This window comes from Crinia signifera, chromosome 7 (assembly GCF_055691185.1).
Source record: "Crinia signifera chromosome 7, ASM5569118v1, whole genome shotgun sequence".
Lineage (NCBI taxonomy): Eukaryota > Metazoa > Chordata > Amphibia > Anura > Myobatrachidae > Crinia > Crinia signifera.
In genome coordinates, this window is record NC_139223.1 from 17,343,996 (window position 1) to 17,416,084 (window position 72,089).

Below are 72,089 nucleotides of genomic sequence, written 5' to 3' on the forward strand. Positions count from 1 at the left end.
TTACTTCTGCCATGTGCAGTTGCAAATAATCACTCCGCTACCAACATCGGCAGGGTGTGCTGCTATGTGAATCAGGCCCACACTGTCTGGACTGGTTGGACCACACAATGGGCCTAATTCAGACCTGATCGCAGGGCTAATTTGATCTCAAAATGAGCAAAATACTGCTCCACTGCAGGGGGTGCAGATAACATGTGCAGAGAGTTAGATTTGGGTGGGGTTTATTCATACTAAAATCTAAATTGCAGTGTAAGAATAGAGCAGCCAGTATTTACCCTGCACAGAAACAAAAGTAACTCCCCCAAATCTAGCTCTCTCTGCACCTGTTAGGTGTGATCAGGACTGAATTAGGCCCAATATACATTAGATGACATTCATGTAACACGCATCTATGTTTACTATAGCACCAAGTGCAGTGATATGGGTGTGAATCATTAGGTCGACGGTGTCTAGGTTGACATGTGAAAAAAGTTGACATAAAAAAGGTTGGTGTGGGAAAAGATCAACATGAGTTTTCAATGTTTTGTTGGGGTGTCTAGGTCTACATATGTCAACATTGACAGCATTTAAGAATTACGAGTCCCCTCGCATGGTTTTCTGCTCTCGCCATGCTTCGGGCGCGGTGCCTCGCTGCTCTCTGCACACTTTTATATTCTCCGTCTGGGATAGTTGCGTATGAACAAGTCGGTGTAAATAAAATGGTGGTGTGTGATGCGCTACTGCCGGGGGGGGGGAGGGTTGGGGGGGGGGGTGCGCATGCTGCACTGCCTGGGGGGGGGGGGGGGGGGGCGGCAGGGTGCGCTACTGCCCGGGCTGCGTGCGCTATATTGACCGGGGATGGGTGCCCAGCCTGGTTAGAAAGAAGGGCAGCATAGCCCAAAACAAATATGGCCGCCGCATAGTAGTATGACCAATGTCAGCACCGGCCCTAATAGCACCAGCCTGGTTAGTACGGTCGGCGGCCCAGCCAGGTAGAAATCTGGACCAACCCACCGGGAAATGACCTGGTTTCCCGGTGGGCAAATCCGCCCCTGGATTTGGGCAGCACTGAGATCTGCTCCGAGCTTCCAAAAGAAATTCAGCAACTTTGTGTTTTCCAGCAAGTTAGGCGAGACTTACAAGCTGACTTACAAGCAGTGGCAGTTTTTACCTATGAGTTGCAGGTCTGCAGCCCCCCCCCCCCCAAGGTAAAATCCGCCACTGTAGTGAAGCCAGATGCAGTCTGTGAGACTGCACTGGCTTCATTGTGACTGGCAGTGACTTCCTATTGGAAGTCCGACCTGCCAGTCACCAAGGCAGTCCCATTGGGAGGTGTTCTCTCCCTCCGGGACGCCTTTCTGGGGTATTCAGTCTCTGGGTCAATGGAGCTCTGCAGCATTCCGCAGGTAAGTTCGGCCAGGATTATCTGTCACTTTAAACTAAAAAGAGAAAAGAAGCAGCGCTGATAATTATACACAATATACGTGGGATTGCCTGTAAATTGATACAAATTTATTATACATACAAAAAATATATTTTTATAAAAGTCATGTGACGTCAGCTCCGCCCCCGATCAGCCTGATTCTATCACAGCTGCTGAGTAAGTCCTGGGCTACGCACACACTGCACACACTGGGGAATCATTACATGGTGAGCGGCTGTTATCTGGGAGTGTCAGGTAATACGCAGACGTGGCCAGGTGTGTGAGGGGAAGTCATGTGACATCAGCTCCGCCCCCGATCAGCCTGATTCTATCACAGCTGCTGAGTAAGTCCTGGGCTACACACACACTGCACACACTGGGGGATCATTACATGGTGAGCGGCTGTTATCTGGGAGTGTCAGGTAATACGCAGGCGTGGCCAGGTGTATGAGGGGAAGTCATGTGATGTCAGCTCCGCCCCCGATCAGCCTGATTCTATCACAGCCGCTGAGTAAGTCCTGGGCTACACACAGACTGCACACACTGGGGAATCATTACATGGTGAGCGGCTGTTATCTGGGAGTGTCAGGTAATACGCAGGCGTGGCCAGGTGTATGAGGGGAAGTCATGTGATGTCAGCTCCGCCCCCGATCAGCCTGATTCTATCACAGCCGCTGAGTAAGTCCTGGGCTACACACAGACTGCACACACTGGGGAATCATTACATGGTGAGCGGCTGTTATCTGGGAGTCTCAGGTAATACGCAGGCGTGGCCAGGTGTGTGAGGGGAAGTCATGTGACATCAGCTCCACCCCCGATCAGCCTGATTCTATCGCAGCCGCTGATTAAGTCCTGGGCTACACACACACTGCACACACTGGGGAATCATTACATGGTGAGCGGCTGTTATCTGGGAGTGTCAGGTAATACACAGGCGTGGCCAGGTGTGTGAGGGGAAGTCATGTGACATCAGCTCCGCCCCCGATCAGCCTGATTCTATCACAGCCGCTGAGTAAGTCCTGGGCTACACACACTGGGGAATTATTCCATGGTGAGCGGCTTGTAAATGGATTTGTTGCTAATCGACAATCAGCGTAAATTTTGCAGCAAGTTGCCCAGAGGGAAGATAGAGGTTGAAGCCCCCCACCCCCACATACACGCCACTGATTTACTACAATCAGTCAGTGCACACCCAATTACCCCCCGTTGGTTGCTCCGTGTATGCTGTCTTATACACCCCAATGGTTACACTATCACACTTTGACCTTGCCGTATGGGAGCTGCAGTGTCTCCATCTGACTGTGGCTTCTGTAGCTGACTGCATAGGAACGCAGCTGCTTGTAGTGACACCGGTGCCCATCCCGTGACCTGCTCACTGATCGCCCTATTGTTCGGTGCTACTTCCCACCTCCCCCCTTCTCTTCCACCTTTCTAGTACAGTCTGACTCATAGCAGTTCCTTTCTGCGTACAATCAGTGGAACACCGGCACCGATGTGTGTGTGTGGGGGGGGGGGTGTAGGTGGGTGTATGTGGGGGGGGGGGGGTTTCAAACATTTTTGTACATGCGCAGTTGTAGAGTCATCGAAGTGCCCATCGGCATTGTGTATGTCTAGAAATCGTGCCCACAATGTACAATAATAACACACGACACTCATGTAACATGCATCTATATTTACTCTGTAGAACCAAGTACAGTATCATCAGGGGTAACGTCCTATCCCCATACATACATGTAACATATACATTCCTTCTATACAGACAGTGCTGGGAGATCTCAGACAGGGGCCACCATCAGATGCATTTAGCTCTCAGGCCTCTACACGCCCTCCTGTAACGGACGTCACTGCCTTTCTCCTCCTGAGCCTGGTGTCCTGAGGCAGAGGTGTTGCCCCAGTATCGGATACAGCGGTCCTGTGCTCTCTGATTAGGCTACAATACAGAGAGCAGATCTGTACATATAGAAACATGACTGAAACACAGAAAAAAACTTAAAAAATAATAACGAATCTATATAAAAAAAACATTCTCTATCTTTCTGAGGAAGCCGCTGATACTATGAGAGGCGGGCAAACGCGTCAAAGCATCTATACATCGGGGTACAAGCATTTCAAGAGGAACCTCTTCGATTGGACTTAACGAGCACTAACAGCCGGCACTTATTACAGGGTCCCTGGAGAGAGCTGCAACTTACAGGATAAGCACCAGCAGCTGGGGGACACCGGCAGCAGGTACAGCATGATGCATACAGTGATCTAGTGCTTTGGTTCTCAACCTTGGTCCTCAAGAACCCCCAACAGTGCACGTTTTCCACTGGCAGGTGCACAGGTGCACTCATTATTCACTGACAACACATTTTAGTTCACCTGTGATTCTGTGCGGAGACCTGGAAAATGTGCACTGTTGGGGGTCCTTGAGGACGGAGGTTGAGAACCACGGATCTAGAGGAACCAAGTGTAATATGCTTGTCTGACCAGACGATAATAACTACGGCTAGAACATCTTTATATGCTTGAAAGGAACAAGTATTGTCATAACATCTGACGAAAACACGGATTGGTTAAATGAACAGAACTAACATCTACTAACGAGAACATTGGACTGTGCGATACTAACTCTATCCCCAACTCTCAGATGAAACCGTGAAAGCTGCTTGAAAGTCTAAGCATAGCTGAAAAGAAAAGTAGTTTTAGGCTACGAAGATCGTAGTATAGGATATAAATTTTTATATGATATGTTTTAATTGTATTTCCTGATTTTTTTTTTTTTACTTTACTGGTGAGTACAGTGTAAGAGATAAATACATTTGTATATAATTATTCTCTCGCACCGTTTTCTGTATTTCTAGGCCATTCAAATACCCTGTGAGCACGGTGTGGGCTGCGCTGTAATCAGGAAATACAGTAGCGCTGTGTCTATAAATTTCTGCTCACACCGCCTAAAGCCGCAAGCAGAGATCAAACACTGAGCAGCTTTCAGGGATTACCACGAGGAAGGGTCTGAACCTCGCAGCTAATTGCATTCCTGCCCAAGTACTTAGTAACTGTAGCCGGCAGGGGTACAAATCAATACAATAATGGGGACTGATGTTGTATGATCACCTCATGAATGCATTTAGCTTTTAATCCGAACCCAGCCATCAATGGTTACCCTAAAAGCAGGATGCAGGGGCTCAGTGAAGGTGGCGGAGAAGGTATACAGGTGTCTGATGGGGTCACACAGCTGGTAGAAGGACAGACGCCCAGCCTCATAGTCTAGGTATATCCCTACTCTCTGCACAGGGGACTTCAGTTGTAGGTTGTTGCGCACTGAATTGTGCACCACTGAGTAACCTTTATCTAACATACACAAACACCAGGACTTGCTACTGAATCCAATTTGTGATGGCTTTCCTTTCCTCTGCATACTAGTATACGCTACTCCAACCCACCAATACTTTGTTGTGCTGACTCCCACTTCCCAGCAATGTTGTCCTGAGACAAATCTTGCACTGCTTAAGACCTGATGATAATCTATAAACCTCACTGTAACTTGTGGGTAATTTAGGTCTATATTGGATGAAGATGCAGATTTTAAGTCCCCTGATACAGAGACGTAATTATTAGCTGTGTTTATATCAAGTAACAGATCTGCTACCTCAGGTATACAGGAGAATCGCTTTGCAGCAGTCAGAATATCAGATAAAACCGAGTGCAAGGTCACTGAGATCAGACACTCGTCCAGATCACCCGCAGGATAAGACTTTTTAGCATCACTTTCTAGGGTATTTTCCTTCTCATATGTGTCCGATTCTCGGTCCTGTAAGACAGTTAGTGGGTCAGTTGCATTACACAGCTCCTTAATGTGACCAATCTCCTCGCACAGCTTGTCCTTCTGGGCTTCCAGCTGCTGGATCATATCAGAGAGTTGCAGAGAAATCCTCTCAGTTTGTCTGGCCTCACTCAGGACCGTCCCCTCCAGGACGTCCAACTTCCTCCTAATGTCCCTAAACAAGTCAGTGACTTTCCCTGTGACCATGGCAACTTTCTCCTGTACCGCTGTTCTCCGATCCTGCAGACTCTGGACCTGTTCCTCAGACCATGCTCTGTTTATGGTCAGTTTCTCCAGGAGGTTCCTCAGCTTCTCCTGCTTGGACTTCATGGCCTCATCCAGAGACTCCACCTGGTGTCCTTTGTGTGATCCTATTACACAGCAGGAGACACAGATGCAGGCGCCATCCTCACAGCAATGGTACTCAAGACGTTTCTTGTGAATTTGGCATTTCCTATTGTTCAGTGATGATGTTGGGTCAATTAACACATGATCTACTGACTTGTTGTGTACACTCAGGTGGCCCTCACACAGGGACATCTCACACTGCTGACACAGCTTCACAGCCGGTACAGGAATGGCCACACAGTAGGTACAGAAGATCCGGGTGTCCTCCGGCTCTGGCTGACTACATAGGAAACTTTCCACAATGTTACACAGCTTCCTGTTCTTCTCCAGTGCCGGACGCTCCTGATATTCTGCTCTGCACTCTGGACAGAAATAGCCCCTGGCCTCCTCCTGTGTGTCTAGCACACTCACAATACAGAACCGACAAAAGTTGTGCCCACATCTCAGGGATACAGGGTCAGTATAAGTGCTCAGGCAGATGGAGCAGCTCAGCTCCTCTCTCAGACACACAGACGCCATTCTGCAACAAAGCAAAGAAAGTAAAACTAGTGTTTGTTAGAGGTGGAGGAGCAGTTGTGTGCATTAGGGACAGTGGAGGAGGAGGATGAGCAGGATTAATATTTGGCAGAGTTGGCCTGAAAAAGGGGCTTATGGTAGTTTCATCTACAGCACTAATATTAGAATACTGTATGATTACATTTGACAACGTACGTTTCACTTGTGCTTGCCTGTTAGGCTAGCATAATGGTGAAACGTACGTTGTTAGGCACACATTTTATACAACGCTACAGTATGTTGGATTAAACATTTCCTCTATTTTCTACATCACAACAGTATTGGTCGGTTGAGTATTGTTTTCGTTTTTGGCACCACATTAAAATACTGAGCTACACATTGCAATCTACAGATCTATGTTTTGTGATGGAATTCCAATTTGATTGTACTAATGTTATATAAAATAGTTAGGCATTGTACAAATGTTAGTTGAAACTGTTGGAAGAATGATTTGTTTAATGTGTTATATTTGTACATCCCAAGTTTTAACATAAACAAATCATGCTATTGACTTGCATCAGACAATGCATTGGAGGGCATGAGATGGAAGAATATCTTAGAAAATCAGGGACGTGCAGTCAGGGGAGGCAGTGCCTCCCCTGTCATTATTGAGCAACATAATAAAAGAATACAAAGCAAATACTTATTATGTATCATAAATATATGCTTTATATTATTATTATCATTTTTACCCCGTTTTTTTTTTTTTCCTTATCTTTTTATTACATGATTTTTCACTTTACAATCAATACATTTACATGCTATCATCGTTTACCTTCCCGGTAATTGCTTATGCATAATACATCACTAATTGCATTTATAACGACACGAGCACCACAACAAAAAAGAAAAAACAAACAAACCGAAAAAAAAAAAAAAAAAACCAAGATGGATTGAATAATTAAGTAAACCCCCCCTCTATCCTAATGCAGGAATCGCCTTTAACCGGGCTACTGCCCTCCACTTGCCCTAGCTGTTGGACCCTTATATTCTCCAGAAGCTGGGGCCTTTCCAAGTTGGTTTCCCCCATTTATCCTTGATATAATATAACTGCCCCCCTCAATGCCCATATGTATATGGGGGAGGGAGATTGTTACATTCTAGCCAAGGTGCCCAGGTCTTGCTGAATGTTACTGGTTTATCATCCACGATACTTGCTAAATATTCTAAGTGATAGATATCCCATATTGATGCTGAAATCGCATGCTTAGATGGAGTCCTTATTGATTTCCAATGAAAGGCAATCTTTATCTTTACCGCCCCACACATAAACCATATTATTTTTGCTGATGTTTTGATATTTCTGGGATGTTTTGAGGTAATAAAAAGTAGCTGGGTTCCTCTGGTACTTGGATTCCTAATACCTTTTCGATCAGTTCTTGTATATATGTCCATATCTCCCTTATTTTAGGGCATTCCCAGAAGATATGGGTCAGGGAACCCCTCATCCCGCACTCCCTCCAACATTCATCTGACGTAGTCGGGTACATTTGAGCCAATTTAGTGGGTGTCCTATACCAACGTGTATACATTTTGTATGCATTTTCTCTGTATCTAATTGAAGGGGAAACCGATACTATATTTTGTTTGATTTTATCCCAGCCATTATTCTCCAACTGAATTCTCAGCTCTTGTTCCCATGCCATTTCTTGTGCTACTCGTCTCGGCATTTCATAATTGAGTAACAGTTTATAGACTGTTGAAATAAGACCTTTGGAGGTGGGTCTTTTGTAACATAAGGTTTCCACGACTGTCTTATTCCCCTGACTATAACCACCTAATATCGAACCATGGAAACTCCATAGTTGTAAAAATTGATAGAAACTATGTGTGGGTAGACTAGGTTTCTCTTGTAGCTCTCTAAAAGAGGGGAACACCTGTGACTCTACTATTTCATTCATAAATAAAAAATCTTTCACTGACCAATCCTTAAAGTATAATTTATCCTTTCCCGCTGGGAAATTAGGGTTATCCCTTAAGGGTACTAATTTAGGGGGGTTAGAGATCAATTCATACCGTTTTGTTATTCTGTCCCAAATATTTGCTATCGTAGGGAAATTACATATCGTAATGGGTCTAAGTTTACGTGGTATCCATAACATTGTTGATATCGACTGCATTTAAAGTAATTCCGACTCCACCTGTACCCATCTTCGAGACGCCGGGTTAGAGTACCATAATATTGCCTGAGCCAGGTGAGCAGCTAAATAATACAATTGAATGTTTGGGACCCCTAAACCCCCCTCTTTGCTAGCTTTTTGTAAAATTTTCAGTCTCACCCTCGGTTTTTTCCCTGCCCACAAAAAACGAGTAAAACAACTTATGTAAATTCTTTATCGTGCTGCTGGGTAATGCAACTGGAAGGGCCTGAATCAAATATAATAATCTCGGAAGTACATTCATCTTCAAGGCATTAGCCCTCCCCGACCATGAACTATACATCTCTGACCACCTGGTTATATCCTTTTGTAGGTCATTAATCAATCTGGGATAATTTGCTTGAAAGAGATTATTATAATGCTTAGTTAAAAATATTCCCAAATATTTAAAAAAAAAAATTTCCAAAAAATTGATACAATCCAGATATTTGATTTTTCATTTCTTGGGACAGATTTATATCCAATACTTCTGTCTTAGATCAATTTATCTTAAAATTCGAAATATCTCTAAATTTCTACAGGATCTGGAACAGAGCAGACAGTTTACCCCCTGTTTTTATTGGTTTAAGAGGCACCAAGAGTGGTGCCTCCCACTGACAATGTTAAGAGCCAGAAAATGGGGGCGGGCAGTGGGCAGGGCAAAGCACCAGGCTTTAAAATCCCATTCAAGAAAGCTGTAGAAACGGCACCTGTAGAAGTGTCTCAGTGACAGGGACGTGCTTTCTGCCTATATGAAAGCACGCCCCTGTCACTGAGGCAGATGTGATTGGGCAATCACATCTGCCTCAGTGACGGGTGTGCTTTCATATAGGCAGAAAGCACGTCCCTGTCACTGAGGCACTTCTACAGGTGCCGTTTCTACAGATGGAGGTCTGCTGATTCTGCTCCATGCTGCCGGACGCCAAGTTCAACTCCTGCCCGCAGGCTCCTTACTGCCTGCTCTCTCTTCACTACGATCGCCTGCTGGAGCTCTCCTCACTGCCGGTGCCCTCCTTCTTGCTAGCCGCAGCCTATTTTGATGTGGACGCCGGACGGAGAGGAGCACTGCTGGGACAGAGCAGTGGGTGGAGACTAGAGAGATTGGAGGGGAGCGGGCTGGACGAGGAGCGGACGCACACGTCAGTCGTGCGGGAGATGGCGGGATGGGAGCGCAGGGCCGAGTCCCTCCAGCCAGAAGAGTTACTGTGCATGCCTCCAGTCCAGCGCCACAGCGGGTGCACCCAGGGGAGCCGAGAGAGGGGGGGAGCGGGTACTAATTACCCGGGCCCACACTTGCTGAAGGGGCCCCGCAGGGGCCCTGGTCTGACCCCTCCCTTCCCCCTCCATCCCTCCCGAGTAGCAACAGTAGCACACACTTCTACAGCATGTGCTGTGCTGACAGCAGGCTCAGCATGAGTGTCTCACTGACAGCGTGAGAGGTCATGCTGAGCCTGCAGTCAGCACAGCACATGCTGTAGGTGAGTGCTGCTTCTAAAATTACAGTTTTTACAGTTTTCTTTCACCCTCCTCTAAACATTTTGGGGGCGTGGCCTAAGTGTGGGAGGTTCCCACAACACACACTTAGGCCACGCCCCCAAAATTTTACCGGGGCCCGGCATTCCTCTCGACTGCCCTGGGTGCACCAACCATCACACACCGCGGAGGCAGAGGAGCTGTGCAAGCATATTTTCAGTGAATGAGGGGACAGGCAGTGTGACCAGGACCCATGAGGAGAGAGGCAACAGTCTGGAGCTGGCAATCGAAGACAGGTACCCTGTTCTACTCTTCCCCAGCCAGAACACGGCTATTAGGTTATAGCACAGCAGGGACAGCTTAATAGACTGCATCAATGTACCCCTTCAAGGCAGACAGTGACAGTCTTTTCCTCATTGTCACAAGCACAGTACAGTCAGCTTGCACCCAGATTGCTAACTAGAAGCCCTGCTGATAGTCACCCCTGTCATACTACCAGGATTTACATCCAGCCATGCCACCTCCTTTCTACCTGTCATAGTGGCCACCAGACTCTGCTATTCATAATTCACACTTGTAGCAGCCGCTCTGTGCCCGGGCATCGCTCATGTGCCACCTGTGGACTTGGCGGGGCTGGCTCATTGTATGTGCTGTGAGACCCTATAGTATTTACAGGGATACCCTATAGGATAGCATATCTGTGAGATGATGGGGCCTAATTAATAAATATCACATATTAAGTGCAATCTGGTGGTGGCTTGGCGCTGACGGGTCTATGGGGAGCGCTGGGTCCAGGTTGCTTCTGCGCTGACAGGCAGGAGCTGCTCTGCTGGTCTCTGCTGCTTATGCAGGTGGCAGGGCCCACACCTGCCTGTCAGCGCAGAAGTAACGCAGACCCAGCACTCCCCACAGACCCCGTTTGCGCTAGCTCCACCAAGCCATTGCCTCACCAACCACTTATCTCACCGCACGTCACTGTAGAAAATGTCTACTGCAGAGGTTAACTTGTGGGGTAGCCAGGACGGACCAGGAAGATAAAGCCGCAACAGTATTGCAAACTCATCCTGAGTGTATCCAAGTTAAAACAGCATCATACCTACCAGCGATGTTCGTTGTGGCTCCTTGTTAAGTGACAAAGACTCGTGGTGGCTTTTGGTTGAGAGATTGAAGTCTCAGTGATAGTCTTTAATGATGTGCTGTCCCGTGGGAGGGAGCAGAAAGCCGCTGATTCCAGCAACCTAATAGGGGAACAAGGAGAGACCAAAGTCATCACTTGGGGAAGGAGAGGAGAAGAAACTGTGACATATAGGGAACCTGCCAGCATCTATGGAGAACAGCACTAAAATCGGGTCCAGAAAGTGAACGGAGGATCAGGTCTTTGTCAGAAGCAAACATATTAGATCTGGGTGCTCACATAACTGCCATCACGAATAGCAATAATCAATATAAACACTGTATTGCCACAGATTTAAAAAAAAAAACAATTAAAAAATAAATAAAAGGAAATAGTGATCAAATTACCAAAGAAGCATATAGAATAATGGTTAATGAATAAAAAGATTATATCCAAGATACAGGAACACAATAAACAACATAATCTGCATAAAACAAACTAGTAAAAGGAAAGAGTTAAACACATAGGAAACGCATACAGTTTATAGTGGTTTAATCTGTATTAAATAATCCAGATTAGTTCCACAAAGTACACTATATATGTTTTATCTCTTAATTGGTATTATCAATTAGCGTAGTCACTTTTTGGTAGTTAGCTGTATCTAATCCTTCTGACCGGAAAGTATCACAATGCAATTTTATCAATAGGGCAGTGTCAGTACAGTATGTATTATCACTGTTATGTTGTGGTAAACTCCACCCTTGTCTGACATCACTGTCTGTTCTGTGGAGGGGAGAACGCTGGCCACTAGCGTTGTATAGGCCCCCATACACTACTAGGATTTGGTCCGATTTGTCCCGATTCTGCTGGGGAAGATCAAGGGGAATATGGTCCGACATGTCCTTTGGATAGCCCTTCTAACGGCCTACACACAGGGAGATTGCTGAGCGTTCTAAGCAATGCTAGATCGCACAGAATGCTCAGCAAGATTGCTCAGCACACAACGATGCACTGGGCCATTTGTCAGAGCCAGTGTTCTCCGATGAGAACACTGCCCTGACCAGCGTTTAACTATATTTATCCAGGATATTAATTGACGGGCAATAGCAACAAGCAGGGACACGCATCGCTATGGAGCCTAAACACGGAGCGATGTAAGGGCATTTTCTAAAGGATCTAGTGATCCTACAGCCATTACTTCTGTCTGGGATGATAAGTAAATGTTTAGATCTTTCGATATCTTCCATTCTATCAAGGTAAATTGGTAATTCCTCTGACCAAATCTAAGGTTTGCCAAGCTTCCTCTTTGTCATTCTTAGGTTCAGGATAAAAAGAGGATAGTAGGATTTCTTGATTCAGATGGAAAGCTGTAACCACTTTGAGTAATAAGGTTGGGGGTTGTCCTCCGTACTCTATCCGAAAACAGATTTAAATACGGTTCTTCTGCCTACAAAGGCTTGAAACTCACTTAGAGAGTAGTTGATAAGTTACCAACAAATTATGGGGGCGCGAAAAAAATAAGAGTGTGGGTGAGGGGTAGTCAGCCCCTTATAATACAGAAGAAAAGGTACACTGCGCTAAGTATTGAATAAATAACTTTAAAAATTAATATAATACTGTAATGCCAATTGGGTCTAGAATAAAATAGCATTTATTAAAAACATTAAAACAAGACATGATATAATTAAAAAATGAGCAATGCAACAGAGGGAACTGTTAGTTATTAATAAAACCAGTCTATACGGTACCGTATTTATAGAGTCCTGTAAGGAATAGGTCCGTTACCTATAGTACCTCCTTGGTTGAGAATAATATTTTGAAGCCAACTTGGTAATGACCAGCAATTAGTCACTGTTGTAGATTGTACAATGCTTCCAAAAAGACCGAGATGGGGGGGTCCTTAGTTATTGGGATAGCACTCCCTGGCTTGCTTTGGACGTGGGTTTTTGTCCTTTAGAAAAAGAAGAAAGATGGGTGCTGGCAAGTGGGCACAGTGAGTAAGGAGGCTGGTCCGGAGCCTAATACAGGTGGTAACAGCAATGTAGATATGGCTGGTATGAAGATTCCCTCTGATCCACCAACGTGTTTCACCGAAACTCACTTGCTCTTCTTGGTGACATAATTGCCATAAGAAATAAAAAATTTCCAAAAGCAGAAACTTGAGAGCAGCGTTTGTAAGGGTTCAAGAGGCTGCTTCATCAAAGAATTAAATACCAAAATCAAATCCCAAGGAGCGACAAAGGATTTGATGGGTGTACAAAGCTGTCTAACAGCCTTGCAGAGTTTCTTGTATCAAGCTTTCCTCAGCTAAATCTCCTATCTAGCGGAACGCTTATCGCTGCGATGTCTCCTTTCAGAGTTAAACCAACAAGTCTTATGAAAAACCATTCACCAACGAAAAAGTATATAACTTGCGCAGTCATATAATTGGTAAGATTTTCAGCAGACCCCCTCCCATGCCATCCATTTTCTCCACACCTTTTAATATGCTTCTGAAGAGACTACTTGCTTGCAACAGGATCTGGATTACCCGGTCTGACAATCCTTTCTGTCGCAACGGGTTCTCTTCCATCTCCACGCCGTCACACAATTTCCCTGGGTCTGAGTGATTGACCGGACCCTGATGTAGAAGATCTGGTCTGACTGATGAAGTCCATGGGTCTTTTAATGCCAACTGCATGGCGGTTGTAAACCATGTTCTCCTTGGCCAAAATTGAAATATCGCTATTACGTCTACTTGATGCTCTCCTAACGTCTTTAGGATACAAGTTATCAATGGAAAGACATATCCCATTAGACACTCCCATCATACTGAAAATGGGGCTCACGCATTTGTTCTGGGAAGAGAATTAACATGCAAAGAATGTGTCTACCTTCCGGTAGGAGTGAGTTACCATAAGAGTTCTGTCTGTTTGACCAAACCGGTGCACACATCAATTTCTGCATTACTGACCGATTCTTGGTTCCTCCTTAATGATTCAAAGGCGCTACTACAGTTACATTGAGAAGATTTTAAGAGGAGTACCCTTGATTTGATCTTGAAAATTACATCACTTTCCAGACAACTTCTGCCCCTTATATTTGATGACATCCAGCTTACTTTTTAAAGACCAGTTTCCTTGTCCTGTCTGTTTTGTGATGTGTGCTTCACAACCTGACGTGCTTGGGTCTGTTGTTGATGGAGACTTTACCTTTTTTTACTAGTTTCTTTTAGGGCACTATTCAATTGTTTCTGCCCCACCCACAGCAGTGTGCTCCTGCTGGTGGTATTCAATTGTTTCTGCTGACATGGGGGCGGTGAGAAGAAACGCGTTAAAAATGACCCGTTAGTCACCCATTTCAAAGCTCAAATGAGGCTTTTGCACCCATTAGTTTGGTTGGGATTAGCCGCTTTGCCCGCCTAAACTCGACCTTAATGGGTGCAATCATCAATTGAATATAGACCGGAGATAGAGTGCGATAGGACAACTGAATCCGTCCCAGAGACTTTACCTCCATACGTTATTTCATTTATGTCAGTTTTCAATGGTTTCTGCCCTTCCCCGCAGCAGTGTGCTCCCTTCGGCCGCATTCAATTGTTTCTGCCCACATGGGGGGTGGTGAGCTGATATGTGTGAAAAGTCACCCGGTTGAGCTCTCAAGTGGGACTTGGGCATCGCGGCTCAACCCAAACATAATGAGAGCAATATACCCAATAGAAAATAAACATGTAATTGAATATCACCTCATTATTTCCCGTCAGTTTAGACAGGAGACCGGTGCGATATAACAGTTGAATACCGCAAATATTATCAAACAACAATACAATAGTTACACATTGTTGTTATGATGCCATTTGTTGGAGGTAGCCAGTATATGACACTATACACGAGCTGTGCATAAGCCGGCATTAGATAGAGCCAAGCAGACAGGAGCAGGTGTGGTTAGTTAGCTGAGCCAGGGATATACTGTACATTACGGTTCTGCCTTCCTCAGCTGCTGATTAATACTGACAATCCTGCGGCACAGATAATAACCCCATACAAACCTTTACCTTACAAGAGCTGGATTCAGGGGGCTCTATGTACTATGTCTTGGAGAGAGAAAAAGTCGAAGCCAATCAGCCCCCAACTGCCATGTTACAGGATGTGTTTAAAATGACAGTTGTGAGCTGGTTGGTTGGTACTTGGAGGGAATGTTCTGCAAGGCTTAGTTTCTAGACCCATGGTCTTCAATTGTTCCTGCTAAAGAAAAACAGTTATAGGCCTAGTGTACGTCTTGGGGATTTGTGTCGGGTTACTATATGGGAAGTGGTTGGAAGTTCTACAGTGTCAAAGTCGACACAAAAAAGGTTGACACTGACAAATTTTTCATATTTTACCATCCACATGGACTACAACTGGGAATGGTAAAGTGTGCCGAGGGCAGCGAGCCATGCGTTACACTAATAAAAGGGCCATGTCGACAGGTGTCAACATTGACTCAAAAAGGTGAAAAACTCATCTTGACCTTTTCATGTGTCAACCTATTGACCATGTCAACCTAGTGCATGTTGATCTTTTTGTCAGTGTCGACTGCATATCTAGACACTGCAGACATTTCAATCCATCCCCTACAATACTATCCCTTTAAAGTAGGACACACAGGTTCTGTGGCTGATAGAACCAGGTGATGTGCAGGTTAGATACCAGCCACCCCAGAACCTGTATAGTGCATGACTGTCCCGGTGTATAAGGATAATATGGTACGTGTAGGCTTATTACCCCTATAATAAATAGTCTTGTTATAGCCGAGCTCTTCTCACAAATGGGCAAAAGGAGAAACAAAAAGGGGTTTCTTTCTTTCCAGTGTGAGTGTGTACATATAAACATACCATTATGCTGTGTATAACGCAGTATATAGCGAGGTACCACCCATACAATAACATAGAACAGAGGAATGGAACAATAGGTAGAACATTACACAGCTGTGTATGGGAAAGCGGATTCATAGACCACAGGAGCAGGTCAGCCGTAGGTACTATATACAGGTGACCACAGGAGCAGGCCAGCCGTAGGTACTATATACAGGTGACCAGAGGAGCAGGCCAGCCGTAGGTACTATATACAGGTGACCACAGGAGCAGGCCAGCCGTAGGTACTATATACAGGTGACCAGAGGAGCAGGTCAGCCGTAGGTACTATATACAGGTGACCAGAGGAGCAGGTCAGCCGTAGGTACTATATACAGGTGACCACAGGAGCAGGCCAGCCGTAGGTACTATATACAGGTGACCAGAGGAGCAGGTCAGCCGTAGGTACTATATGCAGGTGACCACAGGAGCAGGCCAGCCGTAGGTAATATATGCAGGTGACCACAGGAGCAGGCCAGCCGTAGGTACTATATACAGGTGACCACAGGAGCAGGTCAGCCGTAGGTACTATATACACAGGTGACCACAGGAGCAGGTCGGCCGTAGGTACTATATACAGGTGACCACAGGAGCAGGTCAGCCGTAGGTACTATATACACAGGTGACCAGAGGAGCAGGTCGGCCGTAGGTACTATATACAGGTGACCAGAGGAGCAGGTCGGCCGTAGGTACTATATACAGGTGACCAGAGGAGCAGGCCGGCCGTAGGTACTATATACAGGTGACCAGAGGAGCAGGCCAGCCGTGGGTACTATATACAGGTGACCACAGGAGCAGGCCAGCCGTAGGTACTATATACAGGTGACCACAGGAGCAGGTCGGCCGTAGGTACTATATACAGGTGACCACAGGAGCAGGTCGACCGTAGGTACTATATACAGGTGACCACAGGATCAGGTCGGCCGTAGGTACTATATACAGGTGACCACAGGAGCAGGCCAGCCGTAGGTACTATATACAGGTGACCACAGGAGCAGGTCGGCCGTAGGTACTATATACAGGTGACCACAGGAGCAGGTCGGCCGTAGGTACTATATACAGGTGACCACAGGAGCAGGTCGGCCGTAGGTACTATATACAGGTGACCACAGGAGCAGGTCGGCCATAGGTACTATATGCAGGTGACCACAGGAGCAGGTCAGCCGTAGGTACTATATACAGGTGACCACAGGAGCAAGTCAGCCGTAGGTACTATATGCAGGTGACCACAGGAGCAGGTCAGCCGTAGGTACTATATGCAGGTGACCACAGGAGCAGGTCAGCCGTAGGTACTATATGCAGGTGACCACAGGAGCAGGTCGGCCGTAGGTACTATATGCAGGTGACCACAGGAGCAGGTCAGCCGTAGGTACTATATGCAGGTGACCACAGGAGCAGGTCAGCCGTAGGTACTATATGCAGGTGACCACAGAAGCAGGTCAGCCGTAGGTACTATATGCAGGTGACCACAGAAGCAGGTCAGCCGTAGGTACTATATGCAGGTGACCACAGGAGCAGGTCGGCCGTAGGTACTATATGCAGGTGACCACAGGAGCAGGTCGGCCGTAGGTACTATATGCAGGTGACCACAGAAGCAGGTCAGCCGTAGGTACTATATGCAGGTGACCACAGGAGCAGGTCAGCCGTAGGTACTATATACAGGTGACCACAGAAGCAGGTCAGCCGTAGGTACTATATGCAGGTGACCACAGAAGCAGGTCAGCCGTAGGTACTATATGCAGGTGACCACAGAAGCAGGTCAGCCGTAGGTACTATATGCAGGTGACCACAGGAGCAGGTCAGCCGTAGGTACTATATGCAGGTGACCACAGAAGCAGGTCAGCCGTAGGTACTATATGCAGGTGACCACAGAAGCAGGTCAGCCGTAGGTACTATATGCAGGTGACCACAGGAGCAGGTCGGCCGTAGGTACTATATGCAGGTGACCACAGGAGCAGGTCGGCCGTAGGTACTATATACAGGTGACCCCAGGAGCAGGCCAGCCGTAGGTACTATATGCAGGTGACCACAGGAGCAGGTCAGCCGTAGGTACTATATACAGGTGACCACAGGAGCAGGTCAGCCGTAGGTACTATATGCAGGTGACCAAAGAAGCAGGTCAGCCGTAGGTACTATATACAGGTGACCACAGAAGCAGGTCAGCCGTAGGTACTATATGCAGGTGACCACAGGAGCAGGTCGGCCGTAGGTACTATATACAGGTGCCACAGGAGCAGGTCGGCCGTAGGTACTATATACAGGTGACCAGAGGAGCAGGCCAGCCGTAGGTACTATATACAGGTGACCCCAGGAGCAGGTCGGCCGTAGGTACTATATACAGGTGACCACAGGAGCAGGCCAGCCGTAGGTACTATATACAGGTGACCAGAGGAGCAGGCCAGCCGTAGGTACTATATGCAGGTGACCACAGAAGCAGGTCAGCCGTAGGTACTATATGCAGGTGACCACAGGAGCAGGTCGGCCGTAGGTACTATATACAGGTGACCCCAGGAGCAGGCCAGCCGTAGGTACTATATGCAGGTGACCACAGGAGCAGGTCAGCCGTAGGTACTATATACAGGTGACCACAGAAGCAGGTCAGCCGTAGGTACTATATACAGGTGACCACAGAAGCAGGTCAGCCGTAGGTACTATATGCAGGTGTCCACAGAAGCAGATCAGCCGTAGGTACTATATACAGGTGACCACAGGAGCATGTCGGCCGTAGGTACTATATGCAGGTGACCACAGGAGCAGGTCAGCCGTAGGTACTATATGCAGGTGACCACAGGAGCAGGTCAGCCGTAGGTACTATATACAGGTGACCACAGAAGCAGGTCAGCCGTAGGTACTATATGCAGGTGACCACAGAAGCAGGTCAGCCGTAGGTACTATATACAGGTGACCACCAGGGCCGGGGCTAGGGTGTCCGGCGCCCTCCTGCAAACCATACATTTGCGCCCTTTCACATCGCCATTGCAACAAGCTGCAGCCCGATTGTGGGAGCGTATACAACATGCGATCCTATGGAGGATCTCGGAGCATGTACATACACCATCTCAGTGCTGTGTCCGCAAAATGTTGCAGGCACTAAAGGTGGCCATACATGCTGCGATCCGGACATGACATGTCATCCAGGCATTCACAGAGAGCGCTACATGCCTCAGCGCAAGTGTCCGTGAGGAAGAGGGGGCAGGTCACAGGAGGAGGACAGTGTGTGCGCGGTACAGGGAGCTGCTCAACCTCTCCATACTGTCGTCCGCTGTCAGACAGGCGCTGTGGGCAGCGTGCAGGAGGCAGTGACAGTGAGGGCTGAGGCAGCTTTAGCAGAGCAGGGAGGGAGACAGCGCCTTTTCAGCATGGCGCCTCCCTGCTTTGCAGGAGCTGCTGAGTGGGTAGCGCCGGCCCTGGTGACCACAGAAGCAGGCCAGCCGTAGGTATTATACGCAGGTGACCACAGAAGCAGGTCAGCCGTAGGTACTATATACAGGTGACCACAGGAGCAGGTCGGCCATAGGTACTATATGCAGGTGACCACAGGAGCAGGTCAGCCGTAGGTACTATATGCAGGTGACCACAGAAGCAGGTCAGCCGTAGGTACTATATACAGGTGACCACAGGAGCAGGTCAGCGGTAGGTACTATATGCAGGTGACCACAGGAGCAGGTCAGCCGTAGGTACTATATACAGGTGACCACAGAAGCAGGTCAGCCGTAGGTACTATATGCAGGTGACCACAGAAGCAGGTCAGCCGTAGGTACTATATGCAGGTGACCACAGAAGCAGGTCGGCCGTAGGTACTATATGCAGTTGACCACAGAAGCAGGTCGGCCATAGGTACTATATGCAGGTGACCACAGGAGCAGGTCGGCCATAGGTACTATATGCAGGTGACCACAGGAGCAGGTCAGCCGTAGGTACTATATGCAGGTGACCACAGAAGCAGGTCAGCCGTAGGTACTATATACAGGTGACCACAGGAGCAGGTCGGCCGTAGGTACTATATGCAGGTGACCACAGGAGCAGGTCAGCCGTAGGTACTATATACAGGTGACCGCAGGAGCAGGTCAGCCGTAGGTACTATATGCAGGTGACCACAGGAGCAGGTCAGCCGTAGGTACTATATACAGGTGACCACAGGAGCAAGTCAGCCGTAGGTACTATATACAGGTGACCACAGAAGCAGGTCGGCCATAGGTACTATATGCAGGTGACCACAGGAGCAGGTCAGCCGTAGGTACTATATACAGGTGACCACAGGAGCAAGTCAGCCATAGGTACTATATGCAGGTGACCACAGGAGCAGGTCAGCCGTAGGTACTATATGCAGGTGACCACAGGAGCAGGTCAGCCGTAGGTACTATATGCAGGTGACCACAGAAGCAGGTCGGCCATAGGTACTATATGCAGGTGACCACAGGAGCCGGTCAGCCGTAGGTACTATATGCAGGTGACCACAGAAGCAGGTCAGCCATAGGTACTATATGCAGGTGACCACAGAAGCAGGTCAGAGGTAGGTACTATATACAGGTGACCACAGGAGCAGGCCAGCCGTAGGTACTATATACAGGTGACCACAGGAGCAGGTCGGCCGTAGGTACTATATACAGGTGACCACAGGAGCAGGTCGGCCGTAGGTACTATATACAGGTGACCACAGGAGCAGGTCGGCCGTAGGTACTATATGCAGGTGACCACAGGAGCAGGTCGGCCGTAGGTACTATATGCAGGTGACCACAGGAGCAGGTCAGCCGTAGGTACTATATGCAGGTGACCACAGGAGCAGGTCAGCCGTAGGTACTATATACAGGTGACCACAGAAGCAGGTCAGCCGTAGGTACTATATGCAGGTGACCACAGAAGCAGGTCAGCCGTAGGTACTATATGCAGGTGACCACAGGAGCAGGTCAGCCGTAGGTACTATATGCAGGTGACCACAGGAGCAGGTCAGCCGTAGGTACTATATGCAGGTGACCACAGAAGCAGGTCAGCCGTAGGTACTATATGCAGGTGACCACAGAAGCAGGTCAGCCGTAGGTACTATATGCAGGTGACCACAGGAGCAGGTCGGCCGTAGGTACTATATGCAGGTGACCACAGGAGCAGGTCGGCCGTAGGTACTATATGCAGGTGACCACAGGAGCAGGTCAGCCGTAGGTACTATATACAGGTGACCACAGGAGCAGGTCGGCCGTAGGTACTATATGCAGGTGACCACAGGAGCAGGTCAGCCGTAGGTACTATATACAGGTGACCGCAGGAGCAGGTCAGCCGTAGGTACTATATGCAGGTGACCACAGGAGCAGGTCGGCCGTAGGTACTATATGCAGGTGACCACAGGAGCAGGTCGGCCGTAGGTACTATATGCAGGTGACCACAGGAGCAGGTCAGCCGTAGGTACTATATGCAGGTGACCACAGAAGCAGGTCAGCCGTAGGTACTATATACAGGTGACCACAGAAGCAGGTCAGCCGTAGGTACTATATGCAGGTGTCCACAGAAGCAGATCAGCCGTAGGTACTATATACAGGTGACCACAGGAGCATGTCGGCCGTAGGTACTATATGCAGGTGACCACAGGAGCAGGTCAGCCGTAGGTACTATATGCAGGTGACCACAGGAGCAGGTCAGCCGTAGGTACTATATACAGGTGACCACAGAAGCAGGTCAGCCGTAGGTACTATATGCAGGTGACCACAGAAGCAGGTCAGCCGTAGGTACTATATACAGGTGACCACCAGGGCCGGTGCTAGGGTGTCCGGCGCCCTCCTGCAAACCATACATTTGCGCCCTTTCACATCGCCATTGCAACAAGCTGCAGCCCGATTGTGGGAGCGTATACAACATGCGATCCTATGGAGGATCTCGGAGCATGTACATACACCATCTCAGTGCTGTGTCCGCAAAATGTTGCAGGCACTAAAGGTGGCCATACATGCTGCGATCCGGACATGACATGTCATCCAGGCATTCACAGAGAGCGCTACATGCCTCAGCGCAAGTGTCCGTGAGGAAGAGGGGGCAGGTCACAGGAGGAGGACAGTGTGTGCGCGGTACAGGGAGCTGCTCAACCTCTCCATACTGTCGTCCGCTGTCAGACAGGCGCTGTGGGCAGCGTGCAGGAGGCAGTGACAGTGAGGGCTGAGGCAGCTTTAGCAGAGCAGGGAGGGAGACAGCGCCTTTTCAGCATGGCGCCTCCCTGCTTTGCAGGAGCTGCTGAGTGGGTAGCGCCGGCCCTGGTGACCACAGAAGCAGGCCAGCCGTAGGTATTATACGCAGGTGACCACAGAAGCAGGTCAGCCGTAGGTACTATATACAGGTGACCACAGGAGCAGGTCGGCCATAGGTACTATATGCAGGTGACCACAGGAGCAGGTCAGCCGTAGGTACTATATGCAGGTGACCACAGAAGCAGGTCAGCCGTAGGTACTATATACAGGTGACCACAGGAGCAGGTCAGCGGTAGGTACTATATGCAGGTGACCACAGGAGCAGGTCAGCCGTAGGTACTATATACAGGTGACCACAGAAGCAGGTCAGCCGTAGGTATTATACGCAGGTGACCACAGAAGCAGGTCAGCCGTAGGTACTATACACAGGTGACCACAGGAGCAAGTCGGCCGTAGGTACTATATGCAGGTGACCACAGGAGCAGGTCAGCCGTAGGTACTATATACAGGTGACCGCAGGAGCAGGTCAGCCGTAGGTACTATATACAGGTGACCGCAGGAGCAGGTCGGCCGTAGGTACTATATGCAGGTGACCACAGGAGCAGGTCAGCCGTAGGTACTATATACAGGTGACCACAGAAGCAGGCCAGCCGTAGGTATTATACGCAGGTGACCACAGAAGCAGGTCAGCCGTAGGTACTATACACAGGTGACCACAGGAGCAAGTCGGCCGTAGGTACTATATGCAGGTGACCACAGGAGCAGGTCAGCCATAGGTACTATATACAGGTGACCGCAGGAGCAGGTCAGCCGTAGGTACTATATACAGGTGACCGCAGGAGCAGGTCGGCCGTAGGTACTATATGCAGGTGACCACAGGAGCAGGTCAGCCGTAGGTACTATATACAGGTGACCGCAGGAGCAGGTCAGCCGTAGGTACTATATGCAGGTGACCACAGAAGCAGGTCAGCCGTAGGTACTATATACAGGTGACCACAGGAGCAGGTCAGCGGTAGGTACTATATGCAGGTGACCACAGGAGCAGGTCAGCCGTAGGTACTATATGCAGGTGACCACAGATGCAGGTCAGCGGTAGGTACTATATGCAGGTGACCACAGGAGCAGGTCAGCGGTAGGTACTATATGCAGGTGACCACAGGAGCAGGTCAGCCGTAGGTACTATATACACAGGTGACCCCCGGAGCAGGCCAGCCAAAGCGGGTACATATGACAGTGGGGGGGGGGGGGGGGGTGGCATACATATAACCCAATGCACACACACACACACACACACACACACACACAGAATACATGCACCCAACGCGCACACATAGCATACATTCAAACACACACACACACACACAGCATACTACAAGCATACATACACACAAAAACGCACACTTCATGCATATACAAAATAACACACACACATTTACACTGCATGCAAACACAGCATACTGTACACACACACACTTACACTGCATGCAAACAGCATACTGTACACACACACACACACACACACAACAGACCCACTAAATATACACAAACAATATAATACACACACACAACATACACACACAAAACAGACCCACTGCATGCATACAAACAATATAGCATACATACAATATACACACAGCACTAACCAAGAGATGAGGAAAACAGTCAATGCTAGTGGTGTCACTGTCCCATGTGAGCTGTTGCTGCTGCTGCTGGTGATTCGGGTACTCAGTAGCTCCCTCTGCTGGTGCCTGCAAAATGCACTAAAAGTTTCATTAATGCTTCGGTACTTGTGTATTTTGGCGGCGCCCATCGCATCACATACCATAACACATACGATGGTATGCGATGCGACGCGATATCGTACGATAGTGCACGATGGCATACAATTTTGAAATTGTATGCCATTGTACATGGCATACGATGCCATAGGATGCGATGCGATTAAACATTGTATAAGCACCCTAATGGGTGCTTATACTATGTTAAGCACCCAAATGGGTGCTTACAATGTTAAATGCACCCCCACGCCACCCCCCACTATAAACGTGAACCCGAAGCGTGGCGAGCGCAGCGAGCCCGCGAGGGGCGGCGGTACGCGTCCTACGACCTTTTCATACCCCCACTATCCAAGTCGGCGTGGAGTTGAGAATAGAATAGTGTGGCGAGCGCGGCGAGCCACCGAGCCCGAAGCGTGGCGAGCCCCGCGAGGGGACGCGGATACCTTCATAGGTAAACGCGTCCCCTCGCGGGCTTCACAGGTGTCCGCGTCGCCACGGACACCTGTGAAGCCCGCGAGGGGACGCGTATAACTGTGAAGGTATCCGCGTCCCCTCGCGGGGCTCGCCACACTATTCTATTCTCAACTCCACGCCGACGTGGATAGTGGGGGTATTAAAAGGTCGTAGGACGCGTACCGTCGCCCCTCGCGGGCTCGCCACGCTTCGGGTTCACGTTTATAGTGGGGGGTGGCGTGGGGGTGCATTTAACATTGTTAGCACCCATTTGGGTGCTCAAAAACACCCTTTAGGGTGCTTATACGATTTTTGGTCGTATAGGGGGTCAAAATCGCGTCGCATCGCATCGCATGCCATCGGGTGCATGGCATGCGATGCGATCTGTTCGTCGTACGACGGACATCGGGGGCGCCGCCAAAATACACAAGTACCAATGCTTCTAATCTTATTAAATATACTGTACTTTTGTGGGCAGTCAGAAATAAGCTTACTCCTTGGATGTTGCTGTTAGGATCAGGGATGGTAATCTCCCTTGGTGTATTTACTAAAACATGGATAGGAACACCCAACTCAGAGCTTCAAATCATCCCCCGCCCCCAATAAAGATGGGCCTTAATTATTTCATCACCCACACTGAGAAATCCTGTGGTATTTGATGTCTCCTGACGTGCCCAATCAGCATTAGTGGTGTATGTAAGAGTAGGTCCTTGTGCACTTTATTATGTTGGGTAGACCAGTCAAAAATGTAAAGAGAGAGAATGGCTGCACACAGAACTACTATTAATCGGACAATGAAAGGGAGGGAAAATCGAGCGACCGGTTTTTAGCAGGACATTCTTTATGATCAATACACACTGGGCGATTTTCCCCCTGGCCAGCAGTTTTCCCCGGATGGACGACTTCCATAGCAGGACATAATACCAGCAGATGAGCGGCAGGGCCAGCGATGATACGTGAGCGTGCATCACCGCCGGGCCATACACACCATAAGCCGTGCTCCGGGGCCAGAGCACCCACGGAAGGTGAGGAGGACCCCAGGGCCATGGCCGGAGCTCACAGTCGGGGATCCTGGCAGCGCCGCAGCGGGGTCCCAGCAGGGATATGCCGTCAGCAGCGGGGGTATTAATACCGCTGCTAGTTCCCATCTTCCGCAGGGACCCTGCTGCTGATGGCATATCCGCTGCCAGGAGCCCCTGATTACCTCCATCCAGGACTGGGGGGGGGCAACCTTGAGCATCCACGCAAAACGTAAGCCGGCGCCCCTGGTACACACTGGGCTCCTTTTAAAGCTGAAAGCAGCAAAACTGAGCGGCTTTCAGCCAAAAGTCGCCCAGTGTGTATGGCCAGTTATGTTCTCGGAGATATCTGATCATTGACCCCATCCTGGAATCACCATAAGGGGTGATAGAGCCAAAAAAATTTGCTAATTAAACTGGTAATGAACCAAATTCATATGCTCATTAGGCCTCGTTTCCAGCATACTGTACATCTCATCCAATTGTTATAGGACCAGAATACATCTTCTTACGTGGGTCCCTTTTTTCTAGCAGACAATACCTTTTTATCATAGCTTGTGAGAGCTAGACAGTGACTAATGCTACCCATCCATATGTGAGATATTGCATGCAATCATTCGATTTCGGCCACGTCTGGCCAATAAATCGAATGAATGCATGCATTTTTAAGCTGCCATTTGGCGCGATGCGCAGGCACGCCGTCGAAACGATAGATATTATGAGCGGCACATAATATTTATCGAATTGCATGAGCAATCGTATGTGGTTTTTAACCACATGCGATTGCTCGAATGCAATCAGTGGCGGGTTCGGGGAGCGGGCCCGAGATGGGGACCGGAGCGCTGGCGGGGAGCCTTAATGCTGGAGACTGGAGCGCTGGGATCTGGAGGTACTCAGCAGCAGCAGGGGAGGCATGGCGGCTGTGTAGCGGGGACCGGAGTGGTGGAGCTTTGAGCTTTCAGGCAACGGGACTCGGCAGCAGATGACTTTGAAACTGGATGGCCCTCTGATTGGCTGAGACTGCTGAGAGACAGCTCTCTCAGCCAATCAGAGGGCCATCCAGTGTTTCAAAGTGCTGCTGACAAGTCCCGCCACCTGAAAGCTCCACCGCTATGGTCCCCAGCTCCGGTCACGCCTGCACAGCCCCACACCACCCCTCTTCCAGCACCCGATGTCCATCACAGGATGGCATGCGACATCGGGTGCTGCACTGGGCACCACTTTATGCGATCAGATGCGGTGGGACATCGCATTGCAATGTCGCATCACATCTGATCACAAAATCGTATGGGCAGCATTACTTGCACTGGAGCTAGTCTCCAATTCAAGGAGATCTGAAGAAGACTCACCAGAACCACGACGCCCAGCACTTGGCTCAGCTCTAGGGAGTGATGAATCCCTGGATGACCTGCCACTGTCACGCAGAGAAACTCCATCTCTCGCCGAAGGTGGAGCGGTGGACCCCACTGCCTCCCCGACTGTAACTTGAACCTCCTTCCATTTCATCGACTACTGAGCCTTCTGTGGACACAGAATCGATAGCATCTACAGACAACACATTAGCCCTAGCCAAGCTGCCTGAAGACCCTGCAGATAAAAAGCAGATAAAACTGCTCCAGCTAAATGTTCTGAACCCCGCTCCACCTGGGCCGGTGGTCAGCAGAGGAACTACAGCTGCGCTAATCATTGAAATGGCAGACGCATTCAGACCACTATTTTCAGCCATATGTGCATTACCTCTAACCACGTCTGCGTAGGATACTTCCTGCACAAACCCATACTACCACCTGTGGGAACCAGTGGATCCAAGCTTGTACCCTGATCCCTCAAATAGCCGCCGTGCCGGATGACGGCGTATATACCTTCTCGATCTAGCATTGGAGGGTGCAGGGTTTAGCTGACCAGGATCATTGCTCATGTGGACATCACCAGCAGCCGCATCCATAAGCCTAAAGCGCTGCACGTTGGCGCCTATTACTTGTAGCTACTCCAGGAACACTGTCAGCATCCTCTGGCATAATACCAGGGAATACTCTGCTTTCAAAATGGCGGGCATGCACCACTACACTAGCGCACCTCCGATTAAGGCTGACAGAAGCCAACCTGTGTGACGTAGCAACCTGACCCATAGCTGCTGATGCCTCACTTCCCACCTCAGCGCCTCTTCTACCCCAGCGCGAGCGCACAGCCCTTGGACTGTTCCCCGCATTCGCTTGCACCATTACAGGTCCATGTCCATGACTGGCGGAGGATAGTGAGAAGGCAGCCCACCAGGGGGAGGATTCCCGCTCCCCCTGGTGCCCCATAGACCCTGCTCTTATGGCACGCCTAGCAGAGGAGGGAGAAGTCACCCTCACCGAACACCGACTCGGAGGTCATGCGCGGCCTCCAGCTCCCGCTACCCCCGCTATGTCCACAGACCCCTTTACGCCAGATGTCCCCTAGCTAAATCTAGCAGGGACCCAGCAGCGCGATGACAAATTTTACCCCAGAAAAAGATAGAAAAATAAAATCTGAATAAAAAGGAAAGCGATAAGAAAGCCAGAGAAGAGAGTAAAAAGAGAAATTTAAATTTAGCGAATATAGAAATCAAACCAGACCGATATATAAAGAGTATTCAACAATTCTTACTTAACCCTCCAATGATCAAACTGGAAAGAGGCAGAAGCTTCTAGAAACCAACACTAAGAGACTAACCTATAGCTCCGCCCCTGAACAATAACCAATACAGAACCCCTCCTCTCCAAAGCTCAGCCCCCATCACCACATCAGCTGTCAGCAGGCCCTGATGGAGTGCACAGTATCCAGACCTTTGAGTTTGCACTGCTCAGACATACCATGCCCTACACAGTCTTTCTAGTTCCTGCCTTAAGTCATGCTTTTTAGCTACTGTCAGGGGTGTAATTAGAACTTCTTGGGCCCCATAGCAAAATCTTTAAAGGGAACCCTCCAGCATTGTCGCTACAATGTCCCTTAGGAAGGCAGAGGAAAATCGTAGGGGAAGCAAGAGACGAAGAGGGCGTCAGGGAAAGAGATAAAAAAAGAGAGGAGTGAGATGATGGGTCAGGGAGAGAGGGCTTCATGGAAAGAGGAAGAGAGTGGAGCAAGACAGACAGATTGTCAGCAAGGAAGAGAGTGGTGCAAGAAAGTGAGTGTCAGGGAGAGAAAGGAGAGAGTACAAAAGTGGATATCAGGTAGAGAAAGGGGGTGAGCGGGAGCGAAAGGGTCTTTCAGGGAGAAACACTTAACTAGGTAACTAGGGGCAGATTTATTAAGCTTGGAGAAGAGATAAACTGGAGATAAAGCAGAGAAAAGGTAAAAGGAGATAAAGCACCAGCCAATCAGCTGTGTTTGAAAAAGACAGTTGGGAGTTGATTGGCTGGTGCTTTATCTCTTTTTACCCTTTCTCCGCTTTATCTCCAGTTTATCTCTTCTCCAAGCTTAATAACTCTGCCCCTATGAGAGAGTGGGTGTAAAGGTGCCCACACACTAGAAAGATCTGCGATCGTAAGATGTGCACATAAATCAATTGGATGTAGATTGTGTGGCAATTTGGCCCTTTTCTGTCCTGGTGTGGACCGATACCAATCCGATGTGCGGTCCCGCGGGTGGGTCGGTCGGTCATTATTCAGATCCTGAATAACGACCATACTGCCGGGTGCGGGTTGCCATTGGATCGGACGTGCACATCGTGAGCGGGTCGTGCCCCCCCGCATCATCGTGAGCGGGTCTGAAGAAACACTGACGACCCGCTCACAATGTGCATCGTGAGCGGGTCGTCGTGATGTGTATCCTACATTTAGCCTTGAAATCTTTTTTTCTGTTCTGGAAAAAAAAGATTTCAGGCAAGCGCACATCTTTACCAAAGATTTTTCTTAAGATCCCGTGTTCGTTCCTATGGATCTTTTGTTAAATCTTCTGATCTTTTGTGCAGCACGTAAGATCAGAAGATTCAGCTAAAGATCCACGGGAGCGCGCATCAGACAAAAATCGGCCAATTTTCGACCGATTATCGGTAAACATCTGACGATATATCGGCCGATTTATCGGAAATCTGCCCAAAAATCGTTCTAGTGTGTGGGCACCTTTAGGAAAAAAAAAAAAAGAGAAGGGGGAGAGATGGAGTAAAGAGTTACGGAATTAAATACATATGTAACCCAATAAGAAGGGTATCAGTCTGGAGACCTATCACTGGCACCAGCTGCGGTCACAGGTAAGGTGGTTACTACAGTTCTAAGGATGGTTCTGTTTAAGTCAATTGTAAGCCTACAGTATGCATTGTACATTTATAAGTGAATCATTGATGATATATTGCCCAGTGTGTACCCTGCTTTAAGCGGAATACACACCAAAATATCTACCTGTCCAATATGTCTGGTGGAAACAAAAATCTGGTAATATATAGACAATCAACCATTTGCGTCCAAACGCTGTAAAACTGATAAAAAATCAGTTTAATCAAAATGGCTTGTCTGGAGAACTTTTTCTGGTACTTATGTAGTATCTGGACGCCCGATTAAAAAAAAAAAAAAAAATCAGGTCCATCGCATCACATCGCATGCGACCAAAACGCATGCGATGCGATGGACCCGATTTTTCCATAGGATTCAATGTTAAAATGGACCGAGTGCATTTTAACATAGGATTCTATGGGAAAAAGGGGGTCCTTTTCATTTCCCCACTATCCAACTACGCATGGAGTTGAATATAAACCTGTGGCGAGCGTAGCGAGCCACCGAGCCCCGCGAGGGGATGCGGAATACTTTAACGAATCTGCGTCTGCTCGCCACGCTTCGGGCTCGGTGGCTCGCTACAGGTTTATATCCAACTCCATGCGTAGTTGGATAGTGGGGAAATGAAAAGGACCCTTTTTCCCTATAGAATCCTATGGAAAATCGGGTCCATCGCATGCGATTTGGTCGGATGCGATGCGATTATCGGGCGTCCAGATACTACATAAGTACCCTTTTTCTATATGTGTAACCCTCATTGGTAATGAATACACCTGTACACTTACCGGCTACAGTGACATAACTATAAAATTTGCTCCCCCAAGCCAAAAAAAGTTTAGAGCGCCCCCCCCCCTCATAATACCCCTTACACATTATGCCACCCAATGCAATGCCCATTACACCACACACCAAGAAATTTAAACATCAAGCTATTAGAGGTCTCCTTCAATACTGCCACTACTAACTGTGTGTGTGATACATACACACACACACACACACACACACACACACACACACACACATACACACACACACACAGCTAGTAGACGCTTTTGGATATTACTTCACACTGGGGTTAATTCCCAGCCTATATCGCCTTTTGCCAGCAGAAGTTTTAGGATATTAAATCATACTGTGGTATATCATTTATTGGGGTGAAGGTGCATATGGGGATTAGAACTACTGTACCCCATAAAAATTGTTAAAGTTCAATACTAGGATTACGGCCACTTAAACACCTCAAGTCCATGAAGATTTATCTCAGCTAAGTTTTAACAGGATATGCCAAATAAAGTCTTACTCCCTTGAAAAAGATCAGTGATTGATAGATTTTATATAATTTAAGTGTCTGAAGAACTTCTTTTCCTACATAGACCTTGTTGGGAGGTCTAAATTTTGCAATGCCCCTGATGAAGTCCTTTGTAACTAAACGCGTTGGGTTGGTTTTCTGAATAAAGAATCACTTGTTTGACTGGAATCTACAAAAAAAAAAAAAAAAGCATTCTTGTGAAAATCTGATAGCTGTATCAGTTTAATGGATTATTTATGTTATTTGGCTAGGTGGTACTGGGCATAGCGCACTCAGATAACCCCCATTTGCTTTTGTGTATACCTTAGGCTCTCACTAACAGGAGAACCTTATCGGAGGGGCAGCCGTCTTTAGGATTAGCACACTACGGAGGTTATCCCATTGGCTGGCATACATACAGAATCTGCCTAAAATCATAATACATTGAAGATGGCTGCCTTACTTGTTCTTGCAGCCAGCAGTAGCACTGGAGAGGAGGAGTGCCAGTCACTTTGTTGCTCCACAGTCCGACTCCACACACGCGCTACAGTCAGTGCTGCCAGGGTGTCCCTCCTTCTGAATCTACACACTCAGGCTGCACGCCCAGCCAGTGTCACTGAGCCGCAGGCTGCCTTATTGGACAGCTGAGCCATCACTTGGATGCCCTGTACTGCTATAGGCCACCGGCAGCGGCTCAGCTGTCTATCAGCCCTGTGGTGATGGGGAGGGTTGGAGGAATCAGAGAGCCGGACGCAGCATATAGGCACCAGCACCGCTAGCCCAAGTGATGTCTGCTGCTAGGCAGATAGCACCTGGGATCAGCAGCATCATAGCAGCGGAGCCCCCCGCAGCCCCGCCAGCATTGGCTTCTCCAAGCAGTGGCGGGGTCTGCGGGACCATAGTTACGCCACTGACCGACTACTTTAGAAAATGTGAACTGTTGGGGGGTATTGAGAAAAGAGTTTGGGAACTATTGGTCTATACCAGCGGTTCTCAAACTGTGGGTCCTGACCCCAAAGTGGGTCCCGACCTTCTCAGCATGGGGTCGCGACTCCATGTTGCTGACCATCAAGCTGATGACTTTTCTAATCTCAGTCAATGATACAAGGAGTCTGATAGATCTGTTGCATGGTCTGTAAAGGCCCCCATACATTAGGCCGACTTGTCCGAAGGACAAGTCGGACCTAATCTACTGACAACTCCCCTGGGGGGGTCACATACGATTTGGCACTTGATGTGCCAGGTTTTGCATGTGATAAATCGCATGCGATTTATCCCATGCAGTCCCCCCGGGGAGCTGCTGTCAGCTGGTGCCGGGAGCTGAGCAGGGCATGGGGGCTGCAAGCATGCAGCGGACGCAGCCTGTAGTACCTGTGGTGGAGGGAGCCAGATGCCGAGCGGGGGACTGCAAGCAGGGAGCCAGGCAGGGGAGGCAGTGGGCGCACTGGTCCAGGCGGTGAACTCCGCGAGGGGACCAGAGAGCAGAGACCGGGTAGCGTAGGGGAAGCCGGGCAGTAGCGGGCGGACATAGAAATGAATTAACAGTCAGTGATTGGCTGAGAGCTCTCTCAGTCAGAGAGCTCTCAGCCAATTACTGGCTGTCCATTAATTTCTATGTGCCCGGCTTCCACTATGCTACCCGGTCTCTGATCCCCTTGCGGCGTTCACCGCCTGGAAGTATCTATTTGCGGCATTCCCCCCCCGCCCAGGATAGTGCGCCCACTGCCTCTCTAGCCCGGCTCCCTGCTTACAGTCCCCCGCTCGGCTCCCTCCACCGCACATACTATACGCTGCGTCCCCTTGGGCTGCACATAAGATTTAACAAATCTTATGTGCAGCCCGTCCGACCTCCCGAATCCGACGGGATGTCTGCACATGCGATTTGGCCCAATTTCACGTCCCGATTCCGCCGAATCGGGTCAAATCGGGCCCAAATCGCATAGTGTATGGCGGCCTTTAGTTTAGACTCCTCCCATTTTGTGCCTCAACAATGCTGCCATGTATGTGCTGTCTGCTGACTACACGTGTGATGCGATGGGTTATGGTATATTAGACTCCTCCCATCATGTTGTGCCTCCACAATGCTGCCATGTATGTGCTGTCTGCTGACTACACGTGTGATGTGATGACCTTCTGCAGTAACTTGCTGGGGTCCCGTAATTATTTTTATTGTCTGATGGGGTCCCAGAGCAAAATAGTTTGAGGACCCCTGACCTATACTATAGGCCAGTGATGCTCAACCTCGGTTCTCAAGTACCCCAAACATTGCATGATTTCCAGGTCACCCGGCAGGTGCACTTATTATTCACTGACACATTTTAAAAGATCACAGGTGGAGCCAATTATTTCACCTGTATGGAGATCTGTAAAACGTGCACTTTTGGGGGCACTTGAGGACACTGGGAACTGCTGCTATAGACTACATACACAGGGCACAATAGCAACAACACACAACACCAATGTAATATGCAATGGTCTCCATTTATATTTACTGCTTAACACCAAGTACAGTATTATCAGTGGTAAAGTCCTATCCCCATACATACATGTAACATACAAAAAAACAAAAATCAACTCCAATCATATAGATGCATGACTAAAAGCACAGAAAATCACTAAAGAAAGCAATACAAATACTTTGCAGTCACGATGTGGGCTGCACTGTAATTGGCAAATACAGTACCGCTGCGTCTAGATTTCTGCTCATACCTCCTAAAGTCATGAGCAGAAATCATTGTAAACACTGAGCAAGGATTACCTCACAGCTAATTACATTCCCTCCCAAGTATTTAGGAACTGTAGCTGGCAGGGATACAAGCCAACAAGATAATACAACATCAGTCCCCATTATTACCTCATAAGTGTATCTAGCTTTTAATCCTAACCCAACCATCACTGGTTACCCTAAAAGCAGGATGCAGGGGCTCAGTGAAGGTGGCGGAGAAGGTATACAGGTGTCTGATGGGGTCACGCAGCTGGTAGAAGGACAGACGCCCGGCCTCATAGTCCAGGTATATTCTGACTGCCTGCACAGGGGACTCCAGCTGCAGGTTATTAGGCACTGAATTGTGCACCACTGAGTAGCCTTTATCTGACAGACGCAAACACCAGGACTTGCTACTCAATCCAATTTGTGATGGCTTTCCTTTCCTTTGCATACTAGTATACGCCACTCCAACCCACCAACACTTGGATGTGCTGACTCCCACTTCCCAGCAGTGTTGTCCTGAGACAAATCTTGCACTGCTGAAGACCTGACGATAAACTGTGAACCTCACGGTGCTCTGTGGGTATTTTATTTCTATATTGGATGAAGATGCAGATTTTAAATCCCCTGATACAGAGACGAAATTATTAGCCGTGTTTATATCAAGTAAAATATCTGCAGCTTCAGTTATACAGGAACTTCGCTTTGCATCAGTCAGAATATCAGATAAACCTGAGTGCAAGGTCACTGAGATCAGACACTCGTCCAGATCACCCGTAGGATAAGACTTTCTGGCATCACTTTCTAGGGTATTTTCCTTCTCATATGTGTCTGAATCTCGGTCCTGTAAGACAGTTAGTGGGTCAGTTGTATTGCACAGTTCCTTAATGTGACCAATCTCCCTGCACAGCTTGTCTTTCTGGGCTTCCAGATGCTGGATCATATCAGAGAGTTGCAGAGAAATCCTCTCAGTCTGTCTGGAGACCTCACTCAGGACGGTCCCCTCCAGAATGTCCAATTTCCTCCTGATGTCCCTAAACAAGTCAGTGACTTTCCCTGTGACCATGGCTGCTTTCTCCTGTACCGCTGTCCTGCGATCCTGCAGACTCTGGACCTGTTCCTCAGACCATGCTCTGTTTGTGGTCAGTTTCTCCAGGAGGTTCCTCAGCTTCTCCTGCTTGGTCTTCATGGCCTCATCCAGAGACTCCACCTTGTGTCCTCTGTGTGATCCTATTGCAAAGCAGGAGACACAGATACAGGCGTCATCCTCATGGCAACGGTACTCAAGAAGTTTCTTGTGAATTTGGCATTTCCTGTTTTTCAGTAATGACATTGGGTTAAGTAACACATGATCTACTGACTTGTTATGTACACTCAGGTGGCCCTCACACAGGGAAATCTCACACTGCATACACCGCTTCACAGCTGGTACAGGAGCATCTACGCAGTAAGTACAGGAAATCCGGGTCTCCACTGGCTCTGGTCGACTACATACGAAACTCTCCACAATGTTCCTTAGCTTCCTGTTCTTTTCCAGCATTGGACGCTCCTGATACGCGGCTCTGCACTCCGGACATGAATAGCCTCCGGCCCCCTCCTGTGTGTCCAGCACAGTCACAATGCAGTCCCGGCAGAAGATGTGGCCACATCTCAGGGATACAGGGTAGGTATAAATGCTCAGGCAGATAGAGCAGATCAGCTCCTGTCTCAGACACACAGATGCCATTCTACAACAGAGAAAAGAAAGTAAAACTAGTGTGTGTTAGATGTGGAGGAACAGTTTTGCGAGTTAGGGACAGTGGAGGAGGAGGAAACATATTTTGGCCTGATTCTGATATTTGCACAAATCTCCAATGTTTTTTGGATCTGTGGGTGTCCAGAAATGCACATAGATATGGTTATATCCCCATAGCTACTCTATGAAGCCCATGCAGATATTGGGAGGTGGGAGGCTTCAATAAACTTGAATTATGGCTTTCACTGTTTAAGCAGATATTTCTTTTATTTGGAAATTGGTAGATCAATTAAATTAAGCAGCTAACTCCCAGGGTCACACATTGTCCACTCTCAAACTACAGCTTTGGGTGATATTTATAACCATTCCAAACCTCCCTTATCTTAGGACAATCCCACAAATTTCTAAAGGAGACCTCAGGTCCCCAACAAGAGTCAGGGAGCTCAGGTCATATTTTGCTAAGAACACTCAGGCACCTGTGGCATCTAAGTAAGAATTTACACTGTGTCTTTGCAGTGGAGATGCATTTCCTGTGCACAAAGCCAGCGGCTACATCCTTGGATTTAGTTTTACCATCCCCAGCAGTGTTTCTCCTAGAAATAGTCAGTAAGGGGTCATTGACCAGAAGTAGGAGTGTTTTTATAAACAAACAACAACAACAACCACAACAACTTACAATGCATTTACAATGTAAATCTGCAGTGTCCAAAGTTACAGCATTAATCCACACTGTGTACATCTTTGAATCAGGCTCTATCTACAAACAATGCTATTGTTACACAGACCATAAATAGGGCAAGTGTACCAAATAGTATGTATATATGCACTGATAGAGTAATCTTATTACAATATAGCGCTGTAGAATGTGTGCTTGACAACATACGTTTCACTTATGCTAGCCTGTGAGGGTGAAACATATGTTGTCAGGCACATGATCTACAGCACTATGTTGGATTAAACGTATCCGCCAATTTTTTCATTACATCACAAAGGAATTGATCCAAAAAGAAATGAAGGACGTCACGGATTGGTTGGGTGTAGTTGATTAGTCTTTTGCACCACATTAAAATACTGCACTACATATTGCAAGCTACAGATCTATATTTTGTGATGAAATTCTAATTTTATTGTACTAACATTATATAAAATAGTTAGGTACAATAGTTCATGTACAAAGTTATTTTAACCATGGGGAGGGGGGAGGGATTTCTTTATTGTGTTTTATATGTACAACCCAATTTAAACAACAACTTGTTGCTTTGCACAATGCATTGGAGAGCATAATATTGAATAATTTTTTTATAGATGGCCTATGCACCTACTGCAGGAGGTTGGATTGTGGACTGGGCAGGAAGGATATAGGGACAGTCACGCAGCCATGTACAGCTTTATGAACAAGCTTGCATGGCCAGGATTCCAGTACAGGTACATTCCCAGATACTGCAGGGGATTATTCATGCCGGGGAGCCACCCCACCTCAGTGGAAATAGCTTTTATTTTTGCTGAGGATAGCCACAGAGAGAAAGAAAAAACAACCTATTCCCTATGGAGACAGGAGAATAGGAAAGAGGCTATATACTATTAGGTGAGTGGTCCCTAGAAAACATCCTGTCTGTAGGTGCGGGAGGATATCCCAATGTAATAGCGGCCATGGGGGATCGTAGAAGAAGACAAGAATTTGTAATATGAATGATGGGCCTTTTCTATAGTAGAGCAGGAGCTGTACCTCCATATGCCCATTCTTAATTGACCCTGCCTCTAGATATGCCCCAGGTACTGTATATGCTTGCGCATATAGAAGACACACAAGATGCTACATAGTAGAAGTGAGACCAACTAATACAGCCCAATGGCTGCACAATCTGTCATGACACTAGTTGCCTGCAGGATCCACAGGTGGAGCTAATTATTTTGCCTGTGATTCTGTGTGGAGACTTGGAAAATGTACACTGTGGGGGGTACTTGAGGACCAGGGTTTGGAACCACTGCTCTAGCTGAAGCCAAAGACTGAGAAACCGGTAGGAAGATAACTACAAAGTAGTTACACAGCCACTGTTAACCCCTTCCTGACAGAGCCAGTTTTTGCGTTCCTGACAGAGCCCTTTTTTTCAAATCTGACATGTATCACTTAAGTGGGGATAACTTTTTTTTGCTTTTACTTATCCCAGTGATTTTGAGATTGTTTTCTCGTGACACATTGTACTTCAAATAAGCGGTAAATTTGGGTCGATACAGTCTGTGTTTTTTTGTGAAAAATACCAAAATGTCGTAAAAAAATGGAAAATTTAGCAATTTGCAAAATGTTAAATTTTCTGCTTGTGAGACAAATAATCATACCACTCAAAATAGTTAAAAACTAACATAGACCATATGTCTACTTTATGTTTCCATCATTATTTCAACTTCCTTTTAATTTTTTTGGACACTAGGAGGCTTACAATATGAATAGCAAATTCTCAAATTTTCAAGAAAATTTCAAACACTGATTTTTTTAGGGACCAGTTCAGTTCTGATGTGACTTTGAGGGACTTGTATGTGAGACACCCCCATAAATGATACCATTTCAAAAACTGCACCCCTCACAGTATTCAAAACAGCATTTTGGAAGTTTGTTAACCCTTTAGGTGTTTCACAGGAATTAAAACAAAGTGTAGGTGAAATTTCAAAATTTCATTTTTTTTTGCAGATTTGCAATTTTAATACATTTTTCTAAGGAACACAGTACATTTTACTAGAGAAATGTGACTAAAAATTGATTCCCAATTCTTTTGTTTTCATAAATATCCTATATGTGGCCCTAGTGTGCACGTTGACCAAACCACAGGCTTCATAATAGAAGGAGCACCTACTTGATTTTGGAGCCTCCTTTTTATGAGATTATTTTTTAGGCACCATGTAGGTTTCTAGGCACCATAAGATGCTAAAATTTAAGAACCCCCCAACAAGTGACCCCATTTTGCAAACTACACCCCTCAGGGAATTCATCTAGGGGTATAGTGTACATTTCAAACCCCCAGGGGTTTCACCAATTGTGGTACAACTGGGCAGTGAAAATGAAAAATTACATTTTTTTACACAAAAATGCAGTTCTGGCTCAAAATTTTTTATTTTCAGAAGGTATGAAGGAGAAAAAGCACCCCAAAATCTGTGCCCCAATTTCTCCCGAGTACGGCAATGCCTCATGTGTGACCAAAAAGTGGCAGGACTCAGAAGGGAAGGAGTGATATTTGGATTTTGCAGCACAAATTCTGGTGGAATGTTGGTGGGTGCTATGTCGCATTAGCAAGACCCCCAAAGCACCAATACAGTGGAACCCCCCCACAAGTGACCCCATTTTGCAAACTACACCCCTCAGGGAATTCATCTAGGGGTATAGTGTACATGTCAAACCCCCAGGAGTTTCACCAATCGTGGTACAACTGGGCAGTGAAAATGAAAAATTTAATTTTTTTACACAAAAATGCAGTTCTGGCTCAAAATTTTTTATTTTCAGAAGGTATGAAGGAGAAAAAGCACCCCAAAATCTGTGCCCCAATTTCTCCCGAGTACGGCAATGCCTCACATGTGACCAAAAAATACCAGTTGGGTGCATGGCAGGACTCAGAAGGGAAGGAGTGATTTTTGGATTTTGCGGCTCTGATTCTGGTGAAATGAATGGTGGGTGCTATGTGGCATTAGCAAGACCCCCGAAGCACGGTGAAATTATGAACCTAATAATCCATAGATGTGTGGTATATTTTAAAACACTCCTTTATACATAGGCCGGGTTTGTCGGGGCAAGTGTCACACTGGAAAATAGTTTGCTTTCTTATTCCCTTTTTATAGCAAACTTTGCACCTTTTTTGTGTCCTGCCCTTTTTTCCAGTGGAGGGGATTTCATCAGGAAAATGCTGCCCTGGTACAATACGGGGGCCAGTACTAGAAGTACTGGGGCCCTCTGCCTGCTGGTTCCCAAATATTAGGCCCTTTATGACTTCCTCTTGAAAGTGCATAAATGTCCCCCTCTGGCCGGTAGAACGGAATAGCACGTAAGCGTTATACAGTGCCATCTGGATGATATACATGGCCAGCTTCTTGTACCAGATTTTTGTTTTCCGCAGGGCACTGTACGGCTTCAGTACCTGATCTGAAAGATCCACTCCGCCCATGTACCTATTGTAATCCAGGATACAATTAGGTTTTGAGGTGTGGGTACTGGTACCTCGTACAGGGACGGAGGTGGTACTGTCTCCGTGAATTGTTGTCAGTATAAGGACATCCCTCTTGTCCTTATATTTGACCAACAACATATTTTCGGTGCATATTCCCCTGCTTTCACCCCTTCTCATTACTTGGGCAATGTGCGTTTTTGGGAGGCCTCTTTGGTTCTTGCGCACAGTACCGCAAGCTGCTGTACCTCTTGAACCAAGGGCCTTAAACAGGGGGATGCTAGTGTAAAAGTTATCCACATAGAGGTGATAACCTTTATCCAGGAAGGGGTGCACTAAATCCCAGACAATTTTTCCACTAACACCTACGAGGGAGGGGGGGCATTCTGGCGGTTCAATTCTTGAATCCTTCCCTTCATATACCCTAAACCTGTGAGTGTACCCTGAGGTGCTTTCACACAGCTTATACATTTTTATGCCATACCTTGCCCTCTTACTGGCGGAATTTAACCCTTCCTTTAAAATGTATAAGGGACTCGTCTATGCAAATGAATTTATCTGGGATGTACATCTCTTCAAATTTGGCACTGAAATGATCAATGACCGGCCTGACTTTGAATAGCCGGTCAAAGGTGGGATCATCTCTGGGTGGGCACTGTGCATTATCGTTGTAATGTAAAAATTTAAGGATCGTCTCAAATCGAGCCCGGGGCATGGCCATACGGTAAAATGGGGTGCTGTACAGAACATCTGTACTCCAATATTGCCTAATTTCTGGCTTTTTTACTATGCCCATATGAAACACCAGACCCCAAAACGTCATCATCTCTACTGCATCTACAGGGGTCCACCTAGCAAATGATGACGTGGGGTTTTGAGCAATAAACTGCTGGGCATATAAATTAGTTTGGTCCACCATTAAATTTATAAAATCATCAGAGAAAAATAATTTGAAAAAGTCAATTTCTCTGAGACCTGTGGAATCAAATTGGATTCCTGGCATGGCCAAAAACTCAGGAACCTGGGGCTCAAAATTGTCTGGTGGTGGGGTCCATACGAGATCAATTATTGGGGGGGGGGTCTCAGCTGCTCTACGGGGGCGTCTTTGAGGGGGTCCCTCATCACCAGAGGAGGAAGAGGAGCTTAAGACGAATCCTTCAAATTCCCCGCTTGCATCACTGGCTGTGTCAGAGTCAGAGGCAAGCATGGCATATGCCTCCTCCGCTGAATACATTCTTCTGGATGACATTTGGGATGACATTTTTATTTTTGTGTTACTGGTAGTGAAATGTTTCAACACGTGTATAGTGTAGGGGGGGGGGTACAAACTTTATTTCAACCCGGGGGGTATGTAGTGTGTAGTGTGTATGTAGTGCAGAAAAAAAAAATGGTACTCTTTACCTAGAAGGGCGCCCGTCGCGGGCATCGCGGGTACATTTATGTGTGCGACCGACGCGATGACCGCGATTTCCCATTGAAACCCATGTTAAACATGGAAATCGTGTCGGTCGCGTCGCGGCCGGCCATAAATGTACCCGCGATGCCCACGACGCGATGCTCCCGATTTTCCATAGGAATCAATGTTAAAAGGCGCGATGGACCCGATTTTACTGTTAAATGGCTCAAAGGACCCGATTTGGCCATAGGAATCAATGTTAAATGGGCCACAGAGCCCATTAACCCTTAAATGTCCCCCCCAATTTTTAACGCCACCCCACGATCCACGTGAACCCGAAGCGTGGCGAGCGCAGCGAGCCCGCGAGGGGCCGCGGTACGGGTCCTCCGACCTTTTCATGCCCTACTATCCACTAGGGCGTGGAGTGAGAATATAATAGTGTGGCGAGCGCAGCGAGCCACCGAGCCCGAAGCGTGGCGAGCGCAGCGAGCCCCGCGAGGGGACGCGGATACCTTCACAGGTGTCCGTGGCGACGCCGACACCTGTGAAGCCCGCGAGGGGACGCGTCTACCTGTGAAGGTATCCGCGTGCACTCGCCACTTGGGGATTTCCCTCTTGATCCTTGGTAAAACCCTTGATAGAGGTGACGGTCTCTATCATGTACACCCTTTCCCTTCTCTGCTCCAAGCTATACATATTGAGATTTCTTAGCCTTTCTGGGTAAGTGTAAAGGTGTGTACACACGGGGGCGATTATAGCAAATATGGTCGCTAAGCGACCATATTTCCAGTGATTGGAGTGTGCACCAGCAATAAAATGCCGGGTGCGCGCTCCCGTTTACAGCCCCTGAAAGGTCGCTGGTCGGAGGAGCATGCTCACAGACTCTGCACTCAGTGGCAAATGCAGGACTTTCACAAGGGGGTTTCCAGAGGGGCGGAGCAAGGCACGGAGCTGGACACTTAGGCGACCCAGTATATGCCGGGTCAGTTAAAGTATTATAGATAGACCAAATGTGTGCATGTGTGCGTGTGTAAGGTGTGTGTGCGTGTGTGTGTGTGTGTGTGTGTGTGTGTACACACACACACACACACACACACACACACGTGGCGTCAACAGCAGTGTAGACCCCTGGGCATAGCAATTTATTGGAGCCCCTACCGATCCTCCAGCGGTAAGGGAAGCTTTGATGTCCCCCGGGTGGTAGGGGGTAGTGTATCAACCACTCAGCATGTAGGGCCTGGATCAGTAATTTCCACTAATTACCCCTTTACTGCACAGATGGTGGGAGACGGGATGGGAGATGGGGGCATTGGGCTGAATGAAGGGGCCCTGATACATAACTTCCAGGGTGGTAGAGGATGTTTAATATGCAGAGGAGAGGTGTATAGTGGAGTGGGCTTATTATTCATAATTCTCTGGTGGGAGGACAGCTTGCTTGACTACAGATATCTCAAGTTTCCGGATATAGATTTCTTAGGATTGTAATGAAATTACAAACTAGAGCATCTCACCTACCAAATGGTATTTGGGACTAGGGGATCAGAGTTCAGGAGGCAGAGCAATCTGCCAATGAGAATATTGAACTACATACCAGGTGTGTGGAGCTGGAGCAGTAACCAGCTGCTGGAAGGCTGATCTCTCTGGTTCTGGGAACAGTAGAGACAAGCTCCTAGTGTCCATCAAAGGGGGACAGTCTCAGCTTTTGGAATATACCCTCAGAAAAACTCTATGTCAGATAGAACCTGAAATATCTGACTGGGAAGAATAACAGGCTTGGATGGGGACCACTGATTTGAAGTCAGATATCTCCGGTTCCCAAGGGCCGATTTTTACAATTCTTGTACCCATAGAAAAAAAGGGGACCCTCCTGGGGGGTTTATGGGTACTCAGAAACCCCACCCCTGCATGCGCCACTGCCACCCCCCCCCCCCTTCCTCCATACAGCGCAGGCTCTGCACCCCCCTCCATCCAGCACAGGCTCTGCACCCCCCTCCTTCCTCCATACAGCGCAGGCTCTGCACCCCCCTCCTTCCTCCATACAGCGCAGGCTCTGCACCCCCCTCCTTCCTCCATACAGCGCAGGCTCTGCACCCCCCTCCTTCCTCCATACAGCGCAGGCTCTGCACCCCCCTCCTTCCTCCATACAGCGCAGGCTCTGCACCCCCCTCCTTCCTCCATACAGCGCAGGCTCTGCACCCCCCTCCTTCCTCCATACAGCGCAGGCTCTGCACCCCCCTCCTTCCTCCATACAGCGCAGGCTCTGCACCCCCCTCCTTCCTCCATACAGCGCAGGCTCTGCACCCCCCTCCTTCCTCCATACAGCGCAGGCTCTGCACCCCCCTCCTTCCTCCATACAGCGCAGGCTCTGCACCCCCCTCCTTCCTCCATACAGCGCAGACTCTGCACCTCCCCTTCCTCCATACACTGCACCCCCTCCTCCATACACTGCACCCCCTCCTCCATACACCGCAGACTCTGCAGCCCCCCCTCACCTTCTTCATATAAGGGGTTGGGATCGTTTGGTCGAATGCATTATGGTCGAATGTTATTACATCGAATCCATTAGGTCGAATTGCTAAAAGGTCGACATGATTCTAGGTCGACATGGGAAAAGGTCGAAATGATTCTAGGTCGAAAGGTCATTAGTTCGACATTGTCTAGGTCGACATTCACAAAGTCGACATGGGGTTTTTCACTGTTTTTTTTACCTGAATGTCAACACAGTCGACATGGACACAGTTTAAAGTGCACTGCATCCCCTCGCATCGCTCGCTGCGCTCGCAATGCGTCGGGCACGGTGCCTCGCTACGCTCGGCACACTATTTTATTCTCCCACCACGCCCTAGTGGATGGTAGGGCATGAAATACCGCCTGTCAGCACATGTCGGCTCAAAAAACAGTGAAAAACCCCATGTCGACTTTGCGAATGTTGACCTAGACAATGTCGAACTAATGACCTTGTCGACCTAATGACCTGTCGAACTAATGACCTTTCGACCTAGAATCATTTCGACCTTTTCCCATGTCGACCTAGAATCATGTCGACCTTTTAGCAATTCGACCTAATGGATTCGATGTAATGACATTCGACCATAATGCATTCGACCAAATGACCGCATCCCATATAATCCCACCCAGCGGGATACACAAACACATCCCCCCTAGGGAAAAGACCAGTGTTCTACAAACCACCAGCCCCTTGACATCACCTCCCCCCGCCCAGCCAGGGCTACCAGTACACGCCCACCATCCACCATTACTCCACAGCCACCAGGTGAGCGGCAGGTCTGCCCGCATCCCCCCCGTGATTCACAGCTCCCCCCAACCGCAATTCACGCCACCGCCCCTTCCCCCTCCCGCGCGATTCACTGCACACACTCCGCGATTAACGCCCCCTGTACCCTCCTGCGATTCAATGACCCCCGCCATTCACGCAAACCCCCGCGCCCCCCCCCCGCGATTTGCGCCCCCCCGCAATTTGATGACCCCCTCGAGCCCCCCACGATTCACGCCAACCCCCGCGATTCGTGGACACCCGCGGTCCCCCCCCCCCCGTTGCGCGATTCACGTGCCTCTCCCGCGATTTGCGGACCCCTGCCCTTTCCCGCAATTCACAGACCCCCGCAATTTGCAGAGCCCCTGACCCCCTTCCGGCAATTCCACCCCCCAGTGGACCCCCGCTCCCGCATTTCACATACCCCCGTAAGAATGAGGGATCCTGTACCGCCACAGGCAGGTGCCGCCCCTAAGTGGGAAATGCGGCCCTGGCTGTTGCGCTGCAGGTTCCCCCATTGCCAGAAGTGTCCCCACGGTCCTCTGCACCAGCACCACAACTTTTATCAATGTCTTGCCCACATACCACTATTATACAGCCTCCTGCTCTCATGCACCCTCACTTCCTCCCAGTGGGAGGAGACGCTCACCCACTGCCGGGAGCTGCATACTGTCCCCCACCCTCCTCCAGTTCTAGGGATGCCCATCGACCATCAATGATTTCAAATCATCGATGGTTAATAGCCGATGTTGAATACTTTTGCCATCGATGTGGGAGGACCAGATGGTTTCCCTACATCCATGGCAAAGGAGAACCGATCAGGTTTAAAAAAAATTTATGGTGCCGGAAAAGGAGCATAGCTCCACCCCCCCCCCCCTCAAGTCCTGCCACCGAGTTCTGATTGTCCCACGGCCTATTCAGTCAAATATAATGGATGACCTATAGCTACAACAATCGATGGTTATCCAAGTAATATTTTACTACTATCGATGGCAGGATGCAAAATAGCCATCAATGCCAACCATCAATGGCGCCTGCACCAATGCCCATCCCTACTCTGCAACAGCCAAAAACCTTTACTACCCCTCATGCCTACACACCTCTTTCACTGCCCCTGCCTCCTGTTCTCCTGCCCCGTAACTTCCGCCAGTGGGGACTGTTTGTGTAATGTCAATCTTATGCTGAAACAGGGACCCGCTCACCCTGTGTTGCCCACATTCCCCTATCATGCTTTACCACCCAGCTTCCTGCTCTCATGCACCCTAACTCCCACCCAGTAGGAGGAGACACTGACTAAGGGCCACCATCCTGTGCTGCCACGCTGGACCCTCACCCACTGGCAGAAGCTGCACAGTGTTCCCCACACACCCCTATCACTACTCAGCCTCCTGTTTTCCTGTGTCGTGACCTCCGCCAGTGGGGAGCCGCTGACTCAAAAACACCCTACTATACTTTTGCACACACACACACACCTAAACAACACACACGCACAAATGTCACTGTACCCTCCACACTATCAATGTACATCTTTCTCTGTAACCGCTTTTTAATTAAACAAAACAATACACGCCCCCTTCCACATCATATGCTCTCTATGTAACACGTCACCTATAACTCCAATTGCAATACAGGCATATTTCATACAATTCTAACCATCTTTCTCATATACAAACGTTCACAAATTAAGGGGGCGCAGCCCCTTACGACAGTGTGAAAAGCGCCCGTAGGGTGCGATGAATCACCTAGTTGCTAATATAATGCTAACTAATCTGGCATTAGAGCCAAGCGGCCAGGCACGGATGTGGTTAGTGATTCTGATTGGTTGCCCATAGCAACATCCTATCTGGAATAGGACTCCAGTAGCGCACGCAGGGGGGGTTTCTGAGTACCCAGAAACCCCCCCAGGAGTCTAAGGCCCTCTTCTGAAAGCTGAGGGTCCCCTCTTTCTATCGGTGCAAAAATTGTAAAAATCGGCCCATGGGAACCGGAGATATCTGACTTCAAAGCAGTGGTCCCCATCCAAGCCTGTTAATTGCTCTTCCCAGTCAGATATTTCAGGTTCTGTCTGGCTTAGAGTTTTCTGAGGGTATATTCCAAAAGCTGGGACTCTCCCCCTTTGATGGACACTAGTAACTTGTCTCTACTGTTCCCCAAACCAGAGATATCAGCCTTCCAGCAGCTGGTTACTGCTCCAGGTCCACACACCTGGTATGTAGTATTATATACTCGTTGGCAGATTGCTCTGCCCCCTAAACTCTGATCCCCTAATCTAAGATATCTATTTCTGGGAACTGGATATATCTGCAGTCAAGCAAGCTGTCCTCCCACCAGAAAATTATGAATAATAAGCCCGCTCCACTATACACCCTCCTCTGCATATTAAACATCCTCTACCACCCTGGAAGTTATGTATCAGGGCCCCTTCATTCCGCCCAATGCCCCCTTCTCCCACCTCATCTCCCACCATCTGTGCAGTAAAGGGGTAATTAGTGGAAATTACTGATCCAGGCCCTACATGCTGAGCGGTTGATATAATACCCCCTACCACCCGCGGGACATCAAAGCTTCCCCCACCCCTACCGCTGGAGGATCGGTAGGGGCCCCAATACATTGCTATGCCCAGGGGTCTACACTGCTGTTGACGCCCGTGTGTATTTTTTTATATTATTATTATTATTATTATTATTATTATTTATATACAGTACATTTGGTCTATCTATAATACTTTAACTGACCCGGCATATACTGAGTCACCTAAGTGTCCATCTCCGTGCTTTGCTCCACCCCTCTGGAAACCCCCTTCTGAAAATCCTGCGTTTGCCACTGGACTCACATTTTAGTAAATTTCCCCCATGGTCTCCAATTCTTCCCGCTAGCCCCTATAGATTTATTGTCAAATCTGGCTGGTTGGAATGAAATCTGGTAATACATACAGTAGGTGCAAAGGACAATTCAGAATTTGCTCAGATAAATGTTAAATCCATTTTAATGGATTTGTCTGAATGACCGTTAATCAGTTTTCTGGCATTCTGGAGTAAATGGTTAATTGCTGCCATATATTAACAGATTGTTGTTACAACCGGACAGATTGGTCAATGATACTTCAGGTGTATGGCCAGCTTATTGGACTACTGTACATCTTGTGGTTTGGATTGGCTTACTATAAGTATAATTTCTAACAGTCTAAACCAGTGGTAAACAACTCCAGTCCGAGAGCTACAAACAGTTCACGTTTTCCAGCTCACCTCACAGGTACACAGGTGCACTCATTACTGACTGATGCATTCTAAAAGATCCACAGGTGGCAGGGCCGGCGCCACCACTAGGCAGCTTCAGGCATTTGCCTAGGGCGCCGGCCACTGGAGGGCGGAACTGAGCTGGAAGGAAGAATGCAGCTGCCAAGTACCAGCAGCTATTCAGTCCCGGCAGGGAACAACAGGTAAGCCGTACCCCAGCGCCCCCCTGGAGCTCTCCCGTGGATCTGATAGGCGGGTGGAGCCCGCAACCCCCGTGCCGTTCAGCGGCAATCTGCGGGGGAGGGAGTGATGTGCGGGCTGCACAGCGAGGTATGTCCTGTCCCCGCCTCCCACAGCTGCTTTGTGCTCTCTACCCGGCTGTACTGAGAAGCGCTGGGGGGAGAGAGAGGGCTCCTGCGGTGGTGCTGAAAATGCTGGAGGAAATGATGTGCGGGCTGCATAGTTGAGGTACGATGTCCTATCCCCGCTGCCCACAGCTGCTTTGAGCTCTCTTCCTGGCTGTGCTGAGAAGCGCCGGGGAGAGAGAGGTCAATTACATAGAACTGATTGATAATATGTCCCGGGGGAGAGAGGGCTCCAGCAGCTGCTGAAGAAAGCCGGGGGGTGGGAGTCCCCGGCTATATTGAGGTGAGGGGGGGGGGGGGGGGGGGGAGGAGAAGTGTCTCCCACGACTAGGTGGGCTAGGGTGGTGGTGGGGGGGCGACGATTCAGAAGTTTTGCCTAGGGTGCTGAGATGGCTCGCACCGGCCCTGACAGGTGGAGATAATTACTTCACTTGTGATTCTGTGAGGAGACCTGGAAAACGTTAACTGTTGGTAGCACTCGAGGACTGGAGTTGGCTACCCCTGGTCTAAACTATGTAACTAGTTAGTAGTCAGTGATTAACGTGAACCTGGAGAGGTGGTGAAACAGAGGGGCATTGGTCACACAATAATGCCCCCAATTTATAATTACTTCACACAGAACAATCTCATTCACATTACACCAAATGTAGTGCCCCAGATTCAAATTACAGCACAAACTAGTGCCCCCTTATGCACATTATGTCACTCAGTAGTGAGCGTGTTCATGTTATGCTACACAGTAGTACTCCTTATACATGTATGTGACACAGTAGTGTTGCATATACACAATGGCCCTTAATCGGATTTGATCGCAGTAAAAATTTGTTCTCAAAATGGGCAAAGCCATGTGCACTGCAGATGGGGCAGATGTAACATGTAAAGAGAGAGTTAAATATGGGTGGGGTGTGCTGAAACGGAGATCTAGATTGCAATATAAAATAATGCAGCCAGTATTTACAGAAACACAGTAGCAATGCACACAGTAATAGCACCTTATAATGGCGTGACATCACATACACCAGAATGGAAGCTGCGGGGACAGTCCTATCTGTTGGAATTACAGGGCAGGGTGGTGGTGGAGGGGGAACTAGTTACCCCTTCCATTAGAGGTGGTGGAACTCAGTTCCACCTCTCCCCTCCCCCTTTAACCCCTGTTAGTAGCCAACATAATGGTAGACATACTGACTAGCTGATTCATAGACCCATAGAAACAGTTCAGCCAAAAAAAGGTACTAATATTATATACTGAAGGTACTACTGGATAAAGGGCCTGATTCTGGTTCACTTGCAAAAGCAAATTCTCTCTAATGGACAAAACCATATGCATTGCAGGTGGGGCAGATGTAACATGTGCAGAGAGAGTTAGATTGGGGTGAAGTTTGTTACATTGCAGTGTAAAAATAAAGCAGCCAGTTTTTCCTCTGCACAGAAACAAAATAACTCATCCAAATCTAACTCTCACTGCACATGTTACATCTACCCCACCTGCAGTGCACATGGTTTTGTGCTTTGGAGAGAGAACTTGCTTTTGTAAGTGAACCAGAATAAGGCCCAAACACCAGTATATCCCGACATACAGCAGGAATCCTATGTTAAAGCAATGCTGCAATATACCTGACTCAGAACACAGCCTCTCCCAGCTCAGCCCCAGCCTGCTGTCGCTGTCTGTATATGTAACACACAATCTGATTGTCAGCTCACTGACACCTGCAGCTTCTCCTGAGAGCCAGGGGTGTGTTCAGCATTAATGCAGGCCCTGCCCCTCCCAGCTCTGACACAAGCTGGGTACACGCCTGCAGCTTCTCCTGAGAGCCAGGGGTGTGTTCAGCATTAATGCAGCCCCTCCCAGCTCTGACACAAGCCGGGTACACACCTGCAGCTTCTCCTGAGAGCCAGGGGTGTGCTCGGCATTAATGCAGGCCCTGCCCCTCCCAGCTCTGACACAAGTTGGGTACACACCTGCAGCTTCTCCTGAGAGCCAGGGGTGTGCTCAGCATTAATGCAGCCCCTGCCCCTCCCAGCTCTGACACAAGCTAAGATTAAGCATGGGCTTACATTTTTTGGGTTGGCAGGAAAGAGTTAATGACTGCTAGTGTGTTTAAAGTTGGTTTCAGTTTTGTTAGTTAGCCTTTGGGTGAACTGGGGGGGGGAGCTTAGGAGAGGGGTATATAGGCAGGTCCTTACAGGGAGTACTTCCTCTTGCAGAAGTTCTTTCAGTCCCACCCACCCTCCCTTGCCTTTGGCATTTCAATTTATAGTCAAATCATTGGTACATTTACCATTATTCAACTTAGGCGGTAGGGCGTCACAGTCCAGCGGTCACTTGTGGCATGAGAGGGCGCTGGGTGGCACTGCCCCCTGGAAAGACGGCAGGGTGTCCTGCCTTTGCGGGGGGGGGGGGGCGCGGTAGGCACTCCGTCAGCGGAGTGTCCACACCGGCCAGAGCTGGGGTGGTGAGACTTCCCAGCGTTAGGTTGTGCCTTAGTCAGATGGGGCCGTCTCAGTCGTTCCCATATTAATATCAATCAGTTGGGGCGTTTAAGTCGCCGCCATTTTGTAATGTGACTAGAGCTGGGCATTCCGTGGCGCCTTATTGCCAGCCCTTTACGAGAGGGTCATACCACATTAATAAATATACTTATGACCTTTAAATCTAATTGTTACGGTGTCCGTGTCTTTATTGTGTCAGCGTGAGTTATTTTTAGTTAAGCTAGCTTAAAGTGTGTGTTAAGGTTCAAGCCAAATAAATGTATAGACGCCTTAGTACACACCTGCAGATTCTCCTGAGAGCCAGGGGTGTGCTCAGCATTAATGCAGGCCCTGCCCCTCCCAGCTCTGACACAAGCCGGGTACACACCTGCAGATTCTCCTGAGAGCCAGGGGTGTGCTCAGCATTAATGCAGGCCCTGCCCCTCACAGCACTGACAAGCTGGGTACACACCAGCGGGTATGGGTAATGACCGGACCGGACATCAAAATCTGCAGTCCGGAGGGTGTCCCGTCCTGGGGATGCCTTGTCCGGGGGATGCCTGTGATCTTGAACTTTTACCAGGGATATGGGGAGGGGGAGATTACAGCCTCCCTGTATGGTCCGGGCAAGTAGCAAAAACCGGATGGTCCGGACCACACGTGGAGGCTGTAATGTCCCCTTCCCCATGTCCCTGCTAAAAGCTATCAAGGCATCCCCACGGACAAGGCACCCCCCAGGATGGGACACCCCCCGGACTGGACACTACAAGCTCTGGACTGCAGATTTTGATGTTTGACATTCCCGGGTTGGGACCCTTTCACACCAGAAAAGTCCCTGCATTTTCTGGTGTGTGAAGGGGGCGGGAATGAGGCCGTCAGGACGTGGGGAGGAGGTGGACAGTCGGCGGGATGTGGCGGAGGTGGGATGTGGCGGAGGTGGGCAGGAGGTGGTAAGAATACTCACCCCGGTTGCTGGTCCTCCGCGCAGGCCAGGGATCCACACAGGCGGTGGCGCAAATGACGGGACAGGCGGCGGATGAAGATGATGCAGCTCTCCGGTGCCCTCACTGCCACCAGAGAGCTGCGTCATCATCATCCACCGCCTGTTTCCCGGCCGGACAGCACACCGAGGACCAGCAACCCAGGTAAGTATACCCTACCCCATTCACACCAGCCAGGTCCCTGGGTTTAACCCAGGAACAACCCTGCTACATAGCAGGTTTGGATTGCCGGCAAATTAGCCCGGTAATTTGTCCCGGGTACCTTTCACACCAGCGGTAGTGCCGGGTTGTTCCTGGACTCAACCCGGGAATTTAGGCTGGTGTGAAAGGGGTATAATTGTCTCTTGTAGAACTGCGACAGGCACTGACCTGCAGCCTACACTGATACTATACAACTTACATTCACTGATCAGGAACTGTCGCAGAATAATAACATTAACCAATTGGTAGAATAATAAGTGCAACAGTTCACCTCAGTTTAATATAGTCTCATGGATTGTAGCCAATTTCAGCGAGCCCAATTATCCTACCCCAATAACAGAGTGATATTATATCGCAAACAACATAAACCAGTACACACAACGGACATAACTTTATTTATTTTAATACACTTTACCTATATACTTTTTCAATGATCATTTTTTCACTCATTATTCCACTTTTTACATGATTTATTCTTAAACATTTCACTTTTTTTTTTTATAAAAATAATAAAAGTTAATGTTTTAAAAAAAATAAAAACAGTGGGACACACAATTCCTAATAGACAATGCTAGATTTGTGTGCCCCGTATAGGAATCCCTATTCTCTTCTGCTTGCTCGCTGTACGGATTCCTGGGAGCACCTCCCACAATATGTTACTGTGAATACTATTTTGGGCAACAGGGGACAACTAGCATCCACATTTGTAGACTGTGCGGATTGAACTGTACCTTGGTGCAGGCAGGGCCGGTGTAAGGTTTCACATCACCCTAGGCAAAGCTTCAACCTACTGCCTCCACCCCTCCCCCCCCCCCCCCCCCCCCCCACACACACACACACACACACACTGCCACCAATACCCACTTTCCAAACCATTAAGGCATACTTGCCTAACATTCCGGAATAGCAAGGAGGCTCCCAAAAATTTGGTGGTTGACTCAGCCCCCCGGGAAGTTGGGCAAGTCCCCTGCTTTCCCTGGAGGCCTCCATTTGCCGTCCACAATAGAGTACAAGGAGGAGGGGGCAGCAAATTAGGGATGTATGCCTCAAGGGAAAGTATGGAGGTGAGGTCTTCGAAGTTCCCCAGCAGCCACTTGCATTAAGTACAACAAGGATTCTCACAGACATCCTTGATTACAGATGAATCATGCCTTGTCCTTGCTGGCGATCCGCCAGCAGCATGCTGCTGGCGGATTGCCAGCAACACGGCGCCGCTATCTGACTGTGACGCGCGTGCGTCCCCCACGCACGCGCGTCACAGTATCCGGGCGGCGAGGCGGACGCATTACTGTCCGCCTCCCGCTCGAGGGGCAGGGGGGGGACCCGAGGAGGCTACGGGGGGTGCGGTCGCCCGGTGTGGGCGGCGGGGCAGGGGTTGGCGACGCCATCGCCATCCCCTGCAAAGATGAATCCCGCTTGGTGGTGCTACCCCCAGATCCAGTTGCCTAAAGCTGTCTAATGGTAGAGCCAGTCCTGGGTGCTATGCTGAATTGTGCTGCTGAGTGAATGGGGCTAGTGGACAGCAGATGGCGGTGGTGCGCGTGGCACTATGTATTGTACCTTGGGGCGGGCTTCGGGGGTCATAGGGCAGGCATCAGGGGGCAATGGGTGCAGGTGTGCAGTAGATATGCCGGGCCCCAGTAAAATGTCAGAGGCGTGGCCACCTACTGCTATTAGGTCACACCCCAAAAATGTTTAGGGGGGGTGGGGTGAAAAAAAACTGTCTAAATTCTAGGTGGGATTGTTGGTATTGTCTCCCCCTCCCCTCAGCAGCAGCACACACCTACAGCATGTGCTGTGCTGGTAGCAGGCTCAGCATGAGTTCTCACACTGTCAATGGCTCAGGTGTGTGCTGCTGCTGCTGCCCAGGAGGGGGAGGGGGTGGACGGACCAGGGCCCCTCCAGCAAGCCCGAGTCTGGGTAATTAGTACCCACTCCCCCCACTTGGCGGCCCTGCATGCACGCCCCTATGTACTGTACCTGGGCGCAGGCTTCAGGGGTCACAGGACAGGCTTTAGGAGGTGATGGGTGCAGGTGTGCATCAGAGCCGTGCTGTTCTGAATTGTGCCGTTGAAGTAATCCTGTCGCCCGGTGAGAGCTGGCAGCTGGCGATACCTGCGCCGGGAGTTACCCTGATGAGAGCAGATCCATCTGTAACTCCGTGTTTTAGCCCGGGAAGTCCAGCACTGATTAAAAGCTGCTCCTATCGATTTATAGCCCCAACGTTAGTGAATAATCCCTAAAAGCTGATGCTTGAATTTGTGTTTATGAATTCTCATTATTAGACTTTGTACACGGCTCAATAAAATAAAGGGAACACTATCATAACACGTCCTAGATCTGAATGAATGAAATATTCTTATGAAATACTTTGTTCTTTACATAGCTGAATGCGCTGACAACAAAATCACACAAATTATAAATGGAAATCAAATTTATTAACCCATTGAGGTCTGGATTTGGAGTCTCACTCAAAATTAAAGTGGAAAAACGCACTATAGGCTGATCCAACTTTGATGTAATGTCCTTAAAACAAGTCAAAATGAGGCTCAGTAGTGTGTGTGGCCTCCACGTGCCTGTATGACCTCCCTACAATGCCCGGGCATGCTCCTGATGAGGTGGCGGATGGTCTCCTGAGGGATCTCCTCCCAGACCTGGACTAAAGCATCCGCCAACTCCTGCCAATCAGTGTTGCTTCCTAAGTGTTGTACAACAAAGAAGGATTGGCACAGGCACAATAATTTAATACATAAGAAAGTGATATAGAGAAACCAATGTTAGACCTATAACAGCTTATATATAATTTAGCTAGGTACTGGGTTGGTGGTGCTCCCAAAAAAGTTCAGCAAAGCAACTGAATATATAGATGTGTCCCAAGTGGACAGAGGCAGAACACAGTGGGTTTTGGGGCACACTTGTAAAAGATAAGGTATAGGTGAAGGAAAATGAGAGAATGAGTGAGAGTAAAATTTAACTTTTATTAAACCCTTTTAATATACGTGCTTCCTAAGTGGACAGTTTCATTTCACAGAAGTGTGATTGACTTGGAGTTACATTGGGCGGGATGCTATATAGCAGAAATGCGGTAAAAACCCCGTTTTCGGGGTTTCTACCGCATTTCTATATGCTATATGGCGCCTCCGCAGTGTCAGCGCTGCGGAGGGAATCGCCAGCTAAAGCTGGCGAATCCCTGCAGAAGCCTATGGGCTTCTTACCGCAGCGCTGTTTGAGGGATCCGTCACGGATCCCTCCCAGCGTGCCCTGCGGCCGGCGCCGGGGTCTGCGCATGCGCAGATGGACTCCCGGGTCACAGACCCGGAAGTCCAGCGCCGGCACCGCATCGCAAGGGACAGCTCTTACCGCAAGAGCTGTCCCTTGCATGAATAACGGCATATGTTATAGCATATGCCGTTATTAAAAATGCGATGTCCGGCGAAGGGGGGCCGCGGATGTTATAACATCCCGCCCATTGTGTTGTTTAAGTGTTCCCTTTATTTTTTTGAGCAGTGTATGTATGGGTCTATTTTGTTAATGTGCAGATCATAGGTTCTCAAACTCTGTCCTCAGGATGGTGGATGGAGCGAGACATGATGTCCCAGATGTGCTCAATTGGATTCAGGTCTGGGGAACGGGCGGGCCAGTCCATAGCATCAATACCTTCGTCTTGAAGGAACTGCTGACACACTCCAGCCACATGAGGGCTAGCATTGTCTTGCATTAGGAGGAACCCAGGGCCAACTGCACCAGCATATGGTCTCACAAGGGGTCTGAGGATATCATCTTGGTACTTAATGGCAGTCAGGCTAGCTCTGGCGAGCACATGGAGGGCTGTGCAGCCCCAAAGAAATGCCACCCACACCATTACTGACCCACTGCCAAACCGGTCATGCTGGAAGATGTTGCAGTAGGGTTACCACCTAGTCCCTTTAATTCCGGACACATGTTAATTACACAGGTTCTGTGGCAGTTTAAAATCAGGTGAAGTGGAGTCTTGAAGTCAGCCAGCCATAGAACCTGAGTAATTAATATGTGTCCGGAATTAAAGGGACTAGGTGGTAACCCTATGTTGCAGGCAGCAGAATCTTTGCGTTCTCTGGCAAATGCCAAACGTCCTGCACGGTGTTGGGCTGTAAGCACAACCACCACCTGTGGACGTCGGGCCCTCATACCACCCTCATGGAGTCTATTACTGACTGTCTGAGTAGACACATGCACATTTGTGGCCTGCTGGAGGTCATTTTGCAGGGCTCTGGCAGTGCTCCTCCTGTGCCTCCTTGCACAAAGGCGGAGGTAGCGGACCTGCTGCTGGGTTGTTGCCCTCCTACGGCCTCCTCCACATCTCCTGATGTACTGGCCTGTCTCCTGGTAGCGCCTCCATGCTCTGGACACTACGCTGACAGACACAGCACAGCTCACATTGATGTACCACCCTGGATGAGCTGCACTACCTGAGCCACTTGTGTGGGTTGTAGACTCCGTCTCATGCTACCACTGGAGTGAAAGCACCGCCAGCTTTCACATGTGACCAAAACATCAGCCAGAAAGCACAGGAGCTGAGAAGTGGTCTATGGTCACCACCTGCAGAACATCTCCTTTATTGGGGGTATCTTGCTAATTGCCTATAATTTCCACCTGTTGTCTATTCCATTTGCACAACAGCATGCGAACTTGATTGTCAATCAGTGTTGCTTCCACAGTTTGATTTCACAGAAGTGTGATTGACTTGGAGTTACATTGTGTTGTTTAAGCCTTCCCTTAATTTTTTTGAGCAGTGCATGTATGCGTCTATCATGTTAATGTGCAGATCATAGGTTCTCAAACTCGGTCCTCGGGACCTCACACAGGGCATGTTTTGCAGGTCTCCTCACAGAATCATATGAAATAATTAGCTCCACCTGTGGATTCTTTAAAATGTGTCAGTGAGTAATGAGTGCACCTGCCGGGACCAACTTTTAAGCTATGTACACCCACTTCGTTTTGCTTTAGATTTGATGTTAGATTAGATTTTCTATTAGATCTGGCATTAGATCTTCCAATTCTATTTGGCATTAGATCTGTACTTTTGCATTAGATATCGAATTCGATTTACATTCATGGTACATTGTACACATTCGAATTACAGGATCAAATTCGATATTTCCTTGGCTGCACAGTAGATTTTTCTGTTCAATTTTGAGATTGAAAGTGTCCTAAAAACCATTCTACGTGGATTCGATTTTGCTTCTCAAAGCAAAATTGAATCAAAAATAGCCAAAAATTGATGCATGTGTATAGGGCTTGAGAATCATTGGTGTAGATCAGTGGCTCCCAAACTACAGACTCCTTACTTGTGTATGTCCATGTGGTTGCACCGATTGAGACAGCTGGCATTAGTACCCGTGCATGCCACCTTATACACCCCCATTGGTTGCTCCATTACACTTCACCCTTGACCTATGGCATCTGCAGTGTCTCCATCTGACCGCGGCCAGGGCCGGTGCAAGGTTTCTTGGCACCCTAGGCAAAACTTTTGCTTAACGCCCCCCCCCCCCCCCCCCCCCCCTCTACACACACACACACACACACACAATTTCCCAGTTAGTCAGGTGAAAGTGTTGTCTCATACATTTTCCTACCCCATTTGAGTGACACAGAAGGATGTTGTGGGTGCGGGAGTTATTAGTAGGGACTGTGTGGGGAAGTTGTAGTGACACATGGCAGCAGGGGGAGGTGGTGGGGTGATAGTAGTAGCAACTGGGTAGGGGTAGTTATATTGGCACCTGTGGGAGATGGTGGGTGAGGGTAGTAGTAGTAAAGACATTGTGGCACTTGGCAGGGGTGAGGGAGGTAATAAGGACTGTAGTGGCACATGGTAGCTGGGTGAGGGTAGTAGTAGGGACTGGGTGGAGGGTAGTTATAGTGGCACAGGGTATCTGGGGGAGCTGGTGAGGTAAGGGTGGGAGTAGTAGGGACTGGATGGGGTAGTTATAGTGGCACATGGTAGCTGGGGGAGCTGGTGAGGTAAGGGTGGGAGTAGTAGGGACTGGGTGGAGGGTAGTTATAGTGGCACAGGGTATCTGGGGGAGATGGTGAGGTAAGGGTGGGAGTAGTAGGGACTGGGTGGGGTAGTTATAGTGGCACATGGTAGCTGGGGGAGCTGGTGAGGTAAGGGTGGGAGTAGTAGGGACTGGGTGGAGGGTAGTTATAGTGGCACATGGTAGCTGGGGGAGCTGGTGAGGTAAGGGTGGGAGTAGTAGGGACTGGGTGGGGGTAGTTATAGTGGCACATGGTAGCTGGGGGAGCTGGTGAGGTAAGGGTGGGAGTAGTAGAAGGTACTGGATAGGAGTAGTAGTGGGGACACAGACCATCTGGATTTAGCATAGGCACACTCACACAGGATGATAGAGGAACCCACCTAAATCCACAACTCCCCATACAGCTGTGCACATTCATCATTCTTATTTTGCTGTCTTGCACTGGGCACTGGGCAGCTCTTCTGCTTTCTCCCAGTCTGAGATGTCTCACGAACTCCGGGAGTAAGGGGTAGTCTGCAAACTACATGCCACTATTCAAGTGTATTCAACACTATTTGGATACACTTGGAAAGGGATATATAGTTTACATACCTTCCCTGGCTCCCAGCGTGAGATCTGAATGTAACCTGTCTGACCGACTGCAGCATGAGGGGGAGGGAGACACGCTGATGACTCCTGTTCCTGCCTGCCTAATACTGGAGCATGCTGAACATACAGTATGTATTTCTATAGTGAATAATAGGAGGATCAGCACTAAAATGAAGAGGGGGGTGCCCTGTGTCCTCTTTACCCTGAAAGTTTCTAAAGCTTAGTCAATGGCCACAGCATTTTGCCTGACAGCCGTGGAGTCAGCAGAGGAGCTTACCCGGCTGTCAGGATCAGCATACAGGACTTTGTCCCCGCGCTGCTGCTGCTGCCCAGCCCACCACACCACAAGAAAAACAAATAGCATTTTACCGATGACCAGGATGTAGTGGGGGGTTACTTACTGCTCCCTGCTGCTACCATCTATTTATGTCTTCTGGTTACTGTGTTCCCCAGCCGCCTTGCGTGGTCCTGCCGCTGAGAGACTTCTGCTGGCAAGGACTCAGGTACCGCTCCATGTAGCTGCCGTCAGCTGTAAAGCGCTGCTCCAGGTGAGGCATGGGCTTCTTGCCGCCCCACAGAAAACCCGCAAAAAATTATTAAAAAAAATATAAAACCAGTGGTCAAGGGACCGGCTGCTGTTTTGGTGGTACACCAATTAAATGTTGGACTGAACAAGGGGCGCCCTCTAGCGGCCAGCGCCCTAGGCAGCTGCCTAAGCCTGCCTAGTGGTAGCTCCGGCCCTGACCGCGGCCTCCGGAGCTGTCTGCATAGAAATGCAGCCACTTGCAGTGACACACCGGTGCCCATCCCAAGCCCACTGAACGCCCTACTAAACACCTGCCACAGCATCTCTGCCACCATTCTAGTACAGTTTGAGACACAGTAGCCGCTTTCTGCATACAGTCAGGGGAACCAGGGGCGGAACTACTGCTGGTGCAGTGCACCGGGGCCCACTGACGCATTTTTTTTTTCAATGTTTATTTGTGGCAGCAGCGTGCCGCCATCAGGGAGATACTGCCAAACCACTCAGATGCTTACCGCGGCGACAGCAGCTCCGGCCAGTAGCTCCCAGCTCCAGTGAGCAGCAGCTGGGGACTGTGCGCTGCAGTGCAGGAGGATACCAGGCGCCGGCTTGAATGTACTGGCTGCAGCAGAGCCACTGCCAGGGAGCGGGAGACTGTGCACTGAGGCACAGGAGAAGAAGGCCGGCTCAGCGTACAATGCGATTGTACAGGCTGCGCTGCAACAGGGAGTGGGAGAGTGCGTCTGGATGGAGCAGGAGCTGGGGACCATGTGCAAGGAACAGAAGAAGTCTCCAGTGCTGGCATTGCTGGTGAATGTATTCAGCTTCTTCAAACCACTGCACTCCCTTCTTCCTCACCCCTTCTCTCCGCTCTGCTCTCCCTCTGCTTTGCACCACTACCCCTCTCTTCCTTAAGGGTTAGAGAGCCAGAGGGAAGGGGGATATAGTAAGTTGTGCATACAACCCAAAATTGTCCAGTACAGGGAGGGACAAATGCTCTCTATCTGGACTTCCTTCTTAGAATATATATATGATTGGCAACCCCTGCATACAGAAATTTCAACACAGGTGATTCTAATCATAAATTAATGGGGGGGGGGGGATTCCAAGTACCGTATTTGCCGGTATAAAAGATGCCTCCCCCCCACACAATAGGAGGGCTGCTTCTCCTCTTCCGGCAGAAGGCGCCGGAGATCTTCTTTCTTGATCCCGGCGTCTTCTGACCTCCTCAGCGGCCGCAGGAGCTCTTCTCCCCGCTGCAGTCTTCTGCGCCGTCCTCCAGCGTCCTCTTGCTCCTCAGCCGGGAGACTTGCTTCCTCGCCCTCCCGGCAGAGTCTGACGTCAGACACCGGGGGTAGGGCCGAGTACGGCGTGGCAAGTGCTGATTGGCTCACCGCAGCCATCTGCCATTGGCTCCCACCATTCGGGAGCCAAGGAGCCGTGCTTTGGATCGGCGCCCGCAGCAGCGCCAGATTCGAAGCACCGCTCCGCTCGCCACCGCTTCCATCCCCGCTGCACCTATACTGTGGGAGCGGGGATCATACAGCTGATCCCCATGCCCGGCTCCCCTGAATTAACCCTGCTCATCCTGGCCCAATCCCAGTGTACCCGGCCAATTGGAGGAATGTTTTTCAGGAGAAAAAAAGTTGTCTTATATGCCAGCAAATACGGTAAATATGAAGTGGATCATGTTGGGAGGTCTGGATTTTGTATCCTCCATCTTGTCACATGGAAGAACAGCAGGCTCTGTACCCCTTACACACTGGGACAGGAATTAGGAGAGCTGGTGTCACAGCTGAGGGGCCACAGGGGTCAGTATCCCGTGTCACCCCCTTAATCTGGCTATGCCCATTGGCATTGCGTGCAGGTAGGAAACAGGCCCACAATGTTTTAGCACTTAATATATTATACCACTTGGTATACTAGCACAGGAATTGCCAACCCCGGTCCTCACTAAACATCCAGATTTTAGTGATATCCAGGCTTCAGCACAGGTTTACTAAGGGCGTATGTACTAAAGGGAAAATGCAGTAAAACAGGGGTTTTACCGCATTTTCCTATGTACCATTACCCGTCCGCCCAGTCTCCGCCTGGCAGGGTATCGCCACCCTCTGGGCAGGGGGACACTGCCAGCCGCCGGGATGTGATAAAGTTCCCCACACACCACATTACAGGTATTGCGGGGGTCTCCGTCACCACAACCGATGCTAGCTGCATATGTTAGTACATATGTGGCAGCATCGCGGCGGCTGGCAGGCGAGGGGCGGCGATGTGTATTAACCCCTTCCCGACATTTGACGTACATTTACGTCATGGTCGGGATGTACTTCCCGACACATGACGTAAATGTACGTCATGACTTTAAACTGTCACCGCCTCTATAGACGCGGTGACAGAGGGACGATGTCTGCTGTCCCTGACAGCAGACATCTTCCCTCATTGCCCAGGGGGGGCAGCGATACCCCCACCCATCGGCGATCGCTGTGATTGGCTGTTCAATGTGAACAGCCAATTACAGCGTTTTCTGTGTACCGGCGAATAACGTTCGCCGGTGACACAGGGATCGGTGGTGATTGGTGCTGTTAAGTACAGCACCAATCACCACCGGGTGTAAGGGTGTCACTGGTGGTCACCCCACCTCACCCCACCTGCCCCCAAAGGCTGTGATTGCTCCGTCGGACCGACGGACCAATCACAGCCATTACACCTCAAATGAAATAACGCAGACAGCCCTGCAGCCGCCATTCCGGTCAGGAACAGCGTGCAGAGCGGTCTCCGTGCCCATCTGTGCCCTATACTGACCTGATCAGCGTTGGTGGCATCCGTGCTGCCAGCTACTGGTGCTTCCTGGTTGCTCTTGCTTCCTGTCTGCTTGTGCTGCTGCTGCTGCAGCGTCATTGTGTCAGAGATATATATATATATATATATATATTGTGTGATATAATTTTGTATCTGCTGCCCCCTGCTGCCCCCCTTTTGTATAAACTAACTGATCAGCACCTTTTTTGGGGTGCAGGGTTTTTTTTTTTTTATATATACCCTGTCAGGTTGCACCCACAGTTGTGTGCCTGCTGCCCCTCACTGCTAATCAGTGTTGCATCACTGATCAGCAGCTGTTTAAGGCCCTTGGTTCAAGAGGTACAGCAGCTTGCGGTACTGTGCGCAAGAACCAAAGAGGCCTCCCAAAAACGCACGTTGCCCAATTACTGAGAAAGGGTGAAAGCAGGGGAATATGCACCGAAAATATGTTGTTGGTCAAATATAAGGACAAGAGGGATGTCCTTATACTGACAACAATTCACGGAGACAGTACCACCTCCGTCCCTGTACGAGGTACCAGTACCCACACCTCAAAACCTGTTTGTATCCTAGATTACAATAAGTACATGGGCGGAGTGGATCTTTCAGATCAGGTACTGAAGCCGTACAGTGCCCTGCGGAAAACAAAAATATGGTATAAGAAGCTGGCCGTGTATATCATCCAGATGGCACTGTATAACGCTTACGTACTATTCCGTTCTACCAGCCAGACGGGGACATTTATGCACTTTCAAGAGGAAGTCATAAAGGGCCTAATATTTGGGAACCAGCAGGCAGAGGGCCCCAGTACTTCTAGTACTGGCCCCCGTATTGTACCAGGGCAGCATTTTCCTGATGAAATCCCCTCCACTGGAAAAAAGGGCAGGACACAAAAAAGGTGCAAAGTTTGCTATAAAAAGGGAATAAGAAAGCAAACTATTTTCCACTGTGAAACTTGCCCCGACAAACCCGGCCTATGTATGAAGGAGTGCTTTAAAATATACCACACATCTATGGATTATTAGGTTCATCATTTCACCGTGCTTCGGGGGTCTTGCTAATGCGACATAGCACCCACCATTCATTCCACCAGAATGTGTGCTGCAAAATCCAAATATCACTCCTTCCCTTCTGAGTCCTGCCATGCACCCAACTGGTATTTTTTGGTCACATATGAGGCATTGCCGTACTCGGGAGAAATTGGGGCACAGATTTTGGGGTGCTTTGTCTCCTTCATTCCTTGTGAAAATGAAAAATTTTGAGCCAGAACTGCATTTTTGTGTAAAAAAAATGTAATTTTTCATTTTCACAGCCCAGTTGTACCACAATTGGTGAAACCCCTGGGGGTTTGAAATGTACACTATACCCCTAGATGAATTCCCTGAGGGGTGTAGCTTGCAAAATGGGGTCACTTGTGGGGGGGTTCCACTGTATTGGTGCTTCGGGGGTCTTGCTAATGCGACATAGCACCCACCATTCATTCCACCAGAATCTGTGCTGCAAAATCCAAATATCACTCCTTCCCTTCTGAGTCCTGCCATGCACCCAAATGGTATTTTTTGGTCACATATGAGGCATTGCCGTACTCGGGAGAAATTGGGGCACAGATTTTGGGGTGCTTTGTCTCCTTCATTCCTTGTGAAAATGAAAAATTGAGCCAGAACTGCATTTTTGTGTAAAAAATGTAATTTTTCATTTTCACAGCCCAGTTGTACCACAATTGGTGAAACCCCTGGGGGTTTGAAATGTACACTATACCCCTAGATGAATTCCCTGAGGGGTGTAGTTTGCAAAATGGGGTCACTTGTGGGGGGGGTCCTAACTTTTAGCATCTTATGGTGCCTAGAAACCTACATGGTGCCTAAAAAATAATCTCATAAAAAGGAGGCTCCAAAATCAAGTAGGTGCTGCTATTATGAAGCCTGTGGTTTGGTCAACGTGCACACTAGGGCCACATATAGGATATTTATGAAAACAAAAGAATTGGGGGAATCAATTTTTAGTTACATTTCTCTAGTAAAATCGACTGTGTTCCTTAGAAAAATGTATTAAAATTGAAAATCTGCAAAAAAAATGAAATTTTGAAATTTCACCTACACTTTGTTTTAATTTCTGTGAAACACCTAAAAAGGGTAAACAAACTTCCAAAATGCTGTTTTGAATACTGTGAGGGGTGCAGTTTTTGAAATGGCATCATTTATGGGGGTGTCTCACATACAAGTCCCTCAAAGTCACATCAGAACTGAACTGGTTCCTAAAAAAAAAAAAAATCAGTGTTTGAAATTTTCTTGAAAATTTGAGAATTTGCTATTCATATTTTAAGCCTCCTAGTGTCCAAAAAAAATTAAAAGGAGGTTGAAATAATGATGGAAACATAAAGTATACATATGGTCTATGTTAGTTATTAACTATTTTGAGTGGTATGATTATTTGTCTCACAAGCAGAAAATGTAACATTTTGCAAAATTTTCAATTTTTTTTTACGACATTTTGGTATTTTTCACAAAAAAACACAGACTGTATCGACCAAAATTTACCACTAACTTGAAGTACAATGTGTCACGAGAAAACAATCTCAAAATCACTGGGATAAGTAAAAGCAAAAAAAAGTTATCCCCACTTAAGTGATACATGTCAGATTTGAAAAAAAGGGCTCTGTCAGGAAGGCAAAAACAGGCTGCGTCGGTAAGGGGTTAATACATCCCGCCCTAAGTGATATCCAGGCTTCAGCACAAGTACTAATTAGGTCACCTGTGCTGGAGATCAGTAATACCTGCACAGTTAGTGTGCCTTGAGGACCATGGTTGGGAATGCCTATATTCTGCTATAGCATACATACAAAGGGCACAATAACAACTCAACACCTACATAACATGCAATGGTCTCCAACTTTATTTACTGAGTAGCTCCAAGTACAGAATTATCAGGGGTAACGTCCTATCCCCATACATACATGTAACCTATACATTCCGTCCTTCTATACAGACAGTGCTGGTAGATCTCAGACAGAGGCCACCATCAGATGCATTTAGCTCTCAGGCTTCTACACGCCCTCCTGCAATGGTTACTGACGTCATTGCCTTTCTCCTCCTGACCCAGGTGTCATATCCACTGCCCCTGTATAATACAGTTTCCTGGTCTCTCCGCTTAGGATAGAATACAGAGGTATAGAAGCAGGACTAAAAAGAACAGAAAAAAACAAGCAATTCAAATGCATTGCAAGCAAAAAATGGGCTGAGCCGCAACCAGGAAATGCAGTAACGCCACAATTGAATTTCTGCTTGCACCTCCTAAAGTCATGAGCAGAGATCAGTACCAATACATTGCACAGCTATCAGCTATTACCACATGGAAGGGTCTGAAACTCACAGCTAGCCAGCAGGGGTACAATACACCAAGGTCATGGGGACGGATGTTGTATTATTACCTCATGAATGTATCTAGCTTTTAATCCTAACCCAGCCATCATTAGTTACCCTAAAAGCAGCATACAGGGGCTCAGTGAAGGTGGCGGAGAAGGTGTACAGGTGTCTGACGGGGTCACACAGCTGGTAGAAGGACAGACGCCCGGCCTCATAGTCCAGGTATATTCTGACTGCCTGCACAGGGGGCTCCAGCTGCAGGGTACTAGACACTGAATTGTGCACCACTGAGTAGCCTTTATCTGACAGACGCAAACACCAGGACTTGCTGTTGAATCCAATTATGGACTGATCTCCTTTCCTCTCCATACCAGTATAAGCCACTCCAACCCGCCAACACTTGGATGTGCTGACTCCCACTTCCCAGCAATGTTGTCCTGAGACAAATCTTGCACTGCTGAAGACCTGACGATAAACGGTGAACCTCACGGTGCTCTGTGGGTAATTTAGGTCTATATTGGATGAAGATGCAGATTTTAAGTCCCCTGATATAGACACATGACGATTAGCTGTGTTTGTATCAAGTAACAGATCTGCTACCTCAGGTATACAGGACACTCGCTTTGCAGCAGTCAGAATATCAGATAAACCTGAGTCTAAGGTCACCGAGATCAGACACTCGTCCAGATCACCCGTAGGATAAGACTTTCTGGCATCACTTTCTAGGGTATTTTCCTTCTCATAGGTGTCCGATTCTCGGTCCTGTAAGACAGTTAGTGGGTCAGTTGCATTACACAGCTCCTCAATGTGACCCATCTCCTCGCACAGCTTGTTCTTCTGGGCTTCCAGCTGCTGGATCATATCAGAGAGTTGCAGAGAAATCCTCTCAGTCTGTCTGGAGACCTCACTCAGGACTGTCCCCTCTAGAACGTCCAAGTTCCTCCTGATGTCCCTAAATAAGTCAGTGACTTTCCCTGTGACCACGGCTGCTTTCTCCTGTACCGCTGTCCTGCGATCCTGCAGACTCTGGACCTGCTCCTCAGCCCATGCTCTGTTTATGGTCAGTTTCTCCAGGAGGTTCCTCAGCTTCTCCTGCTTGGACTTCATGGCCTCATCCAGTGACTGCACCTGGTGTCCTCTGTGTGATCCTATTGCAAAGCAGGAGACACAGATGCAGGCAGTATCCTCACGGCAATGGTACTCAAGAAGTTTCTTGTGAATTTGGCATTTCCTGTTGTTCAGTGATGACGTTGGCTCAATTAACACATGATCTACTGACTTGTTGTGTGCCCTTAGGTGCTCCTCACACAGGGACATCTCGCACTGCAGACACAGCTTTGCAGCCGGCACAGGAGCGTTCACGCAGTATGTACAGAAGATCGGGGTCTCCTCCGACTCTGCCTGACTACATAGGAAACTCTCCACAATGTTACCCAGCTTCCTGTTGTTCTCCAATGCCGGATGTTCCTGATACTCTGCTCTGCACTCCGGACAGGAATAGCCCCCGGCCCCCTCCTGTGTATCCAGCACCCGCACAATACAGTCCCGGCAGAAGATGTGGCCACATGTCAGGGATACGGGGTCGGTATAAAGGCTCAGGCAGATGGAGCAGCTCAGCTCCTCTCTCAGACACACAGACGCCATTCTGTAAAAAAAAAATGAAACTAGTGAACGGTAAGGGAGGAGGAGCAGCTGTGTGCATTAAGAGACAGGAGCAGGAGTACTTGGCACTATTGATCCAGAGACTTACATTTTGGTGATATTTGCAGAACGCTCAAATGTTTTTGGATTTGTGAAGGCTCAGGATTGCATTGCGAAAAGTGCAGATATGGTGCAGCGATGTCAGACGACGTCAGGTGAATGAGTTTCTGCAGCTGTTGGGGATGTGGAGGAGGAGCGTTAGATGGAATGGGCATATGTTTTATTTTTGTAGCATTAATATTTAATATTTGATAAGAATCAATTCAATAGTAACAATAAAATAAGGGATAACAAATCAGTGCATTTTTTTAAATAAAGAAAAAAAAACCCACAATGAAATGACAGAAAAAAAAGAAAAATATATAAAATGCTGCTTTAACACTGCAGAAACGGGTAAAGACCCGGTATTTGTAAACAGGACTTAAAATGGGCCTGAGCCATAAAGACCCCTTTACACTGTGTGTTGTAAACGGTATATTACTGGTTAATTACCGTTTTTGTAGCTTTCACATTGAACCCATTGTGAAAGGTACAAAACCGGTAATTCACCAGTAATACACCACCCATTCCCTGGTAAATGGCAGCTGGTCTGAACCGTGTGGGATTCTTCTTTTTACCCTTTTTGAATTACCGGTTTTCTTGAACCGTATATATATATATATATAAAAAAAAAAAAAAAAACGGCAATATACCGTTTTAGAGCTGTAGTGTAAAAGGGGTAAAATAAAGAAAAGAAAGGGGTATAACATGATAAGGGGTGTTATGGCACAGGCCATGTTAATGTACGTATAGGAGCATAGGGAGTTTAATCTCCAGAATATGATTAATAGAAGGTCTACTCCCCAAATATTGGCCAAAATCTATGATGTACTCTATTAAACCCATGCAAATATTGGGGGTGGGGGTCCGACAAAATGGATTCCCTCATTAGAAATTGGGGCACTTGTGTATTAGCACGGCGCCTGGCTAATATCTGCCTTTATACTTACTGGGTGGCCGGTGGTGAAGGACGGCAGCGGGGCACATCAGTCCGGAGATGGAGGTGAAGGGCGGGCGGCGGGTGTACGTAATGCAGTGTACTGCCGCTGGGGGAGCATCACATGGTTTCCCTGCTCCCCCAGCGGCACTACGCTAATTACATACATTGGGGAGTGGGGATCTGGCACCGGCGCACACAGGAGGGGGGAGTGCAATGCTGCCGCCGTGGGCATGGAGTTAATTTTATAAAGTGTGGTGAGCGCAGCAAGGGGACACGGATACGTTGCCCCTCGCCACGCTTCTTGCTCGGTGGCTCGCTGCGCTCACCACACTTTATAAAATTAACTCCACGGCCACGTGGATAGTGGGGATAGGACGTGGATAGTGGGGATATGACGTGGATAGTGGGGATATGACGTGGATAGTGGGGATATGAAACATTATGTATTAGCACAGCTCCAGTTACGTAGTTTACGTAGCCAGCATAGTGGTGTATTGGTATCTCAATACACCACTAGGCAAACTACGTAATGGGCACCCTGCTAATAAATACATAAGTACCGAAATTGGTAGATCAATTAAATTAAGCAGCCAATACACATGGTCAAACAGCATCCACCCTCCATCTACAACTTGGGGTAATTTGAAAAACCATATTCCAAACGTCCCCTATCTTAGGACAATATCACCAAAAGTTGACCAGCACCAAAAAGAGTCAGGGAGCTCAGGTCAGATTTTGCCGACACTACTCAGGCACCTGCACCCTCTAGTTAGAATGTACACTGCGTCTCACAGTGGCTATGCATTTCCTGTGCATAAAGCCAGCGGCTGCATCCTTGGATTTAGTTTTACCATCTCCAGCAGTGTTTCTCCTGAACATAGTCAGTAACCAGAGGGACACTCAGATGTCCACTTGGGGGAGTCCAATGCTGCAGCCAGAAGTAAAGTTTTTTTTCTTCCCATTATAAAAATAATAAATATTGTTGTTACTTCCTCATCTTTGCGGCCACCTCTTACGGTACGGAACTTACGTACTGTACAGCGAGCCGCAATTGGCATAAATAATAAAACCGCGGTAGTAAGCCAGACCGCACACCCCCTGCGCTGCTGTTGGCGGTAAACGGAACTGCTGTCTGCCCACCCCCGGCACTGCCAGAGTGGAGATGCTTGTGTCCCGCATCCCCCACCGGCACCCGCCCCCCACACGCTGATTGGGAGCTTTAGACTGAGAAGAGAACCGTCGCATCCAGCAGCCTCTCAGGCAAGAGGAGTCTCTTCTCCACATCGAGCTGCACCACACCAACAAGGAGGGCAGGAGAGTCAGAAGTGACACCTGTCTCCAAGCAGCAGCAGCCAGAACTGTAATGTGCTTGGGCCAAGTCAGTGCTGCAATCCCCCATCACCAACCCAGTGTCCCATTCTAACAAACAATCCCCTATATTGCTTCCACTCCCACTCCCCATCCCCAGTGTCTGCAACCTTGTCCTCCCCTTTCCTTACCCAATGGGACAACTGCCCCAATCTAACCCACAGCCAGTACAATACTAGTGCCCCCTCTTTTCCAGACAAGTGATTGCCCCTCCTACCCCCATTTTACTGCCCCTCTTCCCATCCAGGCCAGTGAATTATGTGTAAGGGACATTACTGGGGGCATAATATGTAATGGGCAATACAGTGTGCGGCAATGTGTAATGGGCATTACAGTGTGTTCCATAATGTGTAAGGGACATTACTGGGGGAATAATATGTAATGGGCAATACAGTGTGCGGCAATGTGTAATGGGCATTACAGTGTGTTCCATAATGTGTAAGGGACATTACTGGGGGAATAATATGTAATGGGCAATACAGTGTGCGGCAATATGTAATGGGCGTTACAGTGTGTTCCATAATGTGTAATGGGCGTTACAGTGTGTTCCATAATGTGTAAGGCTTCCTTTTTGTGATGATACGCCTGCTCTCCATGAGGCCCTGCCCCTTTTTTTTGCCGCGCAAAAGGTCCCGCCTTCTGCAGGTGGGCCTGTGTGCTCAAAATGCCAGGGACAATTTCTGGTCCCAGTCTGGCCCTGGGCCCTACAAATAAGGTTACCATATTACAGGGCAGAAACTAGGGGTGTGCAAATGGGATCTGGTCATTGGGTCACCAGCAAGTTGTTAGACCCCATCAACTAGGGCGTGGTGGGAGAATAAAACAGTGTGCCGAGTGCAGCGTCCTTTTTCCATGTTGAACTTTTGACCCTGTTGCCTATATGATTGTAGACCTAGACACTGTAGATGATTAATACCATCACCACTCCTTCCAATGGCCTTCACTGAGGGGAGGAGAGCAGAGCTCATGCTTCTCCCAACCAGTCACTTTGCCTGACGGCTATTTCAAATATGGCGGTGCCAGCTCATGAGCCAATCAGGGCTTTCGGCAGATCTCTATCTATTGCTGTTGGTACCCATCACATTTTAAATGTAAATATGCCAGCTCTTTATAGAAGCACCCACAAACCACCACCGGGGGGCAGCAGCTACACCAATGGGCCTACCATTAGTGGTGTAACTAGAAATGTTGTGCCCCTTTGCCAAAAAAGTACCTCCCCCCACATACATCCATTTTATTTACCTACCTGCTCATTGCCAGGGGGTAGGTTCCCGGAATTCGGCACTTTCAGGTATCGCTCCCTGGCAATAAGCATGGAACCACCTGGCAACAAGCAGGTAGGTAAAAAAGATGTAATGACAGACACTAGAGATTCAGTAGAACTTCTAGCATCTGTCTCCTCCGAGGCTGCGGACATTACTGGAGGGTTATGGTATATTAGGTTGACAATCACTAGGTCGACACCTATGAATGGTCAACAAAGATTTAGGTCGACCATAGGAAGGTCTACAGGCAAAAGGTAGACATGAGTTTTTCATGCTTTTTGTCCCGAATGTCGAAACAGTCAGCATGGACACCGTCTAAGTGCATTGTGTCGGCTCACATGGCTCACTGCGCTCGGCACACTGTTATATTTCCCCTCCACGCCCTAGTAGAAGGTAGGGCAGGAAATACCGCCTGTCGGCACATGTCAGCAAAAGGGGGAAACGTGTGGCGACCTTCTGACTGTCAACCTTCCCATGATCGAACTAAAGCTTGAGTTGACCTTAGGACCCTGCCGACCATTCATAGGTGTCAACCTACTCACTGTCGACCATTGGGTGTGACCTAGAGTCCAGATACCTTATTGGAGGGGCACAGGGTCTCTGTCTGCAGATATAATGCAGAGACTGTGCCCCTGTAGCACCAGCTAGCACTTCTGCTGCAGTGGCATTGTTACAGGGCGCACCCCCCCCTCCATACAGCGCAGACTCTGCACCCCCCCTCCTCCATACAGCGCAGACTCTGCACCCCCCTCCTCCATACAGCGCAGACTCTGCACCCCCCCTCCTCCATACAGCGCAGACTCTGCACCCCCCTCCTCCATACAGCGCAGACTCTGCACCCCCCCTCCTCCATACAGCGCAGACTCTGCACCCCCCCTCCTCCATACAGCGCAGACTCTGCACCCCCCCTCCTCCATACAGCGCAGACTCTGCACCCCCCCCTCCATACAGCGCAGACTCTACATCCCCCCTCCTCCATACAGCGCAGACTCTGCACCCCCCCTCCATACAGCACAGACTCTACATCCCCCCTCCTCCATACAGCGCAGACTCTGCACCCCCCCCTCCATACAGCACAGACTCTGCACCCCCCTCCTCCATACAGCGCAGACTCTGCACCCCCCCTCCATACAGCGCAGACTCTACATCCCCCCTCCTCCATACAGCGCAGACTCTGCACCCCCCCCCCTCCATACAGCACAGACTCTGCACCCCCCTCCTCCATACAGCGCAGACTCTGCATCCCCCTCCATACAGCACAGACTCTGCATCCCCCCTCCTCCATACAGCACAGACTCTACACCCCCCCTCCATACAGCACAGACTCTACATCCCCCTTCCATACAGCACAGACTCTACATCCCCCCTCCTCCATACAGCACAGACTCTACATCCCCCCTCCTCCATACAGCGCAGACTCTGCACCCCCCCCTCCATACAGCGCAGACTCTGCACCCCCTCCTCCATACAGCGCAGACTCTGCACCCCCTCCTCCATACAGCGCAGACTCTGCACCCCCCCCTCCATACAGCGCAGACTCTGCACCCCCCCTCCATACAGCGCAGACTCTGCACCCCCCCTCCATACAGCGCAGACTCTGCACCCCCCCTCCTCCATACAGCACAGACTCTGCACCCCCCCTCCATACAGCGCAGACTCTGCACCCCCCTCCTCCATACAGCGCAGACTCTGCACCCCCCCTCCATACAGCACAGACTCTGCATCCCCCCTCCTCCATACAGCACAGACTCTGCACCCCCCCCTCCATACAGCGCAGACTCTGCACCCCCCCTCCATACAGCGCAGACTCTGCACCCCCTCCTCCATACAGCGCAGACTCTGCACCCCCCTCCATACAGCGCAGACTCTGCACCCCCCTCCTCCATACAGCGCAGACTCTGCACCCCCCCCTCCATACAGCGCAGACTCTGCACCCCCCCCCTCCATACAGCGCAGACTCTGCACCCCCCCTCCATACAGCGCAGACTCTGCACCCCCCCTCCATACAGCGCAGACTCTGCACCCCCCCCTCCATACAGCGCAGACTCTGCACCCCCCCTCCATACAGCACAGACTCTACATCCCCCCCCCTCCATACAGCGCAGACTCTGCACCCCCCCCCCCTCCATACAGCGCAGACTCTGCACCCCCCTCCTCCATACAGCGCAGACTCTGCACCCCCCCTCCATACAGCGCAGACTCTGCACCCCCCCTCCATACAGCGCAGACTCTGCACCCCCCCTCCATACAGCGCAGACTCTGCACCCCCCTCCTCCATACAGCGCAGACTCTGCACCCCCCTCCTCCATA

The 72,089-nt window shown here is 48.8% G+C and overlaps 3 protein-coding genes across 4 annotated transcripts in view; all 3 read right to left on the reverse strand.

The window, feature by feature from the left end:
• Positions 1 to 3,070: 3,070 nt before the first annotated feature.
• LOC146019871 (E3 ubiquitin/ISG15 ligase TRIM25-like) lies at positions 3,071 to 49,282 on the reverse strand. Of its 2 annotated transcripts, none has more exons than XM_083152494.1 (4): positions 49,124 to 49,282; positions 23,522 to 23,626; positions 10,825 to 10,962; positions 3,071 to 6,078 (listed from the first exon to the last, which is right to left on the reverse strand). In XM_083152494.1, the coding sequence occupies exon 4, from the start codon at positions 6,075 to 6,077 to the stop codon at positions 4,515 to 4,517; it is 1,563 nt and encodes a 520-aa protein (XP_083008620.1). In that variant the 5' UTR covers position 6,078; positions 10,825 to 10,962; positions 23,522 to 23,626; positions 49,124 to 49,282; the 3' UTR covers positions 3,071 to 4,514. The 2 variants fall into 2 exon arrangements, with proteins under 2 accessions (XP_083008620.1, XP_083008621.1); XM_083152495.1 differs by having other exon boundaries at positions 10,821 to 10,962.
• Positions 33,111 to 48,522, reverse strand: LOC146019869 (E3 ubiquitin/ISG15 ligase TRIM25-like). The gene is made up of 2 exons (XM_083152492.1): positions 48,502 to 48,522; positions 33,111 to 35,082 (listed from the first exon to the last, which is right to left on the reverse strand). The coding sequence occupies exon 2, from the start codon at positions 35,079 to 35,081 to the stop codon at positions 33,516 to 33,518; it is 1,566 nt and encodes a 521-aa protein (XP_083008618.1). The 5' UTR covers position 35,082; positions 48,502 to 48,522; the 3' UTR covers positions 33,111 to 33,515.
• A 14,984-nt stretch (positions 49,283 to 64,266) lies between the features above and the next one.
• Positions 64,267 to 72,089, reverse strand: part of LOC146019870 (E3 ubiquitin/ISG15 ligase TRIM25-like) — a 13,002-nt gene continuing 5,179 nt past the window's right edge. The window contains exons 2-3 of the mRNA XM_083152493.1: positions 66,217 to 66,340; positions 64,267 to 66,111 (exon numbers count right to left, since the gene is read on the reverse strand). Coding sequence (XP_083008619.1) covers positions 64,545 to 66,110 — 1,566 coding nt within the window. The 5' untranslated portion in view covers position 66,111; positions 66,217 to 66,340 and the 3' untranslated portion in view covers positions 64,267 to 64,544. The remainder of the gene's footprint in view (positions 66,112 to 66,216; positions 66,341 to 72,089) is intronic.

Coding starts and splice junctions, on each gene's coding strand:
- LOC146019871 (XM_083152494.1), bottom strand. CDS start 6,077: ATGGCGTCTGTGTGTCTGAGAGAGGAGCTGAGCTGCTCCATCTGCCTG.
- LOC146019869 (XM_083152492.1), bottom strand. CDS start 35,081: ATGGCATCTGTGTGTCTGAGACAGGAGCTGATCTGCTCTATCTGCCTG.